The following is a 72,089-nucleotide window of genomic DNA, read 5'->3' as shown; positions in this document are numbered from 1 at the left end:
ATACATTTAATTATTTATATATCATTTATTTATTATCATTTAATCCTTAAAATAACTATAATACTGTAACTATTATCACTTTTTTATTTTTCTTCATAATTTATATTATATAAAATGTATTAACCCACTATTATTATTATTATTATTATTATTATTATTATTATTATATTAGTTATTTCTTATTACTATAATATGATAGAACATAAATTTTTATTTGAGACTCACGTAGTTGCGTTTATTAAAACAAGGAAACATAATTATTAATGATAGACGATATAGTTTAACTCGAAAATTTAATAATAACAATATTATGTAAATAATTTCAAAACTGCTCAATAAATGTTTATTATTAAGAGTATTTCAAACAAAAACTACCAATGAATTAATTTAAATAAATATTTGTTACACAACTTCAATATTTAAATACCAACACATATCTCGAAAATTATTCGATAATAAAAAGATATTGAATAGAATAGAAAATAATTATATATACATCAACCCATTGAAAAATAAATTAAATTAGCTAGTTCAGGGTGGTGTTTAAATTATTGTTATGCTGCATTTGAAAGTTGGTTAAATCGAATGTGTGAAATCGAATAAAATATTATTAATATATTATTTGCACTTTTTAGATTCTAAGCGGAGGTCTTAGTTGTAGGATTTTATTGGGTGTAATAACTAATTACATGCAAATATCTGGCACCACCTTTAGGTGTATTAAAAATACTTCAATCTTTGACTTTAAGAGAAGTATTTAGTAGTAAATTATATCTATTTGATACTTTGAAGAGTCATAATCACGCAGTAAAATAATTGGAAAAAATAAAAAAATATTACGAAAAACAAAAATATTTACACTAAATAAATTTTTGACGATATCGTTTTTTAATTTGTTGTTGTTGATCCCGTTTTTAAGGAGTTCAATATAGGCAATTTCCCATGTGTGTCCATGCGGGTTGTGTAAATAAATTAATAAATAAATGTGCATGTAGTTAGTGATCATTAGTGTGAGTGACTATATAAAATAAATAGCAGAGAGCCCCTCACGTGCATGTACATGTCATTAACGAATTACACAAATATTAATTATTTTGTTTTTACGTCAAAAGTATCAATTATTTGTCAATCATATTATAACTAACCAATTTATAGAATAACATATTTTCTGACAACATATATTAATATTTTAGAAATTTATTTGACAACAACTTTCTTGCATTTTTAAACTAGTTTTTCAACTTCAATATTACTAACATTTTAAAATTTGAACTTTTACGGCTTAATGAGTTCAATTTCAAAAAAGTAGCAAAGTTGTTTTGAAAAAAACTTCATCACGAATTCAAATATGTCTTCCGAAGTTTTATTCAATGTTTAGGAGAGTACAGTTGACATAAAATAGATACGTCTATTTCGATAGAAAACAAAGGTGGGACCGAATGTAGACATGACAATTTCTCCAAATATTTAAAAAGTATTTTCAAAACACGATGTAATTTTCAAAATTGTTTGACTCTTTCAGTGTTATTTAATGTGACATTTTAAATATTCTACTTCTTAGTTTTTTACGATATAATATACCTATAATATTTTTATTAGTAAATCAAAAAGTATGAAAAATTATTCTAATGTTCTTTTAAAGTTTTCTTATAGCAATTAAAAAAATTCAAAATACGTAGTTACAATTTTTTGTTAGAAGCATATGAAGTTATAATTTTGATCGATTACGTCAAATTCACAAAAATGTGCAAATTATTTTGTAGTAAAAATCATCGAATACTAATTGCAATAGCTAAGACTTGAAAATTAAATAGCGACAAAGTTGTTCATAATAATATGTATCATTCTTACCGCTGTTGAGCTGTCTAATAAATCGAAAACTGACATTCACTATGTTTTTTTTTTAGAGACATTTCAAGCAGTGCCGTATTGGGAGTTCAATCCCCCCCCCCCCTCAGGAAAATAAAAGTACGTATGTGTGGAATTATTATTATCTATTATATCTTCTAACGAAATCCCAATTAGGGATTTCTATAACCAATAACCACCCAGATTGAATAAAAGATTGAAACGTTTTCACTGCTACAAAATTTAATGACAGACAAAAATAACATTCATTGTAGTTAATAATTTCAATACATTCATATTTCATTTACCTACCGTCTAAATACAATTACACTGTTAATATGTAATTATAATATATTCATTTAACACGAAAATCAATTATTGATTTATATTTTGTTTTATGATAATTTCTTTAATATTATTAAATAAACGGAAAATCGGTACAATGATACCCGTGAAAAGGATTGTCATAAATATCACTATGTCACGAACGATTTAGACTGGGATGCTATAAAAAGCTGATAAGGGTGAGAAAGAAAAAAACCACGACAGGCTATATTTGGATGGGTAAAATTCTAGGAAAAACCTCGGGAAATATAATACTTCATTTAAACGGACCGTATATATTTTAGATGATAATGGCTCATAAATAACGTCCCAAGTGCTGCAGGTCAGTACAGCTTCCAACTATATCATTATCGCTTCAATCGGTTCGAGTACGACCACCGCGTGTAAAAAATAATATACAATTTAATTTGAATTTTATCCGAACGATAAATTATTATCTGGTGGGTAGCAGATGGGTTATAAATAATAATAATAACACTGTGTAGTTGTGAAGAAATTTCGTAGGTAGGTTAAGGACTTACCCCGCTATATTATATGCTGTGAAGTAAACACGCAGGTATATCGTATATGCATCACATCGGTATAGGAGGCTATCCAGTGTCCTATATATGCAATATGTAAGCTGTACAGTGTACATTATCTAATATAGGTGGTTACGTCCGTCTCCAATGCTGGGTAAGTTAATTTATTCGTTACTCAAATAAAATTTTAATGAAATCACTTAACTTTTTAATAAGAAAAGTAACTTCGTTACGTTCACTTAAAAAAAACATTGCAGAGGTCTGTGCATACTAATTGAGTCCCATATACCTAAACAGGAAAAAAATAATATACCAATTGGCAATTGAGTCGAGGCGGGATCAATAAGTAATCGAAAACCAAACTAACGTAAGTGTAAAATAGTGTATAGTTCTATAAATAATTTAAACAAGACCAAAACCTAGTTATAACTTACGACATTGGAGTAAGTAATCAAAATTATAGTAATACGATAATATTATATTATTATTTATTAGGCACTGTATAACGATTAACGATTCATTATGTCTTTATTATTCAAAATTATAATAATAAAATAAGTTCAATATGGCAATTTTTAATGGTAGAAGACAAAAGCGCCAAAATGAGATTAAAAAAAAAATATATAGTACAAGAACGCCAAAAACCAAGGTACCTGTGTGCTGCGGTTAATAGATATTACATTTAGTGTTACATCGTTCAAACCCTTCAAACGTTGAATCATAATCAACAATTGAATGTGACTTATTATTCCGTCCATATAGTAATTGAAGTATAATTATTTATTTATTTATTATTTTGTTTTTTTTAAACAAGACATTCTTAGCCTATGGCTTTCTATATCTATGGATAATACAGAACAATATTAGTTAAATATAAATATAAATAGGTGGACAGATGTATATACATATGATTAATCTAAATAATTGAATGCAAAATTATATAAAAACAATACAACATAAAATCATAAACAGATTCTAAACTAAAGGTAGAATTTAACTAATGAAGTTATGAGGGCAGCCGCGTTTTAGACGTCGATGTATTATTGAAATTACAAAGTGTAACACATTTATTTATGAACTCTCCTCCAAACAAAAAATTAAGAATATCTCAAAAAGAAATAATTGCACAATGGAATAAATATAGTGTGGTGAAATAGATCGTATAGAATATGTAAACAAAGTGGGATTACAAAATCAACCGATTTATTAAATTTATGTTTATTTGTATGCATATTATTTTGGAGAAAATTATGTCATTTTTGCACCTTTTGCTTTTATGTCATATGTGGAATACCTATAACATATAATGACATTTTTTTACCTTTGGCACTTAGGTCATATTATAGGTGTTATTAAGAGTAACTTTTACCCAGGTACCCGTAACTATTTTAGTTATACTTAAAAGTTAAAATATTATTATGATTCGTTGAGAATTTGATCACATGGATTTGCGTTGTCCAGTAGAATTCCTGACTATATAGCGACACCCGGATTACAAGGGTTATTATTTTAATTATATTCACACTTATCATCTTGAAAATTATTAACGTTTTTGAAAATATTGTTCTTAGGTATTTAATTTGAAATAATTTCAAAACAACATTTTGAAGAAAAATTCTCTCTTTTTTATATTGTGTATTATTTCATAATTTTTAGATTCTGAGCAGACGATGAATGTCTTAATTTTACAATGATGAGTGTAATTATTTTTTTATCCATCGTCGCCTTTTAAGGTGGAAAATTGGATCTAGTTAGTACTCTGAGAAAAAATTTCAAAATAATAGTGAATAATAAAAAAAAAAAAAGGAAGAATGAAAATTGTACAGTCTTCATTCTTCAATGTAGGTTTAATTTGGTTTATAGTTGGTTTTTTTTGGAAACACAGATAAAACAGTATTATTCCTTGTTAGTTGTTTCATATAATATAATGTAAAACGAGGCAATAAAGTATAGTATGGTAGTATAGCATAAACTTATACCAATATGTTATACCTTATCGTTTCCATCTTATCTAATATATACACTATACAGGCACGTATACAGGGAGGGTTTTAGGGGTTCATTCTAACCTACCCCCCCCCCCAAAAAAAAAAAATTAATAGCTGTGTAATTTATTTATATCAATCATCGATAACTACAATAACTAGTCGGTGACAATTTGTTTATGAACCCGCCCCCGAAAATTTTTTTTGCGTACGTGCCTGAATATATAATAATATTATAAGGCATTATGGAAAATCAATTAGGTATATGTTATCGTGGTTATCAATTTAACACTACACATTTGAAATGGGGCAATGAATTAGACACACTTTTGGATTATTATTTTTAAGCCCACATGAAGTATCAGAATGTTTTGTCTAAGATTTTATGTCGGACTGTCCTGTTGACGAACGATTAAAAAAATACTGTGATTACTTGACTGACAATTTCATAAATGAAGAGAGCTTATTTCCACCTCAATATTGGGCTGCTGCGTCGGGAAGTTTGGCTAGAACCACTAATGCTTGCGAGTCGTTCCACTCCTTTTCCAATCAAAGCTTTTATAAACATACTCCATCCATAATGAGCTGGTTAGCTGTCCTTATTCGTGAAGTTCAAACATATACATACATCAAAATTAGACGTATCAACATCTTAAAAACACCTCGTGATGCAAAAAATGTGGAACGGAAACTACGAAATAAAGCTTACATTGAACTACAAAAATAGTGAAATATGTAGTTACAAATTTGTCAAACAAATATCATACAATTATAAAAAATAAAACTTAAGCTTTCATTTTTGACATATTCGTGAATGTATATTTTTTTATCATAATTATTATTTTTACCATATTCATGAATGTATATTTTAGATTCTGAGCGGATTTTACAATTATGTGTGTTTTCTTTTATTTATTTATTCATTTTATTTTTTATTTTTGTGTCTGTCATCACGGTTTGCGGCAGTAAAAGTGCTTCGATTTTCTTCAACATCAACTTTTCTGGTAGGAAAGTGAATCTAGTTGGTATGTTCGGGAGGTCAAAATCTAAAATAGTAGTAGTATTAATATTTAGTTGTAGGTAATAGTATTAATAAAAAACTACTGGCCGAAAAAGGGACAGTGGCCGAAAAGGGAAAGGTACATTTTGGCCGAAAATGGTAACGCCCCTACTTGTGAAACATTTGACGTATATTATTATATTGCATTTACACACACACACACATACATACACACCACCAGTGAGTGGGTGGTCACTGGTCATGAGTGGATACCCTCCCTTGAATTTTTAATTTGAGATGTTCTAATCATAGTCATAGCCTAAATAGGTAATAAAATATAAAGTATTTAAATAGCCTCCCTTGATAGAGCTTCTACTACGCTACTGACACACAATAATATTTTCAAATGCAATATATACCCAAAAATTACTTCAAGTTATACTGTATTACGTTTAGTAAAATAAATTACTTTAATAGCAATATATAATATTTATGTAGAAATTATATAGGCTGACAGACCGTCTCCTCTCAAATTGTTTGTATATAATGATATAATATTATTGAATTCAAATTTAACACATCTACTACAGACTACAGTGACTCACAGTACACTTAATGTACAGTAGAGGCCAGAGGGGTACCGACTTATGCCCACCTTTTGGCTTTTGTGAAATGTGAATGACATTTTTGATTTTATACTCCAAAGTAAAATCATTTTCTGAGAATTTCGAATGACTAATTAAATAGTTATAACTTATATAAGTATATAAGTATTGAAAGGTACTATACCTACCTAGATACGCTTCATAAAGCTGTATTAAATCATTTAAATCTTCTTATCTCAGATCTTGCTTTAAAAGACAATCCTCCTAGTCATTCTAAAATAAATCTTCCTTAATATGTGATCTCTTTACTATGTAATATAAATATATTATCATAAATAAAAAAAAATTTCAGTGCTCCTCTTGGATTTCGTATAGGCAATCGACGTGTGCCTCATCCATTCCTAATTATTATCTATGATTAAGTACAAAGTATATAAGACAAAAAGCCCATATTACATCGTGGAAGTACCTAGTAAACTAGCACGAGTAGGTACTAGGTATACATACAAACAAACACACAGGATAATAACTTCTGCTTTATGTTTCGTAATGGTTACATTTTTTTTTTGCATACTTAAGTCCCTAAATTAATATCAATTATTACATTAATTTTAGTTTAATGCATTAAAGTTGCATATTTTATAACTATCAAAAAAAAATATTTTATCACAGTTTGATTACATTTTTAATTATGGTTTATATTAATATCTACATTCTACTTTGAGACTGAAATAATCAAACAGTAATTTGAGGCCGAATACATTTATCTTTTACTGAATATTTTTTACAATACTATAAGTGCATTTAAAATGTGCTATTAATATTTAATACTATTTCAATCGAATCATAAATAAATAAAAATACTTACCAATACCTTATAGTTTGTACATCTTAAAACTTTATACCTACCATTTTCAAAAAATATGCATTATGCACATTTTTTAAATGTAATGTGCATAAACAGTATTATTTTTTCACTATTTTTTACAATTAACTCTGAGCCCTATACAATGAATAATAATACAAAACTTAAAATTTATTTCGTTAAAAACTATATGGTCAAACATGATTTCCGAAATCTACAGGAAGTAACAAAAAAAAACTGTTCCAATGACTGCGCGGGCGTCACCGGAACAGGAACTTTGATACACCTGTCCTTTTGGTCGGCCATTTATTCATATAAAATTAACATTCTAAGCGAATCATATGTAAATAAAAATATAATGTGTATTTAATTTCAACATTACATATTTGTAACCTACAAATATTTAATTTATACAATTTTTTATGCAACCTTACTTAAAGTTTTATCTAATAACAGTTTAACACAGAAGCCTTAAATACCTAGTCTTAAAGCTATAAAATATTAAATTACAATTGACAACACATCGATTAATCTAAGACAAACGTTTAAGTGAACAGTTCAGTTGGAATTTTTTTTTTAATTTGGGTTTTAATTAAATAATTTCTGAACTCCACCTTATAAGAATATTTAAGTTTATTATTTTAGCTTTGATGTAAAGAAAATTAAAATCACATATGGTAATAATAAGGATATACCTCAGTGGTATATCTACGGAGACCAAATAATGTACACAATACAACATGTGTATAATAATATGAATATAAAATTTTAAATTTGAATACTAAGTATGTCTATTAAAACTTTATATCTCCAACTCCAGTGAAAAATCCTAGATACGTTATTGCCTAGGATCATCAACTGAATTCAATAATGACGAAAAATGTATTAGATACTTTTCTAGGAAAATAACATATTTATCTATGTATAACAATTAACAACTAACTATAAATGTCCATTTTATAAAAAATAATTCAGTTAATTAAAATACATAATAATGAAAAAAAAAAAATAAAAATATACCTTAATGTTAATTTACATCATTTTACTAATATTTTGTGTTTTTTTTTGCATATTTTCACTTCAATACATACGATTGAAAATAATATGGGTGTAGGTGTATATCCTAGCCGAACATCCCGGTTTCACACATGTGCAGTTTTTTTGTGTCAAATCATATACCTAAGTATTGAACATGTATAGTATACACGCTATTATACGTAAAGGTATATCTCGGTTTGATTCTATCTCAGTTTTAGTGCACCTCAGTTCACCGACAAATCGGAGTCAGTGTCCCTAGCTTTGCGAAATAATTAGCCCTAGATGGGTAACCGCGAGTCATGGATTGGATTCAGTACTTGGTATATTTGTTAACGTGGTTTAAACCATTTACTCTCTATACTTTTCTGATATCTCTAAAACCAATGTAGCGATGAGTGAGTGAGGAGTGGTGTTTGACTTTTAAATATATATAGATTACATATAGTAATTATAATTCTGAATTTACTAACTTTACATTTTTTTTCTTTTTAGATACAAGTAAATAGATAATAGATGCATATGTTACAGCATGAAATAATAACTTATCTTCTTTTCATTATTTACATGATCCAAAAAATAGCTAAAGCTTATAAATTAGCATAGGTATAACTTATTATTAGTTGAGGTAAACAATTTTAAATTGCATTATTACAATCTAACACAAATTATTATTAATTAATAATATATATATTGCATTGGGTATTCAGATATACATTATACGCTTATACAATCACCAATTAATAAACAATATATAATTATATATAGATACCTACTTATAATTTATATCTAAGAAGCCATTAATACAGTACCGAAGTGAATCTATTTTCTTATTTATGAGACCAATAATACAAATATTTCATATAATTAATCAACAAAATACATACTTTTTTAAGAGAGATTTTAATGTACTATAAATGTACTTCATTTTAAGAGCTTATTAAAAAATAACATAATACATACGCGTGTGCCTGTATATTATGTTTTTTTTAGTAACAATTATACTTGTATATAGATGTTTAATGTTTATATGACTTATAATCAGCTTGAACCTAATGTGTAAGTAATGATTTTTTATCATAATGGTTTAATATTTGGTATATCATGATTCTTTAAATATGTTAATATTTATTTTTTCCTATGAATACGATATAAATTAATACTATTATGATGTACTCACTACAAATTTAAATGCTTGTGTAGTAAATTATGAGTAGGTAACAATTTTAAAATGTAAATGTAGGTATTCGATAATAAATTTAATACAACCTTTCCCTGGTAAAATTAAAATTTTAAAGTCATAAGACTAAAAACTGTTTAAATATATAAATATATGTAACTATACCATTTATTCATGTTTTCCATCCATGAAAAAATTTCAAAAATTAAATTAATATATAACCAATGGAAACTCACTGATATAGCAAGCTTTATACAATAAGTCCATATTAAAGGCATCTCAGTATCTCACGAGGAAACACATAACATGCATGTGGTTCCACGATCACTGTAGGTAATATATGAGATAATGATTGAACTGATATAACTGCAGAACTTGGCCACTCATCCAACAACGTGCATGTTATGCATTTCTTCTCACATAGGACATAAAAAAAATCATGGCCAAAGATGGACTTGATCAGTGGGAAAACAAATAGTTAAAACTGTCAACCAAATTAAACGAAATCAAAAGAACCACTTACCCTGAGCCCTTTCCTGAGAACATTTCGATAAAACAGGAGACTTCCATTAACCGCCTTAGAATTGGACATACGCATATCACACACCAACACCTACATGACTTCTTTCAGCTGCGGAACCTCACTCACTGCGAAACATATTCTCACTAAATGTATACGAAAACGAAAGGAGGTAATCAAGTATATTCTGTCATATGTCAGAATCTCTCAACCCAGATCCGTGCAACGTTCGTTCAACTCTTGATTTCTCAATAAGAATAACCCTTCTCAAGAAAATATAAAGTACTAATTTTAAGATATAATCAGATGTTTTGTAGATAAGTAATCCTCATACTGTCACAAAAATATGTGAACTAAATGTGCACAACAATCGTTGTAAATATTAGTTATATTTTTTAGTATTTTACCACTGTAGCAGTTAGTATTTACCTTTAGAACACTAAAACAGTGTGTTTCGAATATTAAGAATATATTATCTACTAAGTACCTACAGCTACTGGCTAATTTAATTATGTTCACCTTTAAAGTTTTTTTTTATAATCCTTCTGAGTAACATCAAAATCAAACAAAATCTAGTTAGAAGTAGCTTTGATGTAAATATCGCTGTTTTAGAAAAACTATATTTTTAATATTTATAGTTGATCATAATATAGATTTAACCATGCACCCACACAATACAAAAATATTATTTCTATGTTTTTAGTATAATGTATAATTTAATGGCTAATCAATAATCATCAAAGAAATAGCTTATTACGTATTATGTTTTATGTACTAAGTATATACCTAATACCTAGGTATACAATACACTAGGGGTCACCATTTGGCCCACGGAAAAATGTTATATACGTCCCACAGACAAGAAAAAAAAGTAAAAACCGATAACATTATATGTTGTAGTGTTGTAATTTATAATAATTTATTTGTACCAAACTACCAACGTCAGTAATTTTGTCATTTTGATGGCATATGAATAATATCCATATTCCTAATCAGGTCCTTCGAAAATTGGTAGCCTCTGCAGTATATAAAGGTAAATATAAAGATACTTGATTTGACTAGATTAACTTAAAATTAACTCATTTAAATACTACCTAAGTATAACTTACAAGTTTACAACCATACGTTCAAACATGAATATAAAATCACGGTGACGGTATAGTTATTATGGGTATTATAATGTATAAACAACTTAAAGTGTTAGTACCTACAAGATAATAAATAATTTGGTTAATGATTAACACAAATTTATCACATATAAAAAGTGGTGTATAAATAACATCACAGAGGTATTGATAAGATGATAGGTAAGTAGGTACCATAAGTAGGCATTTGGATGGGCGACTATAGTGACTTTTATATAGGTGCCTACTCTTATAGTCGTATATAAAATGTACTAATATATTATTTATTATTGATTTAAAAAAACGTGTTTTGTATCAACTTTTACAAAATCTAGAGTAAATAATTTTTTTTTATCCTTTTCATTTAGGTACCTAGTATATTACGTAGACTGTAAAAATGTCAGTTGGAAGAAAACAAATTCCACCGTCTGGCGTCAACAAGGTCGCATTCCTCGTCTAGACTCTTGTTTATAATATCGAATACTATTTATCGGCTCATATCCACAGAGAATATAATAATTCAGATAATAATAACTAGCTAAACCTTCTAAACCCTGATTTTTCGAAAGACACCACAATTCAATTACCGTGGTACTTAATGAAAGTAATAAATATCTTTTTAAATGAGTAGCTACAACGGGAATAATATTGTTCCAAGCTAAGTTTTCTAACTCGCTATTCACATGGAATTTTAATATACGTGTATTATTCCATGACTAATGAAATAAAATAACAAATAAAGGTACTGTAACAATTATAATACTTTTGTTTAACTTTTTTTAAAGCTTTATTTTAAAACCTATATACAACTTACCATTTGGTGTTATATAATATATATTTTTATACTCCGAGCAATGCGATTGATGTAGGTACAGATTTTACATTCGTGAATGTTTTTTATACATTAATTCATATCATCATTTTTTTTGTGTGTCCGAAGATGTTTTTTATTGTAGAACTTTTATCTCAACTTGGGATTTAGAGTCGTCCCGAACCTAAGCGCCTAGCCATGATGTTACACACAACCTTCTGACTATCCATAACCCGAATAAAATATTAGTTAACTAAATGTTAAACGCCTGCAGATAAAAAATGTAGTTAGCAAACACCCTGAATTATTAGATTTAACCCTATGATATACGATTATTGTACATTATTTTAGTCAAATATTTTAAAATTATGAAGAACTTTTTCTTGAATTAATCAAACCTCCTAATATGAATTAAATATCAAGTGCCAAAATATGTTACAATAATACTATTTTATTTTATAATATTCAACATTAGTTCCTAATTATGTCACATTGATTATTTGATGAAAACATTATCATTTAGCACATACCTATTCAAATGTTTTTCTTTACTTCTTAACAATGTAATTATTTAATTCGTAAATGATCCATTGTTTGATAAATATTATACCTCTTAAACGAGTTTACTTTGTTGGTAATATTTTGTTTTTATTTATTTAAATAATAATAAATTGTGATTTGTGAAATATGTGTCCACTGTCATAATTCATAACTTAGTTATATTGTAACAGCCACGCTAGCCACGTTGCCTATATACTATTAAGTTCAACGCTATCATCATTTATCATTTTCTTCCATATTATACTTACTCGAATTAAACCAGAATAATAACGGTTTTAAACAACCAGGTATAATTTTTGTTTTTTTATACGACGGTGTTTATCCGAATTCGCAAAACCAGAAGCATATATATATATTATACAGTAAAGCCTTGTTAGATTAACTACATATGGACTCTCATATATATGCAAATATAGGTACCTAATCACCTAAAAACTTTAAATATCAAATAATTTTGTAACATTATGAACACATTTATTTCATTAATCGTGGGTACCTATAGGAGAATTTATAATGAAGTAAGATGCTGTTAATATTATCAGTTTTAAAAATAAAAGTAAAATTATTATTATTAGGAAACAATTTTATTATGTATTTATAGGTTAGGTTAGGTTAGGTTAGGTTAGGTACCTATTTAAGAAATTGTATTATAACTACTATTATCATAATATAAACAACCATAGCTAAAATAAAAATTAATTGATACAAATTTTAATTTTCATACAATTACCTAGGTACTTATTATTTATTAATCAAGATAGTTTATAATCTAAAAACGAATATTATACTATACGTAGTTAAATTGCAAAAGCTATAGCCTAAGAAAAAATTTAAAAAATGTCCAAGTAAAAACGTATAATTTTATAACTCTATATATGATATAGAGAATAGAGAGTTCTCTTTTTTAATACAACACTGAATAAAAGGGTGAGCGATTGGGTATTTTTTTTAACTACAATGTAATGTGCAAACGTTCGTGATTTTTTTCGAATTAGGTCAAATTTTGAACTTCGATCCCTGAAATGAAAAAAACTGTGTTTATGAATTATCAGTATATTTTTAATTGCTCTGAGAAAAATGAATGAGGAACCTTGTATCAAATTTTCATACTTTTTAAACGAAAAAAAAATGTTATACTAGTCATATTTTTTCTTCTTTTATATTATTCATATAGATTTGATATATTATGTATTTTCAGAAAAAAAATTTTCAGTTGATAGGTGGTAATTTTTTTTCATTGCCTTGAGTGGTACACCAAGTTTTGCATGCGTATAGGTATATTGCTATTGGAAGCAAATAACAAATGCAATGAAACTATGTAAGTATAGACATTGATTAAATATACAGTATATTTAATCAATGGTATAGAGTTTTTCTTTCGTGTGTTTTTATAACATCGCTTCAAGCTAAAAATTTTGAGCATGGGAAATTGCACTCTGTCGCACCTGTCCTCATACTTTATCTTGTTATGTCGTATTGCAGATTATTATTTTAATTGTTGATTAAAATATCAAATTGTTATTAATACTCCCAAATATTTAAAATGTCCACTTGCTCAAAGTAATAAGGTCTAACTTTAAGATCAGACATCGATATGTTTATTGCACGTCTGCAATTAATGGATATTTTGATATTTGTTTTCATTCATGCGAAGTACTCACTTTCTTACTGCCTACCTACTAAAGTCGATAAAACTTTCTATGGCTCTTATTATTTTATCTTGTTTCTCCTAGAATTATAAATTATGATGTTGTCTGAATAATCCAGCACAATAGTTCCATTTTAGGGTCTGTTTCTGCGTATCTCCAATTACTATTTCAAGTGCGTCCCCTAATTTAAGTAAAGAATTCACTTCAAACTGGTGAAATAAGTTTCCCCGGAGTGAACTTGACAAGTTTCAAATTTCAATTATTTTAACTAGTTTTTCGGGAATAATTTTTTAAAGTTCCCAAAATTGTCTATATCTGTTCGCTGTTGTGGCTATCGTAAGCCTCCGTAAAATCTAAAATAACACCATGTACCTAATACTAGTTATATTTAGCCATAATTTGACAAATGTCAAAATTATGAGCTATTGGTAGGTAGGTATTGTTGGTTTTTCTAATAGTCTTGTTGGTCACCTTATTTTTCAGTTAGCGAGATTTTTACTATTTAAATACATCTGTATATTATCTCCTTGTGTTGCTTCTATAAAATAATATGTAGACATGCAGTCTGCATATTTTACGGATCTTCATAATTGTTGACTTGTCACTTGTGTGAAACCAGTGATTTATATTTTATAGATTTGCGGCCTTCCTCTCGTTAAGTTAACGCAGTTTCAGTCCATGTTCCTTTTATTTTTGTCAATCAGACTCAAATACTTGATGACACATATTGTGGTCTTATCTTTCCTAAAATTATCAGCTATTTCTGGCTACCTAATAAATATGCCGTTTTTTTGGGTAGGTACTTCGCTTTTTCTTTATTTTGAAGTTTTTTTTTTCTTCTCCAGTTTACCGAAAGTTTTGTGGGGAATTTCATTATTACGAGTGGTTATAGTCAAGTGGCGGCTCCAGAGGCATGGGGAGGGGAGGGGCCTAAGCAAGGCCGCAGTGAGGGGTCAACCCCCCCCCCTCCCCGATTTTTTTTTGAAATAAGATTTAATTATTTCTTAAATAAAGATTAATTTAATTTAAATTATATTTTCATATTTTATTATATAATATAACATATTTATAGTCTAAACTCCCCTAAATATTTTTCTGGCTACGGCCTTGGGCCTAAGTCATAATTTTCAGAAAAACTCTTGATATTATAATACCTAGGTTTTTTTTTAAATTTTGTTTTTAACGGTATGCAATTTTAAGAAATATGGACTTGGGAAGGGGCCAAGGCCCTGTGGCCCCCCTGTTATAGTTGATAGGTAGACAATTTTTTTGTATAACTACGTCGCATACTTGTTAAAATTCTGGGCTGTTAACATAATTTATTAATTTTTGTCATGCTGCTGTTTTTTGAAGTTAATAAGCACTCCAGGGAGAAGATTATTTTATTTTTACTTTTATCTAAACTAGAGCTAAAAAGTTTATGCGCTTAAGTTCCTAGACATTTTTTAGGCCTTAGGGGCTACACAGATTTGTTTGAACTTTGTTAAAATATCAGTTTTTTATTTGTATAGCCATAACACTTCTTAATGGTAGGTAGTCTATTATTTAAGTCTTAAATTTTAAAACATTTTATGTGAACATTTTGTCCATGCACTATTTCACCTGACTAATATTATTAAAAAAACCTTCAGTAGGTATCACAAAATTGATTCAAGAATTTGAATCAATTTAAAATCTCTAGTCGGGTGTTATACTTTAAACAATAGTAAGACATAGTTAATCATATCATAATAATATACTCATGTACAGATCATAAATCAACCCCAATAACCTTCTTATGTATGTTGTGAATGGTGTAATACCTGTCAAGAGCAAGAGCAATAAAGAAAATATATTATTAATTATTGAATCTAAGAATAAAGAAAAGGAAAAAATAACCAACCTAAGAAATTTTAAATGCAGACCTTTAACATTTTATTTGTGCACCAATACATAAATAAACAATTGAGGATAGTTATGAATAGTGAATACACTATTAAGATTTTAAGCATTTAACATAATACTAAATAAATAATATACATGGGTATATATTAATTTACTTAAATTCAATTTTTCAAAAATAATTCGACAATGTCAAGAATTAAATTGTGTACAAACATCATACAGATGTATGTACCTATTCAATCGCCTTAATCATTAGTTATTACATAGTAAATTCAAATTTTAATTAAACAATGATTAATTGACAGTTATGGATAAGAATTTTAACAAATGATTTAATATATAATCAAAATCAAATTGATATTGTATATTGCAACACCAATATCAACAAATGATGAAAGAGGAGATTAATAATTTATTGTAAAAATAACTTGCGAAAGTCAGCAAGCAATAAAATTACTCATAGAGTAAACACATAATCAGCAAATTTTTTGAAAAATATATATCAACTGGAAAACATACTTAATTTGTATTATTTTATTATAAATATATATGTATAAAAATATTTTTTTTTATCAATTATTCTTAGCGTGATTCTTATAATCTTGGTGTTCTGCCACATGAACAGTTCAGATTGTAAAACAATAATTTAAAAACACTTAGAAAACTAGCACATTTCATAGAAGTATTAACAATACATTTAACTTATCAAATAGATTAAAAAAATCAGATTGACACAATTTAAAAATGTACACACAAAAAACAAGTATACAATTTTTAGGCAAAGATTAATTGATCAGTTTTAATTATATTGATTAATTGAATTTAGTTTGGCGCGAGATTTTTTTTCATCGCTTGAATCACTAGTATCAAACCCAGAGTCTTCAAAATATGCTTTAGAGCATACCGATTGAGCACGTCGTGACATCACACAGTCTATAAGTTTTCCAAAAAAGTCTGGAAATCCATCATAACCTATGGAAAAATACCATGAGTTATTACTAAAATTTAAAAATTATCAATGATAACACTTTTACCAGGATAGGCATTAATATCAATAATCGCATGCCGATTGGTATCATTTTCAACAACAACATCAACACCATATAGAGACATGTTTAGATAACTGCCAAGAGTTTTGACAATAGAATGCAATTTGATTGGATCTATGGAAGATCCTTTGGCACTTTCTGAAGGGTCAAGTACACTAAGTTCACTACTTGAATCCGATTTAGACACAGAGTGACTATCAAAAGTAATTGTATCTCGGTCATCTAGAAATCAATAAATAATTTAAGTCAAAATTAGAAACTGGTTTCAAACAAATGCTCTACCATTTGAGGCATAAAAATTTTTCAATGATGGTCTCTCAACCATTTGATAATGATCTCCAACCACATACAATTTGTACAAAATTGCATTGTGATTAATGAATGATTGAGCGACACATGGAGGCTTACAATCAGCTACACCTCGTTCATTAAAAATTACAGACATCTAAAAAATAAGTTATACACTTTCTATAATATAATTATGAAAAAGCTTAACTGTTTCTATGTTCTATTTTGTGGTTTACCTGATGACAATAAGTTGTTCCTTGAGCTACAAACGGCTTACAAACTAAAATAAGTCAAGGTATTAGTCTACTTTTTTCAGACATTAATTAATATTATAGCTATTAACTTACTGAATGGGAAAGTAACTCCAGCATTTTTTAGTATTTTAATATTATCTTTCACATTGTTTGACAGAATTTCCACAAATGTTGGGGTAAAAACATCTAACATAATATATAATAGACAAAAATAATTAAAATTTAATAAAAAAAAAAAGGTTTAGTCCTAAAAAAATTGTATATTTATGTTTAAACATTTTTAACCTAAAATAAAACGTTGAACAAAAATTGGGCCTTGACTGGGAAACATTAGGTATTAATTATAAATTATAATTTTATACCTAAGTGTTGTATAAATTGATTAAAAATGGTTTTATATTTACTTAAACTAATTGGGCAAACAGTGTTAATTATTTAACCATATTTATGTCACCAAGTATTTAATTATTTTGATAGCAATAATGATATAGATATCATTTCAATGATTAACTCAATACATTAAATACTTTTTTTACAAACTATGATAATTGTAATAATACTATATATATGATTTTACTATGAAAAACTGATGGACATAAAAACTTAAACAGTTAAACAGAAAAATTACTATTTAAATTATTCAATAAGGTTTAAGAAAAAGATTTTCAATAGAATCATGGATAATTTTTGTGCAATTGTCAAAGTATAGGATTTGGATCTAAACATAAAAGCATAATGGCAATAAGCCATATGGTTTTGGCAACATTTTAAATCACCACTAATAAATCTGCATATGAGACATTGGCTCAAAATATAATATCAGTAAATTGACAATTGTACAAGTGCCAACATGAAATAAAAATAAAAATTAACTTAATCATCTGAGTTCAATTGAATTAACTCTTAAATGCAGTATTCAAGCTTTAATTTTCATGCAACATGCAATAGGTAACTTATGATTTCCTATTTCATAGAAGTTAACTTAAATAAAAAAAAAATTATTTTGTTTTCGTAATTTGTTTTCCTAATCAAACAGAGGACTAATAAGGTTAAGGGACATTTAACTACCCTCATTCCAATGCAACCAGAACAACACAGTGCCAACCATGTCTTACACAAACATATCCTTAAGTGGCAAATGTAATTTTAATGGAAAATAATGAATATGAAGAACACTTCAGTAAAAAGCTATTTCCCAAGCAAAAGAAAATAATAGGTAGCATCAAACCTTTTATACAAATATATAAATATAGCTATACTTTTAAATTGTATTAAGTACCACTTAAGCTGTGTAAAGTGCCAACACTTAAATATACCATGAGACAAACCTCTTAAAATGTCATTACTACTTATATTCTTTATATTTTTTTACAATACCATATAAGCCCCAGGTCAAGGTCCTATTTAGTGTGAGAGAACCAAAATAATTTAGACAACTTAAAATACCTAGTTACAATAATAATTGTATATTGGTGTACCAATATTGTTCAAGGTGGTGTTCAACACGACATTATACGTTTTGTAGCGATCAAGCAAGGTACGAACACTATCTAATGGATCAATGATTAATACTTTTGGATGATCCTTTATGTACCGTTCGATTCTATCTATGATTTGAATTGACTAAAAATGAAATAAAATTGATTAGAAAATATAAAAATATAACATAAATACAAACATACCTTTTCATCATTTCTGGCAATTATTTCCGTAAGTTTATGTAAAATTACGGCAAATGGCCCTTGATTTTCTAAAGGTTTGTCTAGATCCAACTTTGAAACAAAATAATACATTTTAGTATCTATGGTGTTTTAAATGAATATTGTTGAAAATTGTAAAATTAAAAAAATCATTCATATTATTATTATTATGATTGTTATAACTACCTACTAATATTAATATTAGAAAGTCATGAGTGGACTATGTAAGAATGCACATTTTTTCATTTCTCACTTAATTTACTTTAGGAGACTAAAGACATCCAAATTGTTCAATATAAATGTATCTTCTATCATACATAGATTTAAACCTTAAATAAGAAGTACTTGTTGTTATTGTGAATATTTTATCACAAAACGCAAATTATTAAAGACTGATATTTGTTTATTTGTCCTAAAATGTAATAGATTCTTTGGTATTAAGATGGATATTTAAAGTAAATATACATATTTACAAAAATGATTGTAGTTTTGGTAACTAACTAATTAACTTTGTTAAGATCACTTCAAGTATAACTTGAATTAAGATAATAAAATTATTGAGAGAGTACCACAAGTTATTCACAAAAAAATTAACTATGAATTTTATTTGGAACATTTTTTAGAAATTATAAGTTAAAATAATGATAAAATGACTCACTTTTACTAATTCATATCCGTGCTGTCTGTAAAAAAAAATATTTACTATTAGTTATCTACATAATTTTAAGTGTTATTATTAAATTTGTAGACAGTAATTACCAACTATAATATAGGTACCTACCTAACATTTTAGATGAAATAAATATTTCAATTTGAGAATTGAAAGAGATTTCAGTAAATTTAGCCATATTATAATATTATTACAAATTGAAATCCTACAATTATCATTTTATTTATAAATATTTTAAAATTAAATAAACATGTTTATACATATCTATTAAACTATACAAATATTTTGTAGTTTTTTTAACAGTTAGATAACCTATTAAATATTTAATTATAAATAAAACAAATAATTTTAATCTTAATACTAAAATACATTATAGCGATAAGCTTTAAAAAAAAGGATATAAATATAATATAAAATATTTCAATCCAATCAAATGTACTAATTCTCATATTTATCTTAGTTAAAAATTAATAATCAACAACAAAAATAAAGAATGTACAATAAGTAATTTATTCTTTTTTGAAATATTGAAGGTCATCAGTCAACAAATAAATGCCTTTTTAAACGTATTAAATTAATTTTTTTCCGTATTTAAAATAATTTTATTAACATAAAAATATTTAAATATTAAAATAAAATTTATCGCAGATTAATTCATCATTAAAATTGAACTAATCAGTAGGTGCTTTAATATGTTTATGTTTATTTATTTAAACATCAGCTACTTAAATGTATTCCACTGTTATTTCAATTGAAACATTGATGAATTAAAATTAGCAACAGTTTATAAAAAGATAATAAAATACCTACAAATAACTCAATTTTTTTAATTATCTACTTAAAATAATTTAAATACCTAAACAATTTCAATATTATTAAAAATATATAGATATTTAGACTTGATTTTTTTACTATAGTTTTTAATTTTTAATAATTTATATTTACAGTAGGGAAGCTATACAATTGACTTTAGAAAAATGTCCTGTATATACAAGTTTGTTGGTTTACTATTTCACAAAAAAATCAGTCAACTGATTCAATTTATATCCGTGTTAAGATTACATATTTATAAACGAGCTGTTAAAACTGAGCATTCTTCGGTTGCCTTTTGTTTTTTTTAAATAATAATTCCACAGAAGACTGGATTATCAACACTTACTATACTTATACAGAAGAATGTATTTATATGAAAGAACTCAGAACATCATTATCATTATTATTATCTTTTCTACAATGTAACTGATACGTTATTCCACACGGTATGAATACATATTATCACAAAGTAAGATAATATTTTGTATAACTTTTGTGGAATTAATTGATAATAATAGAGAAAATAGTAATAACTTTTAACTATAAACAAAGTTAATTTAAGACTATGTATACAATATAGACCAATAAAATAAGTGATAATTAAGTTTATAGGCAGTGATGCCAAACCCTATGTTTAGTATTTACGCCAAGCTAGGACCAGATAATTGTTTGTAATAATATGTGGCCAGGGGCCGAATATCTATGGTTTGCAATTAACATCAGAAACAGGGGCGGACTGGCCTGTTGGCCGTATTATATAATTTGGGCATTTGGCCCTACATTATTTTTAAGAATAAAATATGAAAACATACAAAAATGTATCTTATATTATGATGAATTCCAAACACTTGATATTACATAATGTTTATGCCAAAAATTAATGAAAATTCACATTTAATTTTTGTTATCGGCTTATTCTATAATCTATTCTGTGGTAATAGTCCACAATTAGTGTATTAACTGCTAAGAAAACATAATAGTATTTTGATAAAAAAATTGACTATTATATTTACTAATTTTCAGTAAAAGATGGCCCGAAGTTTTAAAATTGCTGACTGGCCTGTCACCTACCCAGTCTGCCCCTGATCAGAATATAATTATTACTTAATGAAAAATAAAAGATAAATTAACACTTATTTACAATATAGACATATAGCTAAGATAATATTTACATATATTCATAAATGACACTAATCAAACAACATGTAATTAACAATTATGCACTGCATTATCAATTAGATTATCAATGTTTCATTTGGAAATTAAACAAATATGACATTCAAAATTGTTTGTTACATAAAGTAAAATGTAGACTTGTGGCTGTTCTATTTTCATTAAGTTTAAATTCAGTTTTAAAAGCTTGGCACAACTGGCCTATTGTCCATGGGATGGATTACACTATTTAAAACAATAGGCACATTAATACTTAAAAAATGTCATAAAATAAAAGATATCAAAGAATCAAATGTTGACTTATACAATTTGAATAGCACTTTAATCTGATTTATTTGTCACAATAAAATTGATAAAATCAAATTGGATACTAGTTTAGAATCATTTAAATTTTCATATTAATTCACAGTGTCTACTAAAATTTCTTATAAGTATAACACGAGGTGTTATAGAAGCCTATATACTTTTAAAAAAATATTTTACAAGTCAAAAATTAAAATAATATATTGAGTTAGGTACCTATTTAATTTTACATTTAGTTATTTGATACTTTTTTGTATGGACGTGTAACGAATACATCTAAAGATACATAATACATATTACATCATATTATACCTAATATATGAAAGATGTACATAACAAATAATGAAATCGATATAATAAAAACTAAAGATGATTGATAGCAATAAAATATATTTTCATTTTCACTTAAATGTCAAATTAAACTTGAGAATATTAAACATAATAAAACAACTATAAAGTATGTGAAATTATTCAATAAAAAAATCGAACATGAAATACTTCTTTACTTTGCTACACAGTAATCTAATTAATTACTTAGCTACTTATTATAATTTTGGATGCAAGTAGCATGTGCCATATACTAGATAGTATCAATGTATCATTAATTAATAAATTATTGCAAATTTGCAAATAACATAAATTGTTTATGTTATTCGGTGATAATAATGTGATAAGCGTTTATTATATAAATTATAAGATATAATAATCATCTTATGTAATTAATGTGTTTGATGTTAAGTGTTTCAAAAAATTGTACTACCTCAGACTTTCCAGAATAGTAGTTGATTAAGTAAATGTTTTATCTATGACTATCCTGCAATACAATCTGTGCATGCAGCACGCTGCACGCTTATGAGCATGTTATTTTTAAAGTAAAAATGAAATACAATTAAGTGTATTACAACTATTTATTTTAAATTATTTCTGAAAATGTGGAAGGTATTAGAAATAATTAATGATAGGTCAGCAAAAATAATGCTGTGATCAGTTGAGGATATAGTTTTATTTATTATTATTCTGCAACGGCTTTTTCATCATCTTATAATTACTCATACAATTTGTTTGCTTTGTATTAAACATATCACATTAGCCCCTCAATAATTTATTATAATACAGTTTAGTAACTTAACTAACAATTTAGGCGCTTTTACCAAAAAATTAATTTAGACTTTTGAGATATCTAACAAAAAAAATGTGTACCCACATCAAAGAGACCAGAACGATTTTCAGAGCTGGAATGTTTTCCCAGTCTGCCCCTGATTTAGGGGTACATCCTGATAGAACAAAATTCTACTACGTAAGTAGGTACTTAAAAACTCAGCTAACCTGCACACTTTACCAAACTCGATCCAATTGAGTTTCTGGCTCTTTCGGTCGGACATCCAGTACCCGATGACCATCGACGGGCGCTTGTCGTTTTCGGTCATCTTGACGACGATTATACGTCTTGATTGACACACTGATATCGTCTACCTCGCTCAACAGCACACTGCAAGTCGCGTGCGCTCGATTCACATGTCAACAGACGAATGTGGTGATGATGCACAGTGCACACGCATTCATCATTTCGGACCGAATACAAATAATTATTATTTTTAATTCTTTTAGCAGAAAAATACTTGTTGAGAAACAACTGCATTAAGATTCGAAGGCCGTTTACCGCCCATCGCCGCGTGTCCGTATGTCGTATGCAGTGTGCGTCGCTAATCGTTACCTGATAGTTTGTTTATTTGCCGTTCGCACAGTACCTATATTGAGATGGTTTCACTTTTTTTTTTCTTTAACCTTATCACGATTATACATAAAGTACGATAATATAATATTATATACATACATATGTGATATGTGACGATATAATATGATATTACAATGATATAAAAGTATGCAAATTTCAAGCGATAACCTGTCTTCTTACGTAACCCAAATATGAAAAACAATGTAAATGATATTATATAAATAAATGTAATGTTTTGATGATACTCCGGTGTGATAACAATTTGAACCGTGCGTGATCGTGCCGATCGCGTGTGACAGTGTGTGTACTGGCGTGTGTGGCCCACGCGTTTCACCGAAATCGCGATAGTAATGTACGATAATGTACGATAGTTTCATGTTTCACTTTCGATATACCTAATATCATATATTATTTAATGGTATAACCAGGGAGTTATGGGTATTTACCCCCCCCCCTACCCCCATGACTATTCCACTAATAAATATATTGTTTATTTATTTAGGTATGACAATTGTAAAAAAACTGAGGTAGTTTAATTTATTCTTACATAATCAGGGTCGAGGGATACGCCACAGTAGACTTTATGAAGTATATTAGAGTATTAGACGTATACCTATAGTAGCGTTCTACGAAAAAAGTATCGACCATCTACTATCTAGTTAAAAAATAAAAATAAAATAAATGCAAATGAATACATAAGAATATTATTAAAATTATATATTTCAGAAATCTATTGGTATTAATTCACCAGCCGCAGTTCCATTGACATGGCCATATGGGTAACTCACTTTCTCAGATTCGGGTGGTCAATTTAAAGTCACTACCTTTTTGGTGGCACTTGAACTGGTTTTTGAAATTGAATTTGTTTTTAATGACACATAAAAAAAACCCCTTAGATGCATGAAAATTCCACCGTATAAATACAATTGATTTCTATACTCCATAAAATATTGAGACCCTTTTGCGTTATTTATAAACGTAAGAAAATTTCATGTATTATTAATTGTTTTTAACTATTGTCAATAAAAAAAGTTTTGCTCGGTGAAAAAACTTGAACATTTGATAAATTGTTCCCTATAAGTGTATGTTAGTGGAAATTCGGAAAAAAGTTGAACGTTGAACGTAAATCCACAATTATGTGCGTCTGAAGTTAAACTGTTGACAAAATTCATTAAAATCACGAAAATTGACAAAAGTATTTCAAGTTTAGAAATGCATAAAAATGCTTTAATGCATATCTCGGAATTAAAATTTTTATGCGAGATTCCCTTTAAGTTTAACTACATTCATTAAAAAAAAGTGTATTGGAAATCAAATTAATTTTTTACGAGTTTGTAGTTAAACATTGGATATTCAACAGTAAATTAACAAATAAAATGCTATAAATGTCAATAAAATTATATTTGTTTGGTCAAAAAGCTTGAAAATATTGTGCAAGGTTCCTTAAAAATGTTATTATTGTAGTCGATAAATAATCCATATCCACCAGTAAGATTGTTTTTAATAAATATTTGAAGTTTAAATTAGGTACTTTAACATTTATCAAAATCTCGAAAATGTTCAAATTATTTTGTAGATAAAATCACGATTAAATTAAATCTTTAATCATGGTTAAAATTATAAAATGTTCAATTTGTATAGCTGAGAATTGAAAATGTTCAACAAGAATTCTCATAAATAGTTTATACTGCAACTCAAATAATCTAAGAAATATATAAACACAGTTTTTTTTAAGACATTTTAAGTTCAAGTTTAGACAAAATTACATAATAAAAGTATTAAAACCTAGATTAACGATTTTATTATCAGAAAAAGTTCAAAATTACAAAATATTCTAATACCTGACATTTTGTCTAACTTTTTTCAAACCAGGCTTTTTGAAAGATGACCGATGGGAATTTTGATTTTTAATTCACTGTGACCTTTTTAACAAGAAAAACAATTTTTACTACATACATAGCCATAAAGGTATGATAAAAACTTCAAAATTTAATTTTGCATAAAAATGATAATATTCAAGAAACAGTGAAATGTTTAAGCTTCTACTTTTTTTACTTACATGATAATAACAGAGATAAATTAAGGAACAATGATCACCTGTTTTATGTTTGTAAACCTAATTTCCAGCAATTGCGTCAAGTAAAACAAATGCTTATAGATTTTAAACGAGAATAGGAAATTAGTGCAAAAGATATTATCGGTGAACATAGTTATTTTCTTACCCGTTACTTGGTACTTACTACAATATATTAAATAGATCAGAGGTTCCCAAACTTCTTATTGTGCGACCCATTTTGAATTTTTTTTTAAATATAGCTACCCACAATATTAATGAATGACCTTTTTTTTTTTTACCATACAACAGAAAATTAAACTATTTTATTACATTTTATGTAATTACGAAAAAAATGTATAATAAGTATAATATATAGTATTTGACACGGCCGCTGGTAAACTCGTAATTGTCATACTCACAGATAAGGATTGACGATAAAACTGAATTTGAACTTTGAACATCAACGAAAAGTAATAGATGATTATATTTTTGTATTATTTAAAAAAATAGTGCGACCCACCAAAAGTATAATCGCGACCCACTTTTGGGTCGCGACCCACAGTTTGGGAACCTCTGAAATAGATAGTTCAAAATATTCAACTACTCCGCAATATGTTAGATTAGATGATTATTTAAACGAGGGTAACAATGAATAGTGAAATCATTTTGCCTAAACAGTAAACAATATACAATAATACGGTTAATAACACAGAATATGGTGACAGCAAAATAGTGCCTTATATTATTAACAATAATTATGATTTATTATAATTAAATAATAAAACCTTTGGCGATTGGCCATATAATGTCAGTATGTCACTCAAAATTGTTTTTATTGGACTAAAAACTTGAAATATAATACAGAAATCCCCTATGTATAAATAGTTTTATTTTAAAATTTAAAATTTAAAGTTTTAATTAATAATGGGCGATTATTAAGTTACTAGTTGATATCATTATTTTGTTGTAATTTAAAAATATTATTCTTGAACACTAGAGTACATCATTACATACGTTGTATCCAGTATAGGCTAATAGTAAAATAAATTACTTTAATCACAATCATATCATTAAATGTACTCAGTAGTATTATAGGCTGACAGACCATCTAAACTCAGAATCGTTTTTCGTATACAATGAATATTGAATTCAAATTGAACACATTCACAACAGTCACTTTCTAGACACCACTTAATGTTCAGCAGAACGTCACCCACTTGGCTACTTACCCCATTTTTTTTTAACTTACAAATTGATTTTACACTACACTGACATAGTGACATACGTGGTTAATGTTATTACGTACTTAATAAGGAGAACAGACCATTTTACAGTGCATTGTTGATGATGTGACTATAGGGTTTGGACATATAAGGGTGACTTAAAATTATGCCTAAAAATTCTTTCTTTCACCCAAACTCTTTCTTAAATCAAATCATAATAAAATAACAGATAACAATTCACCATATTTTATTATAACTTATAGGCAAAATGCCAAAATGTATACCTACGGCAAATTAATAACATATTAATTTAAACTTTTATCTTTAATTGACTTATTGTATGTGTAATTTTTGTATAAATATGTATGAATTATACTCTGTTTTTTAAAATCGTACTAGTAACTGCATATTTTTAACTACCTACCTATCTTCCTGGGGTGGATAGCAGACCCCAGTAGGTGCATCCTATACTACTATCCATATGATTATATGAATAATATGTTTTATTTTTATTTTATTTTTTATTTTGATAGTGGACACTCCGATGAGTGGCTATAAGTGCAACTCAGCCACCTTGGTAGGTAATGTGCGAAGATTCGATTTGATGAATACTTAAACCTGTTCTGCCCGATTAACCATAGCTAGGCAACAAAAAAACAAAAAAATATTCATTTCCACTAAAAAATTAAGAAAATGAGTTATTAATTAAAATAAACGTGTTTACACTCATATATTGTGGCACGGCAACCCGCGAGTTTCCAGTAATCTACAACCTGACCTTTTCGTCTGTCAAATTATGTGTTTTTCTTAATATTGCAGTATATATTTGACTTGTAGCATTGCGAGTTCCGCGGCTTAAGTTTGTATGTCTAATTGCTGATAAAATAGAAAAATATCTACTTGCCTAGGTCTTAGATCTCTATAATAATCTAATATCTACTATATTAATGTATATTACCCATGTATCTGCCAGCCAACACCGTGCACTTCGTTGCCCGTTTAAAATTCCAACTCTATTAGGTATATGATTCTCAAAGTGAATAATAACATAATGCGGTGGTACGAGGGTACTTTGAAAATTACAAGCTTCAAGCTATTAAAATAGTATATAGTATATTGTATATAATACATTATTTAGGCCCTACTTTGAATAATGAACAGTCAGTGAGTCAATCAGAACACGTTTGATTATATCATTATACATATTGTTCTGTGATTATATTATAATAACTGTATACTTTTATATATGGTCATCCCGCCCGGTGGGCGTTGCCCGTGAGTTACATAGGCCGAGATTTGATTGAATTTTAGACAGGGCTTAAATCTTTCCTTGCAAAATAAGATGTTTGGGCATTGAAAAATGTTCAATTTTATTTTATTCTTTTTTTTGGGGGGGGGGGGCTAAGCTACCCCGAGCAGCCCCAAATTACAGTCTATACCGCGAGACTCTCCTGAGATTATGCAAGCAGTATATTATCAAGTAGGCATCCACCTACGGTGAATTGCTGATTCCACGAGGTAGGTACGTATCTAAGCGTATCATTTTTAAATTTTAACTGTACGTTTTAAAGTTATTCCTAATTTGTTGTTAGTTTGTTACAAAATATAATCTTGGATGCAATGTGCCATCCGGTTGTTTCTGATATAGCCACTAGCCAGGCTCTGATTTAGGCGAGTACCTTGGTGACTACCTACTGACTAGTATCACCTTGCGGCTTGCTTCCATTTATGAGACAACTTTATTTTGATTCATTATATTTATTATATTCTATAGAGTATAGACGAATGACCAATGTTGTTTAAGGACAACATTTTTGTATCGACTTAAATAATAATAATAATAAACCAAATGAAATCAGATATTATCAACACTTAAAGAGAACATTAAATTTATTATTTAATATTTATTTAATTTTCCTGATGACTTGCAGGATAAAGATATTTTTGTTGACAAAATGATGCAGTTCCGACTTCCAAGAGTTAAAAATGTCAATGTTTAATGAAGCGACTATGTGTGGTGACGTCAATGAACATTAAAATGATATATCTGTATAAACTATAACCTAACTTTGTCTGGGTAAAAATGATTAATTAGGTAATTTAAATTACGATTTACGGAGTTATATTTGTGTATCTCGGTTTTGGTGTAATAGGTACTGCAGTTCAGACTGTATACTAGAAACCTTTACGGGAGTTAACCTACTCAACAACTTTCCAAAGTTTCATCTTGATTATCTGCTTGCCAAGAGGCCAAAGGGCTAAACCTAAGTCTCTTCTAAGCAGACCTCATATATTTAAAAGGACCGGACAGCCAGCAGGGACCCTGGACAGCAAGCGCACACTAGAGATATGCACGGACTGTGCCGGGCCATAAGAAAAATATTTCGGATTGATTATGGTTGTGTCGTCAATTGGCTTTGGACAGTCTGTCAAAAATAAAACATATATTGTAAATTTTAAATTTACGTTTTAACGAAAATGATCTGACATATAAGAACAAGAACGTCAAGAACAATATCGAAACTACGTTTTTTCCGTTATCTTCGACGGGAATCAAGAATTCGATATTTAAGGAAAATGAATTAAAAAAACGAGTATGTGGGTGAAGCTGTGTTGTATATTAGGTATCTAAGCATCGTAATGACTAATGGATGTGTCAATTTGAATTCAATGATAGGTATAAAATCATTGAATATTAAAAACAATTCTGAACGAAGACGGTCTGTCAGCCTTTAGTATTATTAAGACCATTCTTATAATATACCTAAATATAATGTATGATATTATTGTGATCAAAGTAATGTATTTTACTATAGGTATTAAGTATTAGACATAAGAACTACAGACTATAGTAGGTTAAACACATTTTCGCTGAAAAATTGCATTTGAAAATGTCATTGTATATTTGTATGTATAAAATATAGTAGTATTCCTATAGGTACGAGCATTGATTTTATAATATATTATAAAATCAATGGTACGAGGTACCAATGATTCAAGAATAATATTTTTGAACTACAACAAAATAACTAAAATCGTGATTTTAATATGTAGATTGATCCAAAAAACTGTGTTTACTTATTTTTTAGATTTTTTGGTTACAGAGAAACTACCTACTTAAAACATTGATTTTAATTTTAATTTTACCTGTAAAAAAAAAATTGTATACCTACATTTGTAGCTATAAAATAGTTTGTACTTTTTCAATTTGTTAAATCCTGCCAATTCCTATACGCTTTCTATGCTTATAAAAAAGCCTAGTATTAATTTTCCAGGCTTTTAGACTTTACAAATAAAATATTATTGACATTTATAGAAAAAAAACTAAAAAAATTGAAAATTGAAAAGAGCTCGAAACAATTAAAAATATTTTGAACATTTTAACAAGTATACAAAATGATAAATTAAACATTTGGTGTAAATTTCAAGTATCTACAGTTATTTGTTTTTGAATTGTAACAAAATAATAAAATCATTCAATAAGAATTCTAGTGAATATCCAATGTTGTATAAGTTTGAAATTCAGACGCTCATGAAAAATAATCGTGGTCCCTTTTCAAATTACATTTTGTTCAATGGATTTTTGCTTGAAAAACTATTTGGAACCATATTTATTGCAACAAATTTCTATTAGAATGAATTATATAATTCTAAAACATATGACCACAGAATAAATGAATGTTATCAATCTTATTATCACGTAAACCGTGTAATGTGTACACCACATAGAGTAATACTATTACTCTATGGTACACCACTCATGACACTACAACTACACCAGTGTACAAACCACTGTCCCGAGTTAATAGATAATGCTTATAAATATTTAGTGGATCCTTGCCATAGACTAGTAGCATAGAACTACAGACAAAGTTAATAATTATAATGAATACATAAATATTATATTACATTAAACACGGATTAAAGTACTAAGCTATCAATGATTTATAATATTTGGCGTTTGTAAATTCTGTAGAATCTATTAGTTTAAAATATTGTCAGTTTCAAAGACGTTCTATATCAACAAGATTACACAGCGCTTATTCATTTAACCTTAAAAAATTCCCGGATTTAAACTTTACTTCAATTTTAAAGTATTGTCATTGTTTATCAACAATATTATGAATTAGTTTTAATTTTTTAATTTTACTACATTTATTAAGTAATATACTGCTTCCTTAAAATTGGACTAGTTTAAAGTTTTCCTCTTGATACTTTTAAAATGGTAATGAAATATACTAGTTAACCTATTTAATAATTACTAAATAATCCACTCAACTTTTTTTAATTATCTAATAACATTTATAAATAAATAAAGCTATTAACTTTCTTATTGTACTTTTTTCCTAGGCTCGAAGATATGACACTAGAACAACTATTTTTTCTCCTGAAGGTAATATCTAATACTAATACCTAGTTGTTTTACATTTATTACATATAATGAATCTATGAACTAATGCAGTATATTACTTACTTCAGGTCGATTATATCAAGTGGAATATGCTATAGAAGCAATCAGTCATGCTGGTACTTGTTTGGGCATACTTACCAATGATGGAGTTCTCCTTGCTGCTGAAAAACGGAATGTGAATAAACTGCTCGATGAGACTTGTGGATCAGAAAAAATTTATAAATTAAATGAGTAATTTAACTACTTTTAATAACTTAATTTGAAGTTAAAAAATCTTAACTTTTACAAAAATGTTTTCCAGTGACATGGTTTGCAGTGTAGCTGGTATTACTGCTGATGCTAATGTCTTGGTTAGTGAGTTACGTTCTATTTCAGAACGTTATCGTATGCAGTATGGAGATTCTATACCGTGTGAACAGCTTGTTTCATGGTTGTGTGATGTAAAACAAGCATATACTCAATATGGAGGTAATTTACAAAAAATAAATATATAAATTACAATTTTTTTTCTATTGTATTGGAATATTCTATAGGTAAAAGACCATTTGGTGTATCTATATTATATATGGGTTGGGATTCACATTATGGCTTTCAACTATATCAGTCAGATCCTAGTGGCAATTATTGTGGTTGGAAAGCAACTTGTATTGGAACAAACAGTGCTGTATGTTGTAAACAATTTCAATTTAATTTAACAGCTTACTGTTATTTAATCAATCAAATTTTATTATAGGCTGCCATTGCTTCATTAAAAACTGAGTATAAAGAAGGACAAATGACTTTAGATGAAGCAAAAAAATTGGCTGTGAAAATTTTATCAAAAACTTTGGATGCAACAAAACTTACAGCTGATAAAGGTATAATATATTGGAAACTGACAAAATATCTATTCATTCTCAACTATTAAAAAAAACTCTCCATATTTTTAAAAAGTTGGACAAAATCTCTTAATTCTCTCATACTCATTATAAATGCACTGAACGTAAATTAATTATTTATTTTAATATATCTATTCTTATGCTACCTTTAGATATTAATGTTTTTTTGTTTAACACTTTATTTTACACTTTTACACTTATTATATAACCTCTATCTGATTGAATAAATTTCATTATAATCAGTAATGTAGTGAGGCATATACTCACTTCTGTGTTTGGGCATAGGGATGCATATATTCTTTAAAACAATTTGATGAATAATTTTTAACTAACAAATGCAAACGTTAAACAAAAAACAGCTGGTTTTATTATATGTATGCATAGTATTTTAGTATATATAACAATTAACAGTACAACCTTACCATAGGAATCTAGGAAAAAAACCCCCAAAATAAAAATAATATATTTTATTTTATTAGTGATTACTATTCCTTTTACTTACATTCAGCTTTCAAATATTATAGTTCCATGTAAATATTTGAAATAAAGGTCAATATCGCCTTTTTTTTTTTTTTGGATTAAGGCTTCAACTACTAAGGTCATTAGCCTGGTACTGTGTTTGGTGGGGGAGGGGTATGGTTGGTTGGAACACGTTTGTACTTGTGGCACGGATGTGTTGCTTAAAACCCGGATGGTCACCCATCCAAGTGCTAACAACGATGGGCCGGTACGTATGCTCAGAGCGTTGCCGCAAATTGAGCTTACGACCACGCCTCACCAAGCCACATCATAAAATTATATAAAATAAATCAATGCAAACATTGATTGCTGTACTATAATAATAATAATTACAATTATTCTATTGTCTGATTGACCATTATTTTGAATAATAACTTTAGGAATGGTAATCAAATATAAAATATTAATATTGTAAAATAAAATTAATTACATTTTAAAATGAATATTAGTTATATATTATACCGTGTGTGCAGAAATAGGGTACACTTTATCACTCATTACGGTGTAAATAATTTTCAATTCTGTTTGTGGGACATTCAACTAGACTAATGGATCATATATTTTATTACAGTTTTTTTAACTCGTGTAATTTGTGTATATTACCTACAATTTAATACAAAGTTATTAATATTACAAATAAATATTAGTTTCATGTAAGTCTCACAATTATTGTAACATTTTTTGTAGTGGAAATGGCTACACTTAAGCGAGAAAGTGATCAGACTGTCACAAACATACTTGAAAAACATGAAGTTGAGAAACTTATTACTGAATATGAAAAAATGGAAGCTGAAATTGCTGCTGCAAAAGCAGAAGCCAAAGCAAAAGAGAAGAAGGAAAAAGATGCAAAAGAAAAAGATCAGTCATCATCAACTTAAAACTAAAAAAAAATGTTTGCAATTAAGTGTAATATTTAATAAAATTAATGAGGCAGATTTTTTTGGGTTATGGCCTGTAATATAATGTGTAATTTAATATAACACAAATACACAATTATTTCTTTATTTTATTTTTTTATTTTTACAGTACATTTACAATCTTATTTTATTAGTTAACACTTAATTTATTATTATGTATAAAAATAATTATAACGCAAACCAATGATTTTAAGAAAGCGAGCATTACTATTTAATTCTTTAAAAAATATGGACAAATCAAAAGAGTACTTAGCCATTTTTGTATAAGTTATGGACTATGTTTCGCTCGAAATAGAACCACTCAAGCTGTAGTCTTAGCTAAGCAACCACATTTTCACACTGTAAATAAGAGAACATTTACTGTGCACCATCGTTTAAATTTTTTCGATATCACAAATACAAGAAAAGTTATTCAAGTTTAAAATAATTAATTTATGAGTAATTAGAACTTTTTCTAGTATTTATGATACTGAAAAAATGAAAATGACGTTGCACAGTATATGTTCTCTGGTTTATAATGTGAAAATTTGGTTGCTTAGTTTGGACTACAGCTTGAGTGGTTCTATTTCGTGCAAAACAGTTTTTGGTATGTTGTACGTTTGTAAGCCGGAGACAACACATGTAGGTGTAGCTTCCACTTAAATAGCTTAAGATTTTAAGAGGAACCATGAATTAATTAATTTTACAGTGATGTGTATTTTTATTTTTTTTATTTGTGTCTATAAAACGAAAAGTAGTCCAAATAATGCTTCGATTTTCAACTTTTCAGTCTCAAATTTTGTTCTTTGGGAAAGTGAATCTAGTTGGTGCATAAGGGAGGTCAAAGTTTAAAATTTCCAGTAATTTTCAAAAACGACGAGGATAAACAAAAAAAAAAATGATGCAAAAAATCTAAATAATATTTAACCAGAGTTCTTTCTTATAGTTATTTTAAGTTAAAATTTTGACGCGACCACATATTAAAACCAAAAATTACAATTCTAGGTTATTACTTTGTTGACATTTAATAATAATATTATTGTAGGTAGCTACTTAAAACTTTTAGAGTATATTATTATATTCTAAACACACAATGACTTCAAATGTAATTTTTTTGGCTAAAATGAATTTAACCTACTTAGGCTAAGAATAAAATAAATTACTTTAATCACAATCATATCATTAAGTAATAAGTATACTTACTTAGTAATATTATAGACTGACAGACCATCCACTCAGAATCGTTTTTCGTTTACAATGATTTTATATGATTAAATTCAATTATGCAGTGACTCTTTAGACAACTTTTGTACAGTAGAGTGTTGCCCACTTACTCTCTTTTTAGTTTTTGTTTTAAAATTTAAATATTAAACCTGCAATAATAGGTTTCTTTGAGAAAATTTGTTATCGGCGCCAACATACATTATTAATAATTCTATAAATATAATTTAAGTTGTTGATACTTAATTTAAAATTTTAAAGTGTGTATAATAATGTAGGTAAACATTATTTCCAGGAAACAAAGAAAACAATTATTATTATTAAATAAAAAGTATTTTTTCTTAGGATATAGGAATAAAATCCTTATCATAAATAGTTATTCAGAATACTTTTTGGATAAGTATTTTAAAAGAATTCTGAAAACTACTTAAAACTGTCCTTACCTCACCTCAAGAAAAATTACTCTTTCATGCCAACTGAGCACTAACTATAGGTATTAATATTTTTTTTTTTTTTTTTTTTTTTAAANAATAGAATAATATAGAAAAGATGAAAATAAGGTAATAAACAACGGGTTGATAATTACAATTATTTACAAAAATTCAGACAGGGGGCGTGAGAGAAGAGACCATCCATTGATGGGACTTCATGACATGTGTTGGTGGAGGTTAGTCTGAAAGTAAATCACGACACCACGTTCGTTTTAGTCGCCTTCTGGGGTCACCAGGAATAGTGGGGATAGATAGTTCTGAAATCAAGGGATTGCGGTGATTGCGAAGATTGGTGTGCATGCGTTTGTAGAAGGACTTGGCAACGTTTTTGACAGTTTGGATGGAAAGATCTTTATGGAGAGTATCATTAGAGACATAAAATGGGGCATTAGTTATTTTTCGAAGACATTTTGATTGAAAAGTTTGAATTTTATTAATATTGGAGGGTTTGGCAGCACCCCATAGTTGGATGCCATATGTCCATATTGGTTTGAGAAGTAATTTGTATAAGAGAAGTTTATTTTTAAGGTTTAGATGTTTTGAAGTTAATAGAAAGCGTAATTGACGAGTCCGATTATTTAGAGCAAGCCGTTTTGTGTGGATATGCGTTGCCCAGGTTAGCCGGCGGTCTAGATGAAGACCTAGGTAGCGAACGTTTTGGGCAGATGGAAGTGGAAGGTGATTAAGGTACACAGGAGGGCAAACAGCTTGCCGAAGCGTGAACGTACAGTGGACGGATTTGGTTTCATTGACTTTTATCCCCCAATCTTTATACCATATTGATAAGAGATTTAGGTGGTTTTGGATGTAGTTTGAGGCAGTTTTAGGTTTTGTGTGGAGATCCAAGAGTGCCTTATCGTCGGCAAAGTCCCCAGTTATGGTATAGTCAGTAGTAGGTTGATCAGATGTGAATAGATTGAATAGTAATGGAGCTGCAACTGCTCCTTGGGGAACACCAGCACAGATCGGGAATATTTCGGATATAGCAGATCCTGAACGGACAGAGAAGTGTCTGTCTTTAAGGTAGGATTTAAACAGCAAATAGTAGTAGGGGGGGAGAAAAGTTTTAAGCTTAAGGAGGAGTCCCTCATGCCAGACGGTGTCAAAAGCTTGCGCCACGTCGAGGAATACACCTGTGCATATTAGCTTTTTTTCCAGAGCGTAGGAAATGTTATCAACTAGGCGATGGATCTGGTGAATGGTTGAGTGATTATGACGAAAACCAAATTGGTTGTTAGGCAGGTTGGATTCAATGACGGGTAGGATGCGCTTTAGGATAATTTTTTCAAAGATTTTTGAAAATAATGGAAGAAGGCTGATTGGCCTGTAAGATTTAGGAGATTCTGGTGGTTTTCCTGGCTTGAGAATCATGATAATTACAGAGAACTTCCATAAGACTGGAAAATATGAGAGCCTCAGCATAGAATTATATATGTGCGTGAGCATTAGTAAAGCTTTTTTGGGTAACTTCATTGCTACTTCAGATGTAATTAGGTCATAACCTGGGGTTTTACGACGAGGAGATTGCTGTATTGCATGTTCAACTTCGCTCGGGCGAATATGTTTAGGTGGAAGGGTCATAGGTAGAGCGCAGAGTAGGGAGCGGTTTACTGTTTCGATTTGAATTGGGCATAAATTGTTGTGTGGTTGAAAGGTAGTGGCGAGGTGGCGGGAGAATATATTTGCTTTTTCCAGATCAGTGATGGCCCAGGTATTAATATATTTATCTAAAGTATATAATATTAATTAATTAATTCATCTAATGAAAAAGGCATACAAGCCTAGGTAACTTAAAAGAACATGTTTATATAAGTCTGTACTCACTAGCCATAGATACGTAACTATAATAATTAATAATAATATATATTGGTTTCAATAAATAATAAAATAAGGCAAAGTAAATGCACGTTTCTAGACCTGTTAATTATAACTTATTAAAAAGTGCTGATTATAACATCTAAGCTAACATACATATTATTATAATGTAAAGTTTCATTAATAGCATAGCTACCCCTTATTTTTGATTCATTAGGTACCTACATAAATCTTTATAAGTCTATGGGTACCTACAATTAAATAACAAAATCTTTCGATGAAAAATCGATTATTAACTGGTAAATATCAAATACACCAAAAATCAAAATGTTGTCAAAAACTGGTTTTGTTTAAAAATCTCCGTTTTTCCTTAATTTTTTTATTGCACTCATCGATACTGCTGAAAACTACTTTTGGACGCCTCCCACTTCCCAAATAACTTAATATCCTTTCCAACCAGAAAATTAAAGCATTTTTACTAAGTAACCCAAAGTGACGAAAAAGAGAAATAACACACATCATTGTGAAATTAATGCCCCCAGAATCTGTAATGTATTACTTCAAATATTTTAAATATATTGTAGTTTCGTAGTACATGCTAGCTCAACTACAATAAAGTAGTAAACACTCACATGATGGTAGATACCTAATTATATCTGCATATACCTAAATACCTTATACAGTAACCAACACAAATTCTTTATTTTTAAACTATTAAAATAATAAATATTTTTTCAGGATTTCATCAGTATTATTTCCATTTTCTATTTATATTTTATAATTATAATTAAAAAATAATATTTCATTTTGATAAATCAATATTTTTTCAAAAAAAAAAAAAATATATATTATTGTATTTTTCATACAACTATACTAGTAAATCGAATATAATATGGATACTATTAAACTAACAGAATATAAAATATTATATATTATTCTATATCCTCGAGATATCTTAGGAAAATTGTATAGGCAATGTCTTTTCAAATTGATTTCCAATAATAATTTATATTAAATTTAGTAGGTAATGTTTAGTATTAACTTTTTTTGTTGATAGGGATATGCTAATGACCAAATCCAAATATCCAACATCCAACTCATTATAGAAAAACAGATTTATGGAACGTGAGGTTTCTGTATCATTGGATTCATTAACTTCTAATTTAGAGGAGATTTAAATATTTAAATTGTTCATGACTCTTAAGTTTTAGATTTTATTATTTATTATTAATGGCAGAATTTTTGATCGACAACTTTGACTTGGTTGTGATTGGTTTGGCGCTCTACTAAAATTACTTTGAACAGATTTTCGTTCAACTATGTTGGTCACACTACAAAAACACATGTTTCATAGATTGCGTTTCACATAGATTGGCCGTCCGAGGAATAGGGGGGTCAAACGATTTTCGACCATCCATTTTCTTTTCTCATCACCATCCCGTTTGTGCTAGAATTTACACCCAGTTAGTTACACACGTTCACGTTTAAAAATCATCAACATGGCTAACCTATCGCTCCGTTTGGCCACAAAAATCGGAAAACAATTAAACAACACATTACCCCAGGTAAAGTATATTAATTTGTAATTTATATCAATTCTGCTTTACGGATTCGTCTTAAACGTAATCTACGATGCCGGTCGGCTAGTAGGGGCGATCCTTATTTTCGTCATACATATTTTCTTAATTTAACTGTACTTCATGATATTAATAAATTAATAATGTGTATTTATTGATCTTTGTTACTTATATTATTTTATTATTAATTGCCATTTTTTGCACTTAAAAATAATACACACTTATGTATATAACCTTCTTATGACCTTTGATGATAATTTAAGTATATAATTTTTTTTTTTTATATTTAAAAGTTTACTCTCACATAAAATAGGTGTAATTGCACATTGTTCCTAAATATTTTGAAGTAAAGTCTTGGTACACGCGTTAACTGTTGTAGACTTATGTGCTAGATTTCGTTATTGTAAAACATAATATTATATTATTGATAGTAAATTCAAACTTTATCTTTTAGGTACTTATCCTACTTGAAAATTTATATTTTAAACTGATTTCAATAACTTTTAGTCTTAGTTGTTATTTAATTATGAATTAATTGGATTTTAATTGTTATGCATGTATTCAGATAAGCAAGGCTTCATGGACCACATCAAAACTCATCAGTCGATCATTACATATAACATGCAGTGCACGAGCTGCAGAAATTTCTTCCATTTTGGAAGAAAGAATTTTGGGAGCTCCACCAAAAGTATGTAGTAGTTGTATTAAAGTCTAGAAATTGAAATATATTTATCATATAATAATATTTTTAATCTAGGCTGATTTAGAAGAAACTGGTCGCGTTTTAAGTATTGGTGATGGTATTGCTCGAGTTTATGGATTAAAAAATGTACAAGCAGAAGAGATGGTAGAATTTTCCTCTGGATTGAAGGTTTGATTTGATTTTATTTAAAGTTAAAATATTTAAAATAATTTTTATTATAAATTCTAAAATACATGTAATTATTTAAGTTTCAAGTTACATCTTATTCAGTATATGATTTTTTTAAATGACAGTAGTTTTATGAAAAATAAAACGATTTTAAGATGTTCATATGTTTTAGCCTTACATTTTGTTAGTATTTATTTATGTTAATAGAACTTCTTTCATTAGGGTATGGCTCTCAACTTGGAACCTGACAATGTAGGAGTTGTAGTATTCGGTAATGATAAGCTAATCAAAGAAGGTGATGTCGTAAAACGTACTGGTGCCATTGTGGATGTACCAGTTGGTGAAGACCTTCTTGGACGTGTGGTTGATGCCTTAGGTAATACTATTGATGGTAAGGGACCATTGACATCTAAGCTTAGGTACCGTGTGGGTATCAAGGCCCCTGGTATCATTCCTCGTGTGTCTGTACGAGAACCTATGCAGACTGGTATTAAGGCTGTCGACTCACTTGTACCCATTGGTCGTGGTCAGAGAGAATTGATCATTGGAGACAGGCAAACTGGGTCAGTAGTAGTAACTTCATTAATTTTAAAGTTCTATTATTTATTTTAAATTATAACTCGCATTATTTAGTAAAACTGCTCTGGCTATTGATACTATTATCAACCAAAAGAGATTTAATGACGCCCAAGATGAAAAGAAGAAACTGTACTGTATTTATGTTGCTATTGGACAAAAAAGATCAACTGTTGCCCAAATTGTAAAAAGATTGACAGACACTGGTTAGTATAAATGTTTACACGGAATAGTGTTATTATTTTAACTAAGGTTATTAACCAAAAGCTCATTTGTTAAAATTATTACTTTGTAGGTGCAATCAAATATACTATCATTGTATCAGCTACAGCTTCTGATGCTGCCCCCCTGCAATATCTGGCCCCATACTCTGGATGTGCCATGGGTGAATTTTTCAGAGATAATGGCAAACACGCTCTTATCATCTATGATGATTTATCTAAACAAGCTGTTGCTTACCGTCAAGTAAATAGGAATTTTTAAATAACTTATTCAATTTTTATATAAACTGTATTAATCTCTTATTAGATGTCCCTGTTGTTGAGGCGTCCACCTGGTCGTGAGGCCTACCCTGGTGATGTGTTCTACCTTCACTCTCGTCTTTTGGAACGAGCAGCTAAGATGAGCGAAACTTTAGGTGGTGGATCTTTGACTGCATTGCCCGTAATTGAAACCCAAGCTGGTGATGTGTCTGCATACATTCCCACTAACGTCATTTCCATCACTGATGGACAGATTTTCTTGGAAACTGAATTGTTTTACAAAGGTGTCCGTCCAGCTATTAACGTAGGTTTATCTGTATCTCGTGTCGGTTCTGCTGCCCAAACTAAAGCCATGAAACAAGTAAGCAATAGATATTATTTTAATTCCTTTTTTCTAAAAAAAAATTAATTCATAATTAATCTATGATTGTAATTGTAGGTGGCTGGATCCATGAAACTGGAATTAGCTCAGTACCGTGAAGTAGCAGCTTTTGCTCAATTCGGTTCTGATTTAGATGCAGCTACTCAACAACTTTTGAACCGTGGTGTTCGTCTGACTGAATTGTTGAAACAAGGACAGTATGGTAAGGAAATAAAATCTATGTGTTATCCATAATTAGGATATATTACTTTGTATCCCTATTTGTTTTTGTTATATGGTTAAACCTTGGTATCAAATTATAAATTATATGTATTTCAATACTTTTTTTTGTACCTTATATTATGAAATATTTAAATTTGTATTTTAGTACCAATGGCCATCGAAGAACAAGTCGCCGTTGTCTACTGTGGTGTACGAGGATTCCTTGATAAAATGGAACCATCCAAAATCACTACTTTTGAAAAAGAATTCTTACAGCACATTAAGTACTGTTTTTTATACCTATAATTTATACTATTGACAACGGGTTATATAACTTTATTTTTTTTTTAGAACCTCCGAAAAATCATTATTGGAAAGCATTGCAAAAGAAGGAAAAATCACAGATGATACTGATGCAAAATTGAAATCTGTCGTAACTAATTTCTTAGCTTCATTCAACGCTTAAGTATTTTTATATGATTGATAACAAAACAAGTTAGTTCTCAGAATGTTTCCAGCTCTTTTTATAAAAGGGTTCTCATCGTTAAGCCTACTGTTGTTCATAGTACCATAGCTATTAAATTTGTATTTACTTTACCCTTTTATATAAATTGTGAACTACATTCAAAGAACTGGATTTCCACAATAATTATAATTAGTAATAAATTATTTTTTTTGTCTACCTTTCATTGTTTTATTTGTAATGTGTTGGACAAAATTAAGGAGTCGATTTATAGTGAACATTGTTAAAATGATATTTTTTTTTATTTTATGAAATCAAATATTTATCAAAATTATAACAAGAAATTGTAAAACTATAACAACAGTAATCATTCATGTTTATCCATTTTATTGCGTTGAATTTTTTCTGCTGGGTATATTGTCCATAGTCCCAGTTGTGTTGAGCTTAGTATTAATGCTACTGAACATTGAGTCTGAAATAATAATAAAAAGTAACCATGCAGTCAATACTATTAAAACTTAAATAAAAAATATTATTAAATATTTTTACTTACAAAAATGATTGTGTTTCCTATGTTGATACTATATAGAAGCCATAAAATACAAAGAACAATAGAATTTATCAAAATTGGCTTTGGATGTCCTGACCATTTTTTTGTTCTCATGGTATCCCTCTAAAAAAGCAAAAACATTGTAAGGAAACAATTTTTAATAAATCTTTTTGTATTATTATTTACTATTCAATAATACATTTATCATTTTTGTTTTTAATATTTTTTACTTACAATGGATAGTAATGGCCAACCAATTAGTGACAAGTGTATGATTGATACCATAATTGGGAATCGTGTCACAACTAAATCTGGTGATTCTATAAATGAATATGTCTGGAAAACTGAGCTCAATAATGCAGTCTTAAAGACTGTCGTTATTACATTTGTCTGCAAGGATTTAAAATGTTTTTTAAAGTTATCCTAGAAAAATTAACTAAAATTGGAATAGTTACTTTTTTATTTGAGTAATACCAATAAAGCGCTAAGTAAAATGTATTGATTAATAGCCCCATTCCATGAACAAGCATCATTGTTTGTAAATTTAAAATGTAACCCTGGCGACAAAATAGTGAACTTCTGAAAATGTAAAAATAGTTTTAATGATTACCACAACTTGAACTAAGTTAGACTTACCTAAAAAGTGCACCAACAAATGTAGATAAATTGACATGGTCGGACGTTTTTTTCTTCACAATATCCTTGCATACCAACCTATATTAAAAGCAATCAATTCAGAGCATAAGTATCCAAACTCCAAAGCTAATGAGTTTTGATTTTAGTACCTAATGTGAATTCAATGTTGAGCAGTTGCTCATAACTCGCATGAGTTGTAGATAAATAATAAATTCTAATTTAACGAGCGAGAGCGACTTGGACATTGAGAAAGAATGTAGAAAGAAAACTGTCGGTGTTTGAAAGGAAAATTTTTGTACCAGTGAAACGGGAGAGTGGAGAATCAGAAAAACAAAGAACTGGAGAGTCCATTCATAAAATATAACATAGTCAACGTAATTAGAAACCGAAAACTTCAGTGGGCTGGACACACTATGTGAAGCCAGAACAATATAGGTAGTAAGGATGACCATAGACGAGAACCCAGTTGGTAGAAGACCAACGGGTAGACCTCGGTTGAGGCGGGAAGATATGAAAAAAGACGTGGATGCACTGAATAGAGGACCGGATTGGAAAGTACGAGTGCTAGATAGGGAAGGCTGAAAAATTGGATGTGTGACCGGATGGTCTTAAAATCTTTAAGAAGATGAATATAAAGAGTGACTGGCAATTGAGATGTGACTTAAACTTTTAAGTTAAACAATTTCGGGGATTGTTATATTTCCCCCTTAGTACACCATTGCATAATATGCAACCTACATTTTTAGATTTGAGTTTTATTTATATACAAAACAAATTTATAATATGAAGTTTCCTTAGAAGAACTCGGAAGAATATGGTACAAACGGATGTCTTGCAAGAAAAATGTATTTTATATTGAGTTAATTAGAATTTTTTTATTCTTTAGGTACCAATTGTCATACTGAGACACAATTTACGTACTTTGTAGGTACATTTTTAAGTGACTTAAGAGTGTTCAATCACGGAATTTCACTGGTTCACGACACATAAGTTTCGATTGCTGAATTTAGGCACCTCGAGTTCGAAAAATGTTTTAAATACCTAACCTATCTCTTCTGATCATTTAGGTATAATAATAAAGCAGAATTCGATAATTGTATCTTTTGTCAGTTTTCGATATCAAAAGCCCCTCTGTAGTCTGTGAAAGTAGTCCCCCTCGGCCCCTCACATCCAGCGACCAGCGATGTCCCACGTAAAAGGCTAATTTATGTGTCGCAGAGCAATAAAATATAAATCGACTGAAACCTCTGTCAGTTGTAAGTAGAGCACTAGCGCGGCGTATCCGATATAAATTATTGAGTTAATTTTAATTTTATCAACAGGTTACAGACTACGGTGCAGTGTTGATCCATGACAAATTACAATTTACTTTTCTTTCAAATGATTTCCGATCAAAAATCGTTTGGAATTATTGTTTAATGTCGTGCAAGCATGGACATAAAGATTTGTATACCTAGTTTATAATATGTCTATGGGATTCAAGTTATATTTATTTTTATCGTGTTTAAATAATAGCCGTAGCCCGTAGGTAGACGGTTCACGTTCACTTAAATTTAATCTATTTTTTTGTACAGTTGTGAGTACACGGTAGGTAAACATGCTTCAAACTTGTACTCAATGGTACCCACGTAGATATTTAAAACTTTACAAGAGCCTATAAAAAAAAATGTGTTTAATTATGAGTGAATCATGACAACCATAATAATCATAAACTATCATGAAGACTAGAATATTTTTAACTCTTGTTAAGGCTCGAGAGTGCATCAATAATGCTTGAAATAATATATTTTAAATTAAACAGAAAAAGTCTACCTAAGAACTAGGGAAAATAAGAAGGTACGTAAAATATATGAAAATACGCACAAATAGGTAATATAATGTTAATAGGTTATATTTGCTGTAGTTCATTTGTTGAATATTTTGTTTTGGTAAAATGCAACAAAATAAGCCAAACATACATTTACATATAAATGTCGCCTAGAATATTCTACAACCACCCGAAAAAAACATCCAAATGCAAGAAGTACTGAAACCTAGACAGTCATCATCACTCATTGGATACTTATTGAGTTAATTAATGTATTATAATTTAAGATACATTTATGACCATAGTTAATAGTTATTATTTTATTTTTTATCAAAGAAATTTTAAATACTTTTAAATATTGTTTTATGCTAATTGATATTTGCTGATACTTATGATAAAAAAATATGATAAACATTTTAACCAGTCGCTATTATCATGGCTATTATAGAATATGAGGTAATGCGAGTGAAGGACATCCATTCACATTTTTTTATGTTTCGTATTTCCAATTATGAACTTGTAATAAGGTCAGATATTATTATTTTTTTCAATTTCATTAAATTTTAAATTTCGTAGGAGCATAAAATTGTTATATTTGCCAGTGTTGTAGAGCATAAGTTTTCCTATGAGAGTACCTATTCAGAAGGGATGTCAAAATTACTAGTTGCTTGGAAATTGTTAAGAGAGAGCTTAGAAGCTTCGTATGGAATTGTTAGTTGTTACATGAGCATAATTTCTCCTCTTGGGCGAAGAGTTTGTATTGGAAGTAGTGTTTGCATCTGTAGATTTTTTATTTGTGTTTACATGATGTAAGTTAACTTTATATTAGGTACTTTGGAAAAAAATATCGAGGTAAGGTAAAATATAAAATAATTTTACTAATTTTACACTAGGGAGTATAACTTCCTCAGTACATACTACATACTACATTAGTTATTATGATATGTCAGTTAAAATATAGTGATTTATGAATTATGATAAATGGAGCTGACTATTACCTAATATTGTGTTATCAATATTAGGTAGTACTTACAAAGGCGTTAACATCATTGCAGTGGATGCACAACCTGCAGAAAACGACACTGCTTTTACATACACTTCGTACATATCCATACCTATAATATTTTATGTATACTTTTATAAACTAATAATAAATATAATTGCCGAAGGTGTGAACTGCTAGGTCTTAAGGAAGGTATTAAATGAACATACAGTGAGAGAAGCTTACCATAATATTGATTATGCACACAAAAAGCATATGTGTATAAAAAGTGGTATCTATAAGTGGTTGTCATTATTGTGCAATACTATAGTTATCTAAGACTAAACAGATGGAGATAATGTTGGAATATAATTAGGTATAGCATTTTTTTTTTTTTTAATTAATAAATAAAGAAGAATATATTCTTTTTTAACATGGGATTGTATATTTTAATGTGATAAATAAAGATAAACACAAACTATCAAAAAAATATTCATAATTCAGCTATATCCACACTATAATTATATAAGTAATAGACATAATAGATATATTTATATTTTAATAATATACACGGCTTATTTTTTCATTAGCATGGTTCTCTTTAGCTCAACCGTTTTCCTCACATGAACTCTTCATAATCATCCACAGTATAGGCTGAAAACTCATTGTAGTCAGGAATCTGGAACACGGTAAAATAACATAGTTGTGTCAGTAAAATCTTAAAGCTCTAAAATATTATTTAGATACAAAATCAATTATTTCAATTAAATAGTCACATGATTTAAATATCAAATGTTTATTGACCATTTGTAATAATTGTTTAAATATGTACAAAAAATGTTCTATTTATTGCATAATTTAAAAATATAAAAAATATTTATTTGTCATTGCACATCTCTATTTTTTATTTTATGTATTTACCAAAAAATAGAAAAATGTAGGTTTTCCTTATTCTAGTTTAAGTATGTGTTAAAAACGTAAATTAATGCTTTTTTTTAATAAACACCAATGTCTTTCAATTTTCTAAAAGCCTGGGAAATTTGATTTTGAACATTAATAATGCAACCCATGAATAAGTTTAAGATTGAGTCAAAGATATAAATGTAATGTTTGAAGTCTGATTGAGAGAAAGATAGCGTCCAATTGAAATATAATGGATAATTATCAATACTTCTATATTGATCATTACAAAGGTAGTGAGGGCTATCAAATGGAGGAAATGGTATAGAGTTAAGGTATGAAATAGTCTAATGTGATAGGAATCCAAAAGTACAAAGGGTTCAGGAATGTATTCTACATGTTTGTTTTATAAATTAAAAATACCAGATTGGGAAAAACCGAAATTGTCAGTGAATTAACAGGTTAATAGTTACACATGTACTTGAATACACCACTTCAACTTGCTAATTTCAGTATATGGTTGCCATAGTCCCAATAATTTCTAGATGGCCAACTGTCCCAGAATGAGACTTCAATAATTTATGCTTATTTTTTTTTTTAAATTAAATATGTACTCAATCAAAGAATAATTATTTTTAAATATAAAATGTATAATGAAAAAAAAATAAACTTACAGTACTGTTGTCAAGGCGCAGTTTAGCTTTTCCTTTGCCTTTATTTTTTTTATTCTTATCACCCTTTTCTGCCTTCATTTTTTCTGTACTCATATTATCTACACTTGCTTTTAACTTCCTTAAATCATTCATTGATACTGAAACAATACAATTTGTATTTATTTATTTTCATGTGTATACCTACATTTTATTATATATACACAATTTATAATACACTTACAAGTAACAGATAAATTCCTAATAAGTTCTTCAATAAAATCAGAATAATGATCAGATTTAGAAAAACTTTGTATTTTTTTCTGAAGCGCTTGTTCAAAAACAATGAAATCTTCTTTTGATTTTGGATTCATGCGGTCTATTGAATCTTCATCACTTTCATCCACACCTAACATTTCTTTGGCTACTTCCAAATCAGCTTCTTCTTGTAGTTTCTGTTGTAATAACTTTTTTTCTTCTGGTGTCATGTTTGAATTTTCTTCTGCCTCCAAAAATTTACGCCTCATTTTTTCATTTTCTATTTTTTGTTTTCGCTAAAAATAAATATTTTAGATTATCAGAGGAAGGAATATATTGGTTTAATGACAACATGATTTAAACATTTTTTTATGGCTATAAAAATGTATTATTATTGTTCTAGTGATTTGCAAATATCAAAACCACACCAGAAAGATTCTTTTAATTAATATTTGAAGTTCAAATTTGAAAACAACTGTGGTATTCAATTAGCCCAAACACATGTAACGGAACATTCTACAATCTCTTTCTTACACTACATAGGGCTCATAGTCTACTACAGTGATTTCTAGATCATCAATTAGAATGGCAAACCCGGAGAACTCTCAACAGAATGAGAATAGGCATAGGAAGATCAAGAGATAACATGTCTAAATGAGGTTACATGAACTATTCTGATACAAAATGCCAATGCCACCAAGAACAGACAGGAGCGTTTAAATACAGGAATACACCGCTCATGGTGCGCATGCGCAATACAGTATCATCCGCACAACGCAGATGTTAGTAACTGATAAGAGCTAACTATAATAACAATAAATAATAATATATATAATTTTATTGGGTCTCAGTGATATTATACCTATTGAACATTAATTAATAATTATTAATATTTAATATTGCAATTTGCGAATTTAGTATATTTAAACTGAGTTATATAATTTGGTACATTTAGTCAGTGGTAGGTACAACATTTTTCTTCTAATTCATGCATAATTTTCCAGTTATAAAATTCTAAAAATAATAATTTTTAATATAATATAATTCAAAGTCAACTAAATTTGAATTCAATGATATAATATCATTGTACCTATACAACAAACGATTCTGATTGGAGAGGTTTTTGCTTAAAATTGTTTTGCTTTTGACCACCCAAAAGTACCAACTTGATTCACTTTCTTATCAGAAAAGATGATGAAGAAAATCAAAGCATTTTTATTGTATTAAAAAAAAAAAAACATTGTAAAATCAATACATTCATCGCTTAACTCAGAATCTAGAATACATTAGTTACTTTTAATATTTGAAATGATTATTACTTCGAAATATGAATAAATGTGTGACTTAAACAAATATTATTTTAGTGAAAAAACTTAAATTAATACCTGTAATATTATTAAATTGTAAAATTTCCTTATTGATTGACATGCCATGCTCAAAATTTAAATGATCAATCAATAGAGTTTTCTTTTTAAAACTAAGATTACTGCAACTATTACATTTTGAAAAATATGATTTTTCAAAAATATGATTTTTCAAAAATAATATTTTCTACCTTGTGGACATTTTTTTTACGTCTTTCTAGTGAGTATTTCATTGTAAAGGTTTTATTACAAATATCACAAACAAATTACATTTGTATAAAGAAATAATATATAGTGAAGTACAAAAAAGTTTTACACTAGCTAATATAGATCGGATTTTAGTATATCATATTCAGAAATTCCCACCTATTACATTTTTATAATCTTGCTTCAATCAATATGTTAGAAATAGAAGATGTCTAAATACTCTAAATTCCTATGTCATAAGTGTGTTAATGTGTCAGGTAAAATGTGTTTTACCAGTGACCTTAAATGAAATAGCACCATAAAGATAGCTTACTATTTATTAAACATTTTAGTTTGCCGCTTAAATTACTGATAACTGATAATCAACATATTATTTAATATCTACATTATGCGCAAGATAGCAAATGCGCAAGCGCACCATGAGCGGTGTATTCCTGAATTTAAACGCTCCTGAACAGACAATAGCACACCTATCAGCATGCCCAATGAATCCCAACCCATGCACGGAAAAGGACCTGTTACAAGCTAACCAAAGATCAGGGAAGGTTGCTCGTTTCTGGACAGCAGAAGGAATATGATAAATGTTGATATATTTATACCTAAAATTTAGAATTTATTTTATTTAACTGTTTATTCACATACTTAAATAACTACAAATATCATAATTATTAACTCATGATTAATATTGTATCAATTTAAAATGGTCTGTCAAAAAAAAAAAAGGAAGTCTAAAGCATTTATAATATTACGCATAGAAAACAGTTAAGTATAACTAATTTAATTAAAAAAATTGAACCCGCCAACGATCAAAATGTAAGAATTGCAATCAGGGGCCTATGCTCTACTTCAGTAGACAAACATAAAACCCCTTACAATAGGAAAGTTATTTTATCAATCAAATAGTTACATTAAGGGTAGGGGAGTACTCAAAAAAAATAAAATACTATTCAAATTTCATAGTTTATCATATATTTGAATATACTAATACAGAGTAGTTATATAGGAAAAAATATTTAGTATACATACATAAATGAATACGTATCTACAAAATTTAGCTGTTCGAGATGGAGGGCACCTACAGAAATAAAAATCGAGGGTGAGGGAGTCAAAAACTTCTGACAACAAAGTACATACTATTTTTTGTTTTTGGAAGTGTTAAGAAAAACAATAGATACTAACTAAAACAACGGAGGAAAGGACCAAGCAGTAGTTGTTTATAAGTGTCTAGTAAATACTTAATAACCTAAAACAGTAACATTTCAATACACCTAGATATTTTCAAATACTTAATTTGGAACTTTTAAGCATTTGGAGAAATTTCGAATTTGACTACAAAATAATAATAGTCAACCCTAGTTATATTTTATTTTATAAAACCTAAGAATTAAATAGGTGAGGTACCTAACTAACATCAATCTATAGAATATTAACTTGTTCACTGATATCCTAATTATATTAGACTATAAATTTAAAATAGTTTACATTTAAATTCATAGTTATAATTTCTGAACTAAATATCATCTAAATTTGGTTATTTACTGATATAACTGAGGTAAAAAATAATAATTCCAAGTACTTCTCTTTCTGCTATTTTTTGTTCCAATTTTGATTTGGTTTTTTTCTCGGGGACTTTCGTCTCAGTTTTTTTTGTTTCTTCTTCTTCTGCATCCCAGCTATCCTAAAAATAATTACAAATAACTATTTAGCGCATAGGGATCATATATTAGGTGAATATGCACTTAAAAATAATGAGAACCGTGTTTGATATTAGGAACTGTATAAAAAAATGAGTATATAAATAAAATCATTACACCTTTTAACAAAAATCTTCAGGGACCAACATAGATATTGTCAAACTGCAACCTGTTATATAATATTATTATCTTAAATTTATGAAAGGAATGTACAATTTTTTATGCACTTTATTTTCAAAAAATAAATTTATTTTAAATTTAAATATAAATCCAGTGATAAATTTATCTGAATTCATCTAGTCTGTTAAGACGATAGTTACTATCTTAAACAAAAACTTAAGTACCTTAAATCATTAACAGTCAAAAAATGTTCTATTTGTAAATAAAAATAACATAATAGGTTTAATTTGAACCACCAAGACCTTAAGCTGTTCACGGGTAAATGTTTATAAAACGCTAAGCGGTGGCTACCCAAATTCAAGTATCTTTCAAGGTACAATCATGATTTTTTCTCCAATTGTTATACTTTTGTTTCTTTGTTATTGGGTGAATCATAATGATTACTGAACTACAAACATAATTTACTTCACCATTGATTTCGAGTTTTTAATTAAAATATACCACTATTCTTTACAACCAAAAAATGGTAATAAATCTATCTCAATCATGTGTATAGATTGATTTAAAATTATGTTATTATTCAAGGCCAAATGAGCAATAGATATGTATAGATCTGTAAAGAAAGGAAAGTTATTATGTACTGAAATTTACCTCCTGAACGGGTATAATTATAAATACAGTAGTGCACGTAACAACATCTGGAAATATAGTAGTCAATTCATTATTGGACATTTGGACTTTGATAAAGGCATCCATTAAATCTTAAATTTTCATATGCTACCCCCTACAAGTACACCACATACAAGTGCTCTGTAAGCACTATGTTTTTTCTAACAGTAGTGACAATGGTATAAATTAGTTTAATTATGTACACATCATTGTCTAACCTTTATATTTTCTTCTTCATCTTCGCCTTCCCATTTGTTGAGCTTAGCACCGCCAACAATGTCAGCAACGGGAACGATAGGCTTAGCGGGTTCAAAATTATCAGCATCTGAGAAGGGGAAAAAAACCAATGAAAATAATTTTTTTTAAACTTTAATCCTTTCTCAATTGACTTCACAATTTTCCTTTTTAAGTTAAAATTGTAAATTGTATTAACATCACTCACCCCACTCCATGATCACGTGTGTCCCTTAAGCTTTTATCCACTTTACACAAATAACCTTGGACGTGATGCGTTTGTCAGAAGGGAATAATGTAGACCGCGACCGATGTGAGAATTAAGAACCGTGATGTGAATTCAGCCAATGTTCCTTTGCTCCAATCCTTAGTATTAAACATAACAAATGGGAGGAAATTTGGTAAAAGCGTATACGTATCGCAACTCGAACCAAACAAGAATTCGCCGATTCAATGCTTACGGCAAAATTTTATCGTTGCCAACCCATGGAAAGTATTATACATAAAACAGGTTGTACAACGCACCAAAAACGGAGTATCCGGCATAGACATAGTAGATTCTATTATATCTATGGTATCGGGTGGTCATCAGGCGATCAATGGCGCCAGTTCGGCCCCCAAGATAACAGCCAGATTTAATCTCATGGAATAAACGCTGAAATCGGGCCAAACGAAAACGCAGGTTAACCAACTACGAAGTATAAAACACCACTTTCATATTTTTTCATTTCATTTTTTTCCAAATTTATGTTTTTTTAAAATTCAAATATTATTCTAGTTATTGTACAGGTCAAATGTCAACTATGTTTTTTTCCTGGAAATCCGTGAGAGATAAGGACAAACTTAAATTGCCAATCCCTCAAGCTGTTTGCATGGGCATTCTGCTTCTGCTCTATGTGAGGGGTAAATCCAGTGGAACAGTTGAAAACCAGCTGATGAAAGGGATAGTGAATGCTATTTATTACAATGATGTATTTTTAATTTTCTTCTGTATTTGTACCTTCAACCTTGTATATAGATTTTACTACTTCATGCTATTTAGTATTTATAACTTTTAGGATGGTTTCTGAATTTCTGATAGAAAATTGAATCAGAACTCTTTTAAATTTTCGGAAAAACCAGCGATTTTTACAAAATATCAGTTTTTGACTAGATCGTTTTAGCATTATGGGTGTAACTCAAAATCTTATAACCTTAGATACTTTAAATGATCACTGAATGTTAATATGACAATTCCCCATATATTTCCAAAATATTTTGACTCTTGAGTTATTTGTAGATGCGAGAAATTTAAAACTTTTTTTAGCCAAAAGCTTATAAAATGTTCAATTTGTATAGCTTGATAGCTTTATGGCAATGTGCGCGTGCCCACGTGTGACCTTTATCTAAAATAAATATTATATATTTAGATGTTTTAGATTTTTTGATTACAGAATTAATAACTTATGTAGAACCTTGATTTAAAATTTAAATACTTTGCAATACAAATTGAACGTATTATATATTTTAATTGTAAAATAATTTATACATTTTAATTTGATAAATGTTGTCAAAATTTGAACTGTAATGTGTAAATGCTTATATTTCAAAATAATCTTGAGTATTAAATAATCTATAAATTATAATATAAAAGAAAACATATTATAATATTTTTATATTTTTAAACTGATATTGTAACAATAATGTGTGAGGAGCTTTGTATTAAATTTTCTAGCTATTTGACCCTACGAATAAAATTGTATTGACATTAAAAAAAAAACTTAATAAATTGAAAATGACCCTAAACAGTTCAAAACAAATCAAAATATTTTGAGTTTTATCAAACATATAAAATAAACATTTAGCATAACTTTCAAGTAGGTATTAACAACTGTTCGTTTTTAAATTACAACACAATAAGAAAATCGTTCCATGAGAAATCTAATGACTATCCACTGTTGTAAAAGTTTGAACTTCTATCTAAAAATAGAATTTGAACTTCTGGTAGATTTTATTTTTGATAAAGGTAGACTAGCTGATGAGTGATAAGTACTTATATATTAGTATGTGTATAGTAGGTACTATATTTACTATATTGAGTTTCCAAATCTTTGAAAAATAAAGAAAAATAGTTATGCATTTCTAACTCAAAATAATTTTCAAATTTTCTTGATTTTTACAAATTTTGTCAACATTTTTATTTCAGACCCTTAAAAAAATTATTGAGCGGCAATGTCGTAACTGTGGTAGGGGTCCAGGAGGCCCAGAGTATTGCTTTTTAATTTGCTACTTCACTTTTCGTATTTGTTAATGCACACACATTTAAGTTGTTAATATTAGGTCCAAATTAATGTTTGCCCATAGTATTTAAAACAAAAATATAATATTAGGTATTTATATTTATATACATTTATACCTACACTGAATTTGTATCAGTATTTACACCCATTTTTAGAGTAGTCTACCTCTACATATTATATCCTGGTCCCTAGACAGTGGCGTGTAACTTAGGGTACAAGTGTTGCTCAGGCAACACCTTAAATATGGATGGATGGGTATTGATAGAAGAAAAATAGGACATTTTATAGGTCGATATAACAGCAGTGTAATGAGGGGTAGGTCACCTAAGATTATTTGAGCAACACCTATTTTTTTTATGGTACAAGCCACTGTGCCTAGATATGAGTCACGAATATTTTAGAAATATATATTTTATTGTATTATTGATTGTAGTATAACCACATTAAATTCAGTATATGTGTTGCTTGTAATCCAAAAGGTCCATAATAACTTACTAAGAAGTCTAAAATAAATATACTAACTGTTGAAACTCCGAACGTAGGTACCTACTCTTTTCTGAAACTTTTCAAAGGGAATAAGGTTAACCAATTTTCCAGCTGTCGCATTCGTTGCAATGCCTTATAAATATAATACAAAATATTTAAGTTTTTCCGGAAAATATATGCAATATCCACGTCATGACCGTGAGGTGCAAATCACTATAAATTGTATAGCTTATACAAATTAAGCATTATGATATGCGTCTAAGCCATAAGGGTTCTTTATGTAAACATATTATTATTAAAATTATGTAAATAATTAAATTAAACAACTCGTTAGATAGGTACCTATTAAAAAAAAAAAATTGGTGAAAGACACATGATTACTGCAAGATATTATCAATAAGTATTAATAATCATTAGCAAATAAATTCAAATATAGGTTTTACTATCATCATTCATTGTAGGTATACCAATTAAAGTAGGTAAATTAGTTTAATGTTTGATTAATTGTTTATTTCTGGGAAAAATATCTTAATAATTTAATTCAATGAACCTCATATAAGATGTTCTACAGCGACCTAATAATAACATTCAAAATTACACTTTGTACAACTTGTTTTTATACCCCTATATATCAAATTCAAATTTTAATAATAATAATATCGACATTTTAACTATTATTAATGTTCGTATTATTTTTATTTTTTTTGAAATCCCCAATTATTTTGGAAAATACTGGGAACGCTTTAATTTTTATTCACTGAAGGCCCAAAGTACAAACTAAATCCAATTTGCTTTTGCTACCAGAAACAACTCTCAAAGTTGAAAATCAAAGCATATTTTTGACTGTAAAAAGTGTCTCCAGAGTAGTACAGTACACATCATTGTAAAATCAATATTTTCATCTTATGAGTTATGGTATTTAGATAGTATTAGCAAATTTTGTTTAAGTCGATGAGGAATTTGAGATAACGTGTAGATTTTTATTTAAAATGATGAAATTGTGGTGTTTTTACAATTATTTTATCTAAAACTTTAAAACTACTCAACAAGCTTAAAATAAATTAAAAATAAAATAATTGTTCTTAATGAGGAGAATAATTAATCCAAAAAGAAAGAGGCTTTTGTTTTTTCGACTCTGGCCATTAATGGTGGTTGAAATTTTGGCTTTCCCTAAAAAAAAAATACATTTACATCATATTAGGTCCTATCATTATCAACGTCAGTATGCCACACAAAATGTAAATTAATTATAAGTAGATATGCATTTTTATTACGATTTACGACTTACGTTGGATAAGTTATTTTTAAAAAGTATTAAGTTACAGTTACTTCAATCGATAAGCATTTGAATTTAAAGTATGTTTAAACTTTAAAGCAATGTAGTCGTGAAATTGTGAGATATGATATACTATTTTAAAATTTAATTTGTTTAATTTTTAGATTCTGAGCGGAGCTTTGAACGTATTGATTTTACATTGATGTGTGATTTTTTTTTTGTTTCTGTACAATAAGTAATGGAAGTAATGCTTTGATTTTGGTTTTTTGGTTTATAACTTTAAAAAAAATTACCGTAGATACATGAAATTTTCAATCAATGGTTGGATTAGCATTTTCTATAGTTTACAATTTTTAAAATATTTTGATTAAAAAAACAATATTATTATAAATCAATATATTCTTTCGATACCCTCAGAATCTAAAATGTATTTTTAGTCACTATACATTATGCCTACATGACACATATCAATATGTCATGTATAAAAGTAACACACAAAGTGTTAATGAAGCATTGACTTATTTAGTGGGCTATAAATTTATATTGACATATTATTATTGTGTATTAATTGTATCAAAAAATAAATTATATTATTTTCAGTGTTACAATCATTATTATAACCTTTTGTTAAAATAAATTATTACAGCTAAAAAATATGTATTGTTTTCATTGATTAGTCTGAAAATAATATTAATAATTACAAAAGATATGGTCAATTATGAATCAAAAAACATGTTTCCAAATACGAATCTGCCTATTAGTTATTAGTAGTTAGAAGTGGTACAGTTGTATAATTTGTGGTCTTGTTCAGTTCTATTAATGTTGATTGTGATTCATAGCGTACCTAATAGTAAGAACTAAAGACCATGGATGTTGTATGTAGTAGTTAAAAACTAGTAAAATTGTTTACAGTATTGCACTAAAAAATGCTGAAAATTGCATTTAAAAGTTGGACTAAAAAATAACTACATTTCGTTATAACTGTTTTTAATTAATTTTTTTTTTTTACTAAATAGTTTTCAAATAAATATTTAATAAAAACCTTTCACATTTGTTTTCATTTTTCTTAAATAATATTAGATTCTAGTGTTCTACAAAAAAATATAGTGTGGTACTATTATTAATGATTATCAAAATTGCTAAAATGTGTAGTAAATTACTCACTTTTTGTTCCAAGATAATGATGGCAACAACAAGTCAATAATCGATCAAATACTCCACAATCCCGAACGGTAGGTTCACAATTTCTAGATCTAACATAGCAAGTATGTGCAATGTAAGGGAAGACTTCTATAACCCAAATGTTTTAGCATAATTTAATATGTCATATTTTATCTAATTAACATAACATACCATGGTATTTCCTCTGGCAACAACAATGATCCTCAATGACATCATTGGACAAACAGTATTCGATTTCTCTTATAGTACATTCTTTGCAACCTACCCCTATCACTAATAAGAATATAAGAATAAGATAATAATATTTATATTATAACCATACAGTGTGATTTATGATTTATTTTACTTAAGTCTGGTACAATATGTTGAATTGCATTTTCAGCACTTTCCTGAGTGACACTGTGTTCAATAAGTAAATGATCATTTGATGAGTTTGTATTACCATCAGGAACACTTAATACAGTAACAAATAGTAAACTGAACAACAAATACATGGTATGTGACAACTTTTTGTAAATAAGCAGTTCTATTTATCATAATACTACTACAAAAAAAAATTAAGTGTCATGGTACATTAAGAAGATTTTCACTTTTCATTACTGATTTGTCACGCAGTGATATTTGAAAAATGAACATACCATAGTTTTCTATTTATTAAACAAAAAAGGATAAATTTTCTTTAAAATATCTTTCTTTATTTACATCAAAATACATAAACTGTGTATAAAATATTAAAATACATGTAAAAAGTCAATGTTCAAATACATAAAAAAAATGTAACAATGGACGGCATTAGTTGCAACTTAATATTAATTTCATGTATAAAAAATCAGTTTAAATTAATTTTAATTCAATACTTAAGTGATAACATTTTTCTAGTTAATTAAAACTTTTATAAGTTAACGACAGGTAAGCTTAGTACATTTATTTAATCAAAGGACATTGTTTATCATTATAATAATATACTTTTAGTGTTTCAGAAATGTGTTCCATCTTTTTTTTAATCTTTATATTAATACAAATAAATAGGCAATTTTTAAAATCTCTTTAAAACCATTCAGAAATTGTATTTGAATTTATAATTATAATATGTTATACCTTATATGTGTTATTATAACTTAATTTATGTAATTAGCTACGAATCTATTTTTCGATAAAATAACAAATAAAACAAAATAATGGAACACTTTACAACTGAATCATATCTAACTATAAAAAAAAATAATATACTTAAAGGAAAAATACTGATCAAACTATGAGATTCATTGTGTTAAGTTGAAAAAATTTTTTTTGCCACACTGGGCATTTTAATTAATTTTATTTAAGATCAAAATTATAATATTAAATAAAAAAAATAGTTATATTATTACTCATTAGATATTATATGTAAGAATTTGTTCAAAAAAGGAATTTTTAAAGATTTAGACAACTTACATATTATAGCATTCGTTAAAATTTAGCAATTTTATGTAACTTTTGGTAATAAAATATTAGTATAATTAGTGAATTAATTACAATAATCATCAGGTATGCTTTAGATAGTTAGCCACTCAGTGTGATATTACAATAATATGTCCATATCTATAATCAAAAATAACTATCTACTTAAAATTGCCACCCGGTGCAGACACACCGCTTGCACGTGCCTTAAGCCAAACCTGATAATCATATCAGTCAATGTATATAAACTATAAAAGAATCTGGGAAATATAAGTGACTTATGCCTTTCTAATTAGTTGTACTACACATTATAGGATCTTATTAAGAGAACAAAATTTAGAAATACTAGTATGTGAGTTTTTTCTATGATTGTATAGCTACAAATTTATTTCTAGTAGAAGGCCTAGATAGTAGGTAGCAACATGCAAACGTGCATTTCTTAAAATGTTATTATTATTAATATATATATATTATAAGTTTTATTATGTAAGCTGATGTAAAAATATTTTAGCCAGTCTTGGAATATCTAATTCAATGTTTTAAAAATATTTCTTAAAGTTTATTAAATGTAGGTTTTTAAAGATGTGCGTTAAATTAATACTTAAATTTAAACTAAAACATACCAAATAATAAAATTTTACTATGTAATGAAATTATTGTAAATGTTAATTACAATAATAGTAATAATAGAGATACATTTTATTGGAATAGACAATTGAACAGCGTTATTGAAAATTGGGCAATAGGGACATTGACTACTACCGCATACTTCACAAATATTCAACAAATATGTTGGTAAAGCATCAAATATTGTTTCGTTGAATCGTTCTAAAGAAACAAATTATACATTTATTATAATTTAAATCAGTAAAATGTTTTAAAATAAATTTTAATAATTTAAATAAATAAAAACATACCAGGAGCATAATAATCATACACACGGACGGGAAGATAACGTGACATATTTGCAACAGGATACCATCTTTCAACAGTAAATTTAACACAAGTTTCTGAATCGTCCAACTATTAATACATAAAAAAATGAATTAATTTTTCAGCTGCATGCATATAAGAATATATAAGTATGATATTACATAATCAAAATAAAACAACAGCTTTCCAGGGAAAAATCGAGCTCTTTGTAAATTTGGAACAGTTCTTTGCAATACATAAGCATCTAAATTTTGTTGTTGAATTATATATCCAGTTGGAATAGCAACATCCAACACAGCCAGTCCAGATCTAGGAGACTCTTCTATGTAAGTCCATCTAAATTATAAATCATTTAGTAACTCAAGTCAAATTACTGTATCTGTATTATTAATACTTTTGACAACTTCGATAAGTAATATGAGACTGATTGCGACCATGAAAATCTGCACGTGTTATTATTCCAAAGGCTTGTTCAGGTGGCGTTGTTTGGAATTTTGCCACATCTACATTATATTGGACGGACATTTGTAAAATTGCATAACCTGAACCTTTAGCTTGCACTTTAACAGTACCCCAAGCTTGTGGAATCTAAATTAAAAGTAAAGAATTTAAATTCAAGACCTGAAGGAAACATTAAAAGTTATTTTTACCTCTATTTTTTGTAATTGAGCAATATTTTCACTGTTGACTTTCAATATTTTTGTTTTTCCTGAAAGAGCTGTAGCTTCGACAGTAACAGTCAATGTAAATACATCTCGAAGTCTGTTTCTGTTTGTATATTCAATTAGAGCTTTCATGGCAATAGCCGTATCTTGAGTGGAGGCCCAACCACCATCAGTAAGTCTTTGAGAATTCAACCACTTAACAACATCATCAGCATAAGGTTCTTTTCTTGCAACATAAACAAGTAAGGCATATGCTGTTGTTTCTATATTAATAGAGTCATATTTATATGGCAAACGTGGTAATAAAAATGGTTTCTGATTTTCCATTTTTGTTGGTGGCAATGGTACGAATTCTTTACCCCAATACATCAATCCACCTACAATAAAGTTCAAGTAAAATACTCTAAAATACCATGAATAAATAAAAAATACAAAACATACCTTCTCTCCTAGCATGATGAGATAATAATGTGAATGCATATTCAGCAAATGATGACTTGGTCAACATTAATGCATAAGTAACAAGTGCAATTTCATACGGTTCACCAGTCATATTTAATAAATTCATATTTTTTTCTAAATACTTAACAGCTCGACTTTCACCTTGAGCCAATTTGGAACCAAGACCCTATCAAAAATAGTTATACACATGAATTAAATGAAACAGATATATAAAATATATATTAACCAACCCCTGATAAATCTTTTGCAGTTGTCAATGTTATGAGAACTTGTGCAGTTAATGATATATTTGAAAATCTCTGTTGTCTATTTTTTCCAAACAAAATTGATCTATGCATTGAGCTATTAACTTTGCGGTCAGGAAATCCTGTCACATCATAAAATGAACCTTCTTCAGTTTGATGTTTCAGCACCCACATTAAAGCTTTTGAAATTACCTAATTGTTTAATAATTTAATTTTAATATATTAATATTTAAAATATTATTTTACTAAGAAACATTTATTAATTACCTGTGGATCAATAAAAATGAAATTTTCCCACTCATAGAAGTTTGCTTCCTGAAACACTCTAGCACAATACGAAGTCAACCATACACTTGGATAAGACATATTCCTAAAATTATAACTTTAATATTAGAAGAAAAAAAAATAATCATAGAGGAAAAATCATACCAATCACTTCTAAAAAGACTAAATGATCCATCTTTGTTCATGAATGATAACATACGCTGATATCCAATATTTAAATGGTAGAATGATTGCTTCTCCAATGTTCTATCACGTTGATTTGCATATCTCATGTAAATTGTTGTATATAAATTAGCCGCAAAACTAAACATTGTTTGTTCAGCAGCATCCTGATAATAAAAAATTAAAATGAAACAAGTAACCAATAGGTACTGTACTACTGTGAATGCTAATAAAATGTTAAATATTACCATGGGTAAATTAAGCAAAGATGTTGCGTTAACAGGCATAGTAGGAAAAATTGGTCCAACGACATCACCGACTAATGAAAGATGTGCTTTGTTTGATCCATAAACATAATAACGATCTATACTGTATGGAATAATTGGAGTTTCAGTCACATTTACATGCAAATATTGGAAAACATAAGCTCTGTTACTAAGATCCAAGATCATTGACTGATGTCTATACTGAGGCACTCCATCAGACTAAAAAAATGATATCATTTAACTTTTAGTATAAAAATAAATAATAAATATTTAAAAAATGAACATACATCAACATGTAAATGTCTAGTCACTCGATCACTAGCTATTAGTGAAGTAGCTTCAATATTTATGGTAATATCACCAAGTTTTGTTGGTACCACAGGTAGATAAACAGTTTCTGCATCTTGTGCTTTAATATAAACAAAGAATTGATGATGACCATGAGATGTTCTAGGATTGTATGAGTTTACCTTAGAACATAAAAAAAGTCGCAAAATAAGCATATAATAATAGGATACAATTTGTATATGGTATTTCATACTATTCCATCTTCTTCGACATGAACAAATTTATATGATTCTGAACCCAATAAAACAACTACAGCTTCAACACTATTGGCCATGTAGTTAAAAACAGTGACACGAATTCCAATCTGTTCACCTTCTTTACAATGTGTAGGCATTTCAACATTCATAAAAAATGGTAATACCCCAACATACTGCAAAATGGATTATTCATAAATAATAATATTAATACGTATGACATTATAAAACATTTACTCACTTCAATGGGCTTTTTGATCATACCAAAACCTTTCGTAGGACTTAAACTAAATGCAGTTATCATCCAATTTGCAGGTCGATAAGGAACATCTAAATCAAATATGAATCGTCCATGAGGTCCGATATTAATATCTCGCCACATCCATACATTATCATAATGTCTTTGAAGATGATTGTAGCGGAACTTTCGAAAGTTATTGAATTCTGTACGATTGTACAATGGACCTAATACATTTGGGAAATAAAAAGTTACATTATATAATATTAATAATTAAATATAGCAAATAAATATAATATTTCAACCTAAATTGTGTAGTTTAAAAGTTTAAAATGCAAAAAAAACAGTTACTTCATAATTTTAAATTACCTTAGGGATATATACTTAGAATTTAGATAAATGCATATTGCTTATACCATTGTACTTCTAAATAAAGTAAAATATTTTTGAGAATAAATAGAAAATTTTTTTTAAACTTGAATTTAGTGCCTTACAATTGTTAGAACATAAATTATTGAAAAAACATTTGGACAATGACGGTTAGGTTAGGCATTTATACTGGATCATAATAAATTAGTTTTTTTTAATATCTTAATATTATAAATTTACACAGAGCTTCATCAGTCCCATCATCACAATCAATATGGCCATCACATTTTCTATTCGCCAAGTAACAACGTCCACTTAGACATTCAGCATATCCTAGAGTTTGGTTACACAAAGTAACTCGTCGTGGTAGAATAACATCAGTAAATACAACTACACCAGCAAATCTAAAAACAAGTATTATAAATAGTATAGACTTTTAATGATAATTTATTGGAAGTACAAAATTAATAAATCTAATAAGATATTTCATAGATTAAATAACACTATAGATCGGCAACGCCAATGTAATCATTAATCGATCATTATTTTAATTTAGATTTGATTTACTAGTTACTAGTGGTATTTGGTGGTAGAAGATGGATAAACTTGTTTCCTACTTATTCCTGCCACTTGCATCACTTACAAGTAAAATCCAAATTAAAATAATGAGCGATAAATGATTGCATTAGAATTGCACATCTATAGTGTTATTTTATCCATGGTTATACATAGTATTATTTTTTTTGGTAGTATACTAACTCAAATGTACGGTTAGCATCTATTCCAAAAGTAGATGATGGAAAATAAACTATTTCATCGGGAGAACCTTCATGAGAAAGCCATGTGTGCATAATTGTACCATTTGTATCCTCATCAAATCTTTCCATTTTAGTCAAAATCTAAGTTACAATAAATAAGTTAATTTCAAAAATTCACTTTGAAAACATATCACAAATTTTACTTTTGCATATGTTAATTCATTCCCTGCTTGTAGACCATAGAATGGATAATCCAAACTGGACAATCCAACATAAGCTCCCGGTTCACCATATATTGCTACTTCAATCTTTTCTCCACTTCTGCTTTTACGATCGTTAATAAAAACAGTGAACTGTAATGAAATACAATTAAAACTTTTAATAGTACACAAAAGACCTTTGATTAGGATTTATAAATATAAACGATATTATATTAATAAACTAATAATTTTTTAGTGTAATAAATATAATATGAACTTTTAAGTTCTAATATCATAATCTGATAATTAAAGACATAAACAGGTATGTATGTAAAAATCTACAGACAACTGACATGGTAAGCATGATATTGATATTTTTCCAACGACTGGCCACAGTATATCTAGCCGGAATATGACCAGAATATGTATAGCTGTATTAATTTTTTGCAAATGGACAAAAACCCAATACTATGAGAAACCCAAATTGCTAACAGTTAATCTTAGAAATTACTTGACCAATTTCAATAATTTTGTATTAATCGATTCCTAGAGATTTTTTTTCAACTCCTATATGCTGCTATAATAATAATTAATGGTAGCTCACACATGAATTTCATTTTGGTTAACAGAATTCATATATTTTTGGTTTATATAAACAGTTGCCATTGATTACACATAATTTTACTATTATAATTAATAGAAATATAGCATAATATTTTTAAATTTATTTGAAACAATATTTAACTGACTTTTTTTTATTTATATTTTTGTTGTAACTTACATTATTTCTTGATATTCCATTTACAGGGAAAGTTAAACTATCTGCAACTACATCCCCAAATTTACCAACATGATACACAAGAATAGTAGCAGCTGGTGCCATTTCAGCTGATAAAGTAACAGCAAATGTTCGGATTGTTGAAGCATGAGTAACTTCTTGTCCAGTTAATAATATCAAACCTTTTGATAGCATGATATAATCAAATGATTCCAAATAGTAATTGCTTTGTACATGGAACACTATAAACTGCCCAACCTATAAATTAATATAAAATATTATATGAATTAACAAAACAGCAAGAACAATGAAATTGATAGAAATATCTCATTGCTTTTGATTCAAGCCAAATATTTTAGTATTTTATTTTGTTTTAATGTTATGCTCAGAGAAGCACTATAGAGAATTCACTGATTTTTTTGTAGAATAAAATCCTATATTATTACTAAGTAAATTGTATAATATTATTGTGATTAAAAGTAATTTATTTCACTACTAGTCTATATTGTATACAATATAATAATGTACTCTAAATGTATCCACAAATAATATTTTTAAATTACAACCAAATAATTACAATTGTTATTGTAGGTTTTCATATGTAATTTGAACTTAAAATGTGTGTAAAAAAAACTATAATTATATATTTTTTGGTTATAGTACAAATTATTTATAAGAATCCTTGCTTTAAATTTTAAATTCTCGGCTATACAAATTAAATATCTTATAAATTTTATTAAATTACAAAAATAAAAATAAGAACATTTTCGAGGTTTTGTAAAATTTTTAACTTAATATAATTTTTAAAAATAATTGTGCCTCAATTGTGAACTCATGAAAAATAATTGTGGATTTATGTTCAACTTATTTTTTAATTTCCACTAACAACATTTTGTGAGGAATGTTTTGTTAAATAATAATTTTTATTGTGAATAATTTAAAAAAAAAAAAACCTAATAAGAGTCATAATATTTTGAAAACTGTATGGTGCATAAAAATTGCAAATTATATAAACATTCAGTGAAAATTGCACTGTTACTTTCTTTTAATGTTACTCAAAAACTGGTTTTGCATAAAAATGTCAGTTTTTCCTAAATTTTTGTTTGTCTTTCTGACGCTTTTGAAATCTTAAGGGAATTTTTTACTTTTGACCCCTTGAATTATCAACTAGATTCACTTTCCTACCAGAAAAAATGCTGTTAAAGAAAATCGAAGCATTTTTAGTGTCCTGAAAGGTAAATTACACACACACACACACAAAAAGCATTGTTATAAATTCATACAATCATTGCTCTGTTCAGATTCTAAAAATCTTAAAAAAACGTTATTGGTAACCAAACTACTATTATGCAGAGCGAAACAACTAATTTATAGCATAGATATTAGATTATAAAAACTAATTGATAATAATACCTTGGCATCTTTAGTTGAAGTCCAAACTTTAAGGTGGTGTTGGCTAGGTGAATAATGAGTAAATAAAAGTAATTCTGTAGTTGATCTTTCACCATACATGTCTTTAAATGAAGCATATATTTTCATTGATTCAATATCTTTTAATATTTCAGAAGCACGTTTATCATTTTCAAGACCTAAAAAATAATTAATAGAATACATGATTTTATTTTTAATATTAATAATACATTTCATTTATACAAAACTTACCTAATTCTGTACGTAAATATAATTTCATTTCAAATACTCCTTCATGATCTGTTGACATTTTTAACATTCTCGTATCAATAGATCTGCGTCCGCCGGATTTCATCACAACTTCAGCAGACATATCTAAACGACCAAGCAACAACCTGTATCTATCTAATGGCGATCCATCATGATGAGAAACTGTAATCTAATTAATGATATTTATAACGTTATTAAATGAAAAATTAATACGCTGATAAAATATGTAAGTAGCAATCATAATAATTGTTGTTAATAATTATACTTACATAAATCGAAAATGGCATAGCAGGTTTAAAAACTTGTGGTGAACCACCCAAAAATGCAACTCGAACAGAAGAATTGAAAAATCTTGCAGTTGAATAACCTTCTATAATTTCATTTAAGTATCTTTCTCCAACTGTTGCTGTTATAGTTACCTCAGTCTCTTCTAAGGTAGAAACTAATTGTTGTAACTCACTTAAAGGATATCTGAACTTATAAACACCATAAAACTGAAAATAAAAATTTTAAATAATCAATAAACTAAAAATTGTAATGTAATTAAAATTATGAGAGTAGGAGTTTATAAAATGTGTTTAAATTTACTATATAAATTATATAAATTAAAAACCACTAACCCATTGTAAATGTGGTATTTGATTTATTCTTGAATATTCAGATTGTTTAGGATACCAAGAAGGATGTTCTTCGTCCTGAAGAAAACATATAAGTAATAATAAATAAATTAGTATTCCACTAACCCTTATACAGTTAATTTAACTCACAAAACTCAAATATTTTTCAATTACAGGACCATCATAATTTTTAAACCCATTTTTGAGAGGTCGTATGGTAGCTTTTAAGGTGAGATTTCCTCTTACAGGTCCTCCACTAGTGTAATTTGCCATTACATAGCCACTTAAATATTTATCCGAATCGAGAAAATAAGCAGCCATTGTAACATTAACCTGATTAATAATGTAATAAATGAATAATAAAATAGTTAAGCATTAATGATAGAACAAGTTAAATATACCTCAAAACGGGTTTGATAATATTCTTCTACTAAAAATGTAGCTTCTTCAATCTGCCCCTGAGCTACTACCTGAATGGTCCATTCTCCAAATACAGGCTGATCAGACATTTCATAATTTAAACTTACACAACCAAAGTTAGACTGTAAAAATAATTTTTTTTAATAAAAAAACAAAGGTAGTCACTAACATTTTTATAAATAAATATATACTTGTCTTGAAAGCCAACGCCTCATAATATAACGATTTGGATCTAAGATGTATACATCAACAGGATTGTCAAAAGCTTTTAATTCTGTATTAATTGGAATTGCTCGGAAATAAACTAAAATGAGTAATATTCGTTTTTATTTATATTATATACATCTAAAATGTTTAGCACTCCTTCAAAATATACATACCAATATCAGATTGTTTATATATTGGTTTATCAGTTTGTATAAATATTGTCATAGATCGTTGTGAAAAATTTAATCGGGTTTCATTATTAAATGCATATCCACCAATGATGCCATCGTATAAGCCCTCTACTCTTAGTTTATAATCGCCAGTAACACTTGTAGTTGGAATCTACATTTAGCAACATATATATGTAATAGGTTATATTTTTTTTATATATTTGAGAAACTAATCTAATATTGATTCTAACCAATAGTAATAATGTTTCTTGAATTCCTTCTTTGATTACACTTATATCAGAAGCTAATTCAACTCCATTTCTTTGAATTGAAGCTCTAACAGAAATTGGTTGTTTGGCTTTATAAACAGTGACTGATATTTTATACACTTGACCTGGTCTAACCATCCGACTTGCAACCACAAAAAAATTCCTAAAAAGATCAAAAATTAAAATTGATACAATAATATTCCATTTCTACATTATAAACACTAAACAGTAAAAATTGCTTACGCATCAGGGATAATTATGTTATTATCATAATTATTTTTCCAATCATATAAATTATTGAATGATTTATCGTTTTGTGATTTTGTTGTACGTAAATAATCATTTTCTTGAGAAACTTTGTATGTTGGCAGTGAATAGTCTTGTCCCAAACAAAGTTTTAAAATTAAAATAATTATCATATAAATAGACATCATTTTGGAAAATCTGAAAATGTAATAGAACACATTTGAAAAAAAAACACATTTGACTGTTAATTTAATTATATTATGTCTAAATGCCTAATTACTGCTTTGCTAATAGCTGATATTAAAAGATGGATAGCAAAAGTTCAATAAATAATTGGTACTATCCACTTACACGAGACTATGACTATTATCGTGACTTTCACGGTTGTTGCGTGAAACATCATAACCCTGTTATCTAAGACTACCAAAATGTGCTCACTTTTTAATTATCACAGACTACTTTATTTTTATTTTTATACTATATTAAAGTTCTTTGATAGTTTATTTTATACATAGGTATTGTCACATTCAAATTATATAAAGAAAAATGAAATACAGAAAAGATTTAAATACACAGTAATTATTTATAACACATTTTATTTACATGATATATGCCACACTCGGCATACTGTCACTGAAAATAATAAAATAATAATACTAAAAATAATATTATTGTTATTATCGTCAAACACGAAAAAAATGGTAAATCCACAAATAAAATAATGATAATCACTACATTATAAGATGTTAAAGAAAAAATTAGAATAAGAAATGATGTTTACACAAAAATGAAATGTTTTATGACATAATTCATTTGCGACTCTAGAACGCAGAGCATGGATGTCGTTCAGCTACTGTGATAGGATAGTAGCGATCGCAGAGGTAGTCTTGGGTAGTAGTCGCGACAATAGCCGTAGTCTCGTACAACAGAAAGTAACATTTTGGTGGTTTTAGATAACAGGATTGGGATGTAGAACCACACTGTTGTAGCATATTTGTCGCTTTAGTAAGGTTGTTAGTTGCTAACATATATATTTGCTCTTTTCAGCCGCCTGGTTCAAAGATCAACTTACTATTGATATAGGTAAATGTTAAAATACATAGTTGGTTCCTATAAAGATTTCATTGAAAGCTTTTAAAACTAATTTAATATGTAAATGAAATGGTATCTAAATAGGTAAGACACTAAGACAAGCTGAAATTCAAATGGACACACTATCAAATTAAAAGTAATCAACAGGTAGTTGGTATGTTGGGAAAATTCTATCATCTAAAACATTTATATTAACAAATATATTTATCAGTTATAATGAAAAAAAAAGTATTATGTTTATAAAATATGAGGATTAGGAATTTATATGGCTACATGCATTTATCTATATCTACAGAACAAAAGATAGTATAGGTATTTATATACCACAATAATATCTTAAATTTATTTCTATGATGTCATACAATACAAATCATTAATTTAGAGCATCAATAATTAAAATTCAAACAATGCAAGTTACAACTATGCACATCGTTCGTTTCTATTAACTATGATCGAAGTACAAAAGGTTTACGCCCAAACATGATAAATACCTTAGGTTTAAATTCCATTAACGAATTATCATACACTGCATAGTTTTAGGTGCATAGAAAGCAACACTTATAAATTGACCTGAAAATATTAAAAACAAATAACAACAATACTACACAAAATCGTATACTATAACTTGAAATAAAAAAAATATAAAAGTATCAATTAAACTCACGAGACGTAAATTATAATAGTTTATTTACTAACAAAAATTTAACGTAACCTGTTCGCCGTCCAGTGTCCGGTGAAGCTACGATGGGCAGAGGACAGGTGGTTAGCCCCGCCCCGGAGATTAGTTGAATATTTTGATATCTTGATAACAAAATAAAATAGAATACTCACACAGCGATCTCTAGTGAATTATTTCTAATAGTCGTTCATATTTAAAAACCACTAATAATACCAACAGACTCCGCTACTTATTCAGTCGTTAATTTATTCACGTGATGCAATATACAATATGACAACAAATAGGCAAATAGCTAATCTTTAAATTTGCTCATATTGGAGTAAAGTAAATTTTTTCCCAACACCCATCCTATTTTATAAAATAATTTAATGAAAAAAAAATAATAGGTAATTATTCGAAGTATAAAATAGGTATTATTTATAAATATAAATACGATAAATGATAATTTAATTATTTTGATGGATTCCATCAATACATTAGTCAAGTAGGACCGGCTTAAGTATATTAATAATAAATCTCAATGACACATCCAAGCTTTTAATTAAATCGTATGTAAGTACACATACTTATTAGTTATTACTTACTACTTATACTCAAAAGCGTAACTATAGAGCTTTAGAAAAACATATTTTGCATCTATTGTTGAAATAATTTGGTATATATAACATATTAGGTAACTATTAAGTAATAGTTAAAAAATGAATTTAATTGTAGAGAGGAGGGGAAAGTGTTAAGATAAAAAATAACCACGTATATTTTATGTATTTCGTTGATAAAGTAAAATACTGTTTTGTTTACAATTTAATTAAATCTTGAACAAATCTTTTATACAAATATGTTAATATCGTTAACCTTACCTTTAAGAATTAAGATGGATTTATATAGAAAATAATAAAATAATTTTGTGAAAATTTCAAGTACCTATGGTTATTTGTTTTTGAATTACAACAAAGTAAACATAAAAAATTAATGAGTTCTTTTCCGGTAATCTTTTTTGTTGTTAATAATACATTTTAAAGCTTAGACATAAAAAGTGGTTTGGCCTTCTTACCTGTTGAAGACGTCTAACATGGTATGGTTTATTTAAAAACATTATTCCGGAGGAGGCTGAAACTTTATTAAATTATTTTGATATAAATATATAACATACCTACCTAAATTCCAAAAGGTAACTGTAAGCAAGTTAGAATAACAATAATTGCACAGTTTTAAGAAATTGCCCACCTATATTCGAAAGATGGAACTATTTGTTAATTAAAATTTTTAATCAACAAATAATAAAATTGTCAAGTATAAGCTATCGCATGGCAAAAACTTGGGTGGTCATAACACTCAATCTTAATATCGGGCAACTACATAATGTATAGGTAATATTATATATAAAGAAAATTCAATGGAATCAATAAGTACAAAGGTTTTTTTTAAGTATAGGAATAGGTATTTAGATGATAAAATATTTTTAGGTAAGTTACCCTGGCACCCCTATGCCTGGATTTCCTACAGTAATTATATCATTAATTAGTAACCAATTCTTAACCTCATTTTCATCGCGGAAAATCCAATTTTCTTCCTGCGGTGCTGCGGTAACGTTACACGTTCCAATTCAAGGTAAGTGCATTTATCGGGACCAAAATAGTACCACTGTTTAGTAATCAATTCGTAACCATTCGTAACCACGAATTCGGAATTCCTAACTTGGTTTTAACATCGGAAAATCTATTTATTTAAATTTTTAAATTTTAATATAATTTTAAATTTAGTTTTAAATTAAAATCTTTTTTACCATTTGTTTGTAGCTGGCTTGGTTTTTTGCAATCTTTTTTTTTTTATTTGTAAAGATTTATTATATTTAACGGAAACAAAAAATATAAAACGCATCATACAATTTTTAACGACACCACGCGCGAGTCCGCCGCCCTATACGATAAAAAAAAAAAATAAACAAAAAAACCGCATTCGTAAACTTTCTAAAATGTTGAAGATAAAACCGGAATAAACATATGTACCTATATAGTAGGTATATACAAATAATACATACGTTTAGAGTATAGGTAATAGGTATAATAATAGTGTTCGGAGAGACCCCAGATAC

The 72,089-nt window shown here is 28.0% G+C and overlaps 7 protein-coding genes across 9 annotated transcripts; 2 read left to right on the top strand and 5 right to left on the bottom strand.

Annotated features, from left to right (window-relative positions):
* Positions 1–16,325: 16,325 nt before the first annotated feature.
* Positions 16,326–24,207, bottom strand: LOC111031215 (inositol-tetrakisphosphate 1-kinase-like). Its single transcript, XM_022311070.1, has 9 exons — positions 23,510–24,207; positions 19,883–19,907; positions 19,207–19,296; positions 19,003–19,147; positions 17,618–17,710; positions 17,507–17,550; positions 17,265–17,427; positions 16,968–17,204; positions 16,326–16,905 (listed from the first exon to the last, which is right to left on the bottom strand). Exons 1-9 carry the CDS (start codon positions 23,608–23,610, stop codon positions 16,733–16,735), a joined length of 1,071 nt encoding a protein of 356 aa, XP_022166762.1. The 5' UTR covers positions 23,611–24,207; the 3' UTR covers positions 16,326–16,732.
* A 7,075-nt stretch (positions 24,208–31,282) lies between these two features.
* LOC111031226 (proteasome subunit alpha type-4-like) lies at positions 31,283–34,009 on the top strand. Its single transcript, XM_022311085.1, has 7 exons — positions 31,283–31,422; positions 31,548–31,590; positions 31,677–31,839; positions 31,910–32,076; positions 32,142–32,272; positions 32,342–32,465; positions 33,693–34,009. Exons 1-7 carry the CDS (start codon positions 31,420–31,422, stop codon positions 33,881–33,883), a joined length of 822 nt encoding a protein of 273 aa, XP_022166777.1. The 5' UTR covers positions 31,283–31,419; the 3' UTR covers positions 33,884–34,009.
* Positions 34,010–38,827: 4,818 nt separating this feature from the next.
* On the top strand, positions 38,828–42,199 carry LOC111031241 (ATP synthase subunit alpha, mitochondrial). Its single transcript, XM_022311113.1, has 10 exons — positions 38,828–38,993; positions 39,571–39,693; positions 39,763–39,876; positions 40,099–40,439; positions 40,510–40,658; positions 40,748–40,917; positions 40,981–41,295; positions 41,374–41,518; positions 41,684–41,801; positions 41,869–42,199. The coding sequence occupies exons 1-10, from the start codon at positions 38,928–38,930 to the stop codon at positions 41,981–41,983; spliced, it is 1,656 nt and encodes a 551-aa protein (XP_022166805.1). The 5' UTR covers positions 38,828–38,927; the 3' UTR covers positions 41,984–42,199.
* Positions 41,974–46,223, bottom strand: LOC111031242 (sugar transporter SWEET1-like). Its single transcript, XM_022311114.1, has 6 exons — positions 46,007–46,223; positions 43,167–43,244; positions 42,986–43,109; positions 42,765–42,920; positions 42,534–42,653; positions 41,974–42,452 (listed from the first exon to the last, which is right to left on the bottom strand). Exons 1-6 carry the CDS (start codon positions 46,084–46,086, stop codon positions 42,348–42,350), a joined length of 663 nt encoding a protein of 220 aa, XP_022166806.1. The 5' UTR covers positions 46,087–46,223; the 3' UTR covers positions 41,974–42,347.
* A 231-nt stretch (positions 46,224–46,454) lies between these two features.
* LOC111031240 (eukaryotic translation initiation factor 3 subunit J) lies at positions 46,455–52,518 on the bottom strand. The gene is made up of 6 exons (XM_022311112.1): positions 52,260–52,518; positions 52,036–52,142; positions 50,911–51,012; positions 47,750–48,059; positions 47,530–47,666; positions 46,455–46,634 (listed from the first exon to the last, which is right to left on the bottom strand). Exons 1-6 carry the CDS (start codon positions 52,267–52,269, stop codon positions 46,575–46,577), a joined length of 726 nt encoding a protein of 241 aa, XP_022166804.1. The 5' UTR covers positions 52,270–52,518; the 3' UTR covers positions 46,455–46,574.
* Positions 52,519–55,504: 2,986 nt separating this feature from the next.
* On the bottom strand, positions 55,505–57,935 carry LOC111031216. Its single transcript, XM_022311071.1, has 4 exons — positions 57,621–57,935; positions 57,446–57,547; positions 57,257–57,382; positions 55,505–55,986 (listed from the first exon to the last, which is right to left on the bottom strand). Exons 1-4 carry the CDS (start codon positions 57,766–57,768, stop codon positions 55,868–55,870), a joined length of 495 nt encoding a protein of 164 aa, XP_022166763.1. The 5' UTR covers positions 57,769–57,935; the 3' UTR covers positions 55,505–55,867.
* Positions 57,936–58,997: 1,062 nt separating this feature from the next.
* Positions 58,998–70,083, bottom strand: LOC111031192 (CD109 antigen). Of its 3 annotated transcripts, none has more exons than XM_022311032.1 (29): positions 69,983–70,083; positions 69,810–69,888; positions 68,224–68,424; positions 67,963–68,143; positions 67,715–67,883; positions 67,526–67,638; positions 67,316–67,456; positions 67,065–67,247; positions 66,918–66,992; positions 66,567–66,791; positions 66,280–66,466; positions 66,031–66,206; positions 64,621–64,875; positions 63,843–63,992; positions 63,641–63,780; positions 63,122–63,285; positions 62,516–62,739; positions 62,274–62,450; positions 62,020–62,202; positions 61,715–61,951; positions 61,449–61,633; positions 61,287–61,389; positions 61,005–61,211; positions 60,754–60,940; positions 60,298–60,689; positions 60,042–60,235; positions 59,809–59,983; positions 59,632–59,737; positions 58,998–59,542 (listed from the first exon to the last, which is right to left on the bottom strand). In XM_022311032.1, exons 3-29 carry the CDS (start codon positions 68,412–68,414, stop codon positions 59,355–59,357), a joined length of 4,908 nt encoding a protein of 1,635 aa, XP_022166724.1. In that variant the 5' UTR covers positions 68,415–68,424; positions 69,810–69,888; positions 69,983–70,083; the 3' UTR covers positions 58,998–59,354. The 3 variants fall into 3 exon arrangements, with proteins under 3 accessions (XP_022166724.1, XP_022166727.1, XP_022166725.1); XM_022311035.1 differs by having other exon boundaries at positions 59,355–59,542; positions 70,031–70,048; XM_022311033.1 differs by having other exon boundaries at positions 59,355–59,542; positions 70,015–70,033.
* Positions 70,084–72,089: the final 2,006 nt, after the last annotated feature.

The sequence above is a fragment of the Myzus persicae genome, unplaced genomic scaffold (genome assembly GCF_001856785.1).
Source record: "Myzus persicae strain clone G006 unplaced genomic scaffold, MPER_G0061.0, whole genome shotgun sequence".
Lineage (NCBI taxonomy): Eukaryota > Metazoa > Arthropoda > Insecta > Hemiptera > Aphididae > Myzus > Myzus persicae.
Note: the sequence above shows the minus strand (reverse complement) of the source record. Positions and strands in the feature narration are given on the sequence as shown.

Bases quoted from the DNA above. Each gene is read 5' to 3' on its own strand.
- LOC111031215 (XM_022311070.1), bottom strand. From the start codon at position 23,610: ATGACCGAAAACGACAAGCGCCCGTCGATGGTCATCGGGTACTGGATG. The intron at 19,148-19,206 runs GTATGTTTGTAT...TTTCATTTTTAG, and splicing joins TTGCCAGAAATGATGAAAAG to TCAATTCAAATCATAGATAG. The intron at 17,428-17,506 runs GTAAACCACAAA...CTTATTTTTTAG, and splicing joins GAACAACTTATTGTCATCAG to ATGTCTGTAATTTTTAATGA.
- LOC111031226 (XM_022311085.1), top strand. The intron at 31,840-31,909 runs GTAATTTAACTA...AATGTTTTCCAG, and splicing joins AAAATTTATAAATTAAATGA to TGACATGGTTTGCAGTGTAG. The intron at 32,273-32,341 runs GTATGTTGTAAA...ATTTTATTATAG, and splicing joins GTATTGGAACAAACAGTGCT to GCTGCCATTGCTTCATTAAA.
- LOC111031241 (XM_022311113.1), top strand. From the start codon at position 38,928: ATGGCTAACCTATCGCTCCGTTTGGCCACAAAAATCGGAAAACAATTA. The intron at 39,694-39,762 runs GTATGTAGTAGT...TTTTTAATCTAG, and splicing joins TTTTGGGAGCTCCACCAAAA to GCTGATTTAGAAGAAACTGG. The intron at 40,918-40,980 runs GTAAATAGGAAT...ATCTCTTATTAG, and splicing joins AAGCTGTTGCTTACCGTCAA to ATGTCCCTGTTGTTGAGGCG.
- LOC111031242 (XM_022311114.1), bottom strand. From the start codon at position 46,086: ATGGATATGTACGAAGTGTATGTAAAAGCAGTGTCGTTTTCTGCAGGT. The intron at 43,245-46,006 runs GTAAGTACTACC...CTTTTAATATAG, and splicing joins GCAATGATGTTAACGCCTTT to GTTGGTATGCAAGGATATTG. The intron at 42,453-42,533 runs GTAAGTAAAAAT...TTATTATTTCAG, and splicing joins TAGGAAACACAATCATTTTT to ACTCAATGTTCAGTAGCATT.
- LOC111031240 (XM_022311112.1), bottom strand. The intron at 51,013-52,035 runs GTTAGACAATGA...AATTATTTTTAG, and splicing joins ATGAAGAAGAAAATATAAAG to GATAGCTGGGATGCAGAAGA. The intron at 46,635-47,529 runs GTAAGTTTATTT...ACCGTGTTCCAG, and splicing joins TGCGCCTTGACAACAGTACT to ATTCCTGACTACAATGAGTT.
- LOC111031216 (XM_022311071.1), bottom strand. From the start codon at position 57,768: ATGTATTTGTTGTTCAGTTTACTATTTGTTACTGTATTAAGTGTTCCT. The intron at 57,383-57,445 runs GTATGTTATGTT...TTTGGGTTATAG, and splicing joins TTGCCAGAGGAAATACCATG to AAGTCTTCCCTTACATTGCA. The intron at 55,987-57,256 runs GTGAGTAATTTA...TTTTTTTTTTAG, and splicing joins TCATTATCTTGGAACAAAAA to GGAAAGCCAAAATTTCAACC.
- LOC111031192 (XM_022311032.1), bottom strand. From the start codon at position 68,414: ATGATGTCTATTTATATGATAATTATTTTAATTTTAAAACTTTGTTTG. The intron at 62,451-62,515 runs GTGAGTAAATGT...TCCATTTTGCAG, and splicing joins TGATCAAAAAGCCCATTGAA to TATGTTGGGGTATTACCATT. The intron at 59,984-60,041 runs GTATTAATAATA...TTTATAATTTAG, and splicing joins ACTTATCGAAGTTGTCAAAA to ATGGACTTACATAGAAGAGT.